The sequence below is a fragment of the Callorhinus ursinus genome, unplaced genomic scaffold (genome assembly GCF_003265705.2).
Source record: "Callorhinus ursinus isolate GAN/ISIS: 27379988/994484 unplaced genomic scaffold, GSC_fseal_2.0 scaffold51, whole genome shotgun sequence".
Taxonomy (NCBI): Eukaryota; Metazoa; Chordata; class Mammalia; order Carnivora; family Otariidae; genus Callorhinus; species Callorhinus ursinus.
The window spans coordinates 9,651,917-9,718,466 of record NW_027397113.1 but is presented as its reverse complement, the minus strand read 5'-3'; the positions used below and the strand labels follow the sequence as shown (position 1 = coordinate 9,718,466).

Here is a 66,550-nt window from a genome sequence, read left to right as displayed (position 1 = left end):
GGGGGATGGGTTAGCCTGGTGATGGGTATTAAAGAGGGCACATTCTGCATGGAGCACTGGGTGTTATGAACAAACAATGAATCATGGAACACTACATCAAAAACAAATGATGTAATATATGGTGATTAACATAACAATAAAAAAATTAAAAAAAAAAGACAGTATGGTACTGACACAAAAATAAGACACATAGATCAACAGAACAGAATAGAGAGCCCAGAAAGAAACCCACACTTATATGGTCAATTGTTCCATGACAAAGGATGTAAGAATATACAAATGGGGAAAATATAGTCTCTTCAATAAATGATGCTGGGAAAACTGGATAGCTACATGTAAAAAAATGAAACTAGACCACTGGTGACTTTCTCTAACACCATACACAAAAATAAACTCAAAATGGATTAAACACCTAAATGTTTGAGACCTGAAGGCATAAAAATTCTAGAAGAGAACACAGGCAGTAATTTCTTTGACATTGGCCATAGAAACATTTTTCTAGATATGTCTCCTAAGGCAAGGGAAACAAAAACAAAAATAGACTATTGGGACTACCTCAAAATAAAAAGCTTTTGCACAGCAAAAAAGGCAAAAAGGCAACTGGCTGGATGGGAGAAGATATTTGCAAATGATATACCCTATAAGGTGTTAATATCTGAAATAAAGAATTTATACAAGTCAACACCAAAAAAGCCCCAAACAATCTGATTAAAAAATGGGCCAAGGACCTCAAATAGACATTTCCCCAAGAAGACATACATATGGCCAACAGACACATGAGAAGATCCTCAACATCACTAATCACCAGGAAAATGAAAATCAAAACCACAATTAGATATCACCTTACACCTGTCAGAATGGGTAAAATAAAAAAGGTGAGAAACAACAAGTTTTGGCAAGGATGTGGAGAAAAAGGAACCCTTTGCACTCTTGGTGGGAATGTAAATTGGTGCAGTCCCTGTGGAAAACACAATGGATGTCCCTCAAAACAAATAACAATAGAAATACCATATGATCCAATAATTCAACTGTTGGTTATTTACCCAAAGAAAAGAAAAACATTAATTCGAAAAGACAGATGCACCCCTATGTTTATTGAAGCATTATTCACAATAGCCAAAATATGGAAACACATTTATTGATTTTAATGTTCCTAACAACCGTTTTCTGGATAATTTTCTAACATAAAAATAAAAAATGAATACACATATATACTTTTTTTTTGTTTCATACTTCAGTGTTTTTACTTTTCAAGCTCTATAAGGTTTTTTTTTTAACTTTACATTTTGAGGTATTTTTAGACTTACTCAAAATTCTTTGAAGCTGCAAAGGTTAAGTGTCTAATTTATCCTTCATCTAACATCCCCCAACGGCTACATCTTATACAGCTGTAACACAATATCAAAACGAGGAAACTGACACTGATACATTTACAGTCAATTAAACTACAAACCTTATTTGGTTTTTGACATTTTTTGTCCTACATTTGTGTGTGTATGTGCTTGTGTGTTTAGTTGTGTTTAGTTCTATACAATTTTATCCTGGGTATATATTTCTGTAACTATCACAACAATTAAGATACAGAACTGTTTTACATCCACAAAACAACTCCTTCTTGGTACCTCCTTGTTTTAACACCTCACCACCAAACCTATCTCTGTCTCCTGGCAATCACTATTCTCCCTTTCCACTGCTTTGTAATTTCAAGAATGTCCCATAAGTAAAATCATACTATACTTAAGCTCTTGAGATTTTTTTTTCACTAAGCATAATTCTATTGAGGCCCATTCATGTTGTTGTGTATATCAATTGTCCATTTTTTTAAAATTGCTGAGTAGTATTCCATTGTTGGTTGTACCAGATTTTGTTTAAGCATTCATCTACTGAAGGACATTAGATGGTTGCTTCATGTATTTTTCCATTATGAATAAAGCTGTTAGAAACATTCACATACAGGTTTTTGTGTAAATGTAAAATTTCATTACTCTGGGGTAAATGTCTAAGAGTGCAACTGCTAAGTTATAAGAGCCTGCCAGACTATTTTCCAAAGGGACTTTACCATTTTTACATTCCCATCAGCAATGTATGAAAGAGATCCAATTTCTCCACACCCACACTAGCATTTGGTATTATCACTTTTTTATTTCAACTGCTTTAATAAGTTTGTAGAGATATATAATTGCAGCTTTGATTTACATTTTCCTTAATGACTAATGAGTTTGAACATCCTTTTATGTTTCCAGTAGCCTTTTGAGAAAAAGCACATAGAAGATAAAATTTGGAAATTGTGTATGTCTGAAACTATGTTAATTCATATATCTTCAAAAGTTTGATGGTTTGTCTTGGCTATAAAATTCTAGATTAGAACTTTTTCTTCTGAATGTTTAAGGCTGTCTTCTCAATTCTAGTATTGATGTTGAAAAGTCCAAAGCCATTCTGATTTCTAGTCCTTTATGTGTGACTCAATTTTTTTGCTCTTGGAATCCTAAAGGATGTTTTGTTTGTACCAACTGCTCTAAAATTTATTCATGTGGGTCTATTTTCATCAATTCCTCTGAGTATTTAAATATAAATTTTTAAATTATTTTCTCCCCCTCTGTTCTTTCTCTTTTTTCTGTAACTGCTGTTGAATCTCCTGAATTAGCCATTTTATAATCATTATTATTACTTCATATTTTCTCTTCTATTTTCTATTACCTTGCTCTTTTTTTCTACCTTCTCGTTAATTTTCTCTATTTAACATCCCAACACTTCTACTGAGATTTTCTTTTTGGCTATCATTTTCATTTTCAAGAGATCTACTTGTCCTCTGTTTCCATTTTAGGGTGTTCTCACTTCATGGATGCAATATTTCTTCCTACACTTCTGAGTGTATTAGTGGATTTTTGGTCAAATTTTTTTCTCTTATATAGTCGCTGATTTTTTAAATTTCTGTTTCTATATTTCATGTTTCCTCACATTTCTAATAATTTTTGGTTGTCCACATGATAGAGGGAAATATAAGAAAATTTTATTGGAAGGTTGGAGCACACAGTGTTTGCCATCTGTGGGCTTCTCTGTTAGATAAACTTACTATGTCATTGATTTAAGAAACCCTACATTTCAGTATCCTTCATATCTTTCTAATTAAGGGCTTTAATTTATTTTTAGGTTCTGATATATTGTAACAATGTTTTTACCTATGTGATATTCTGGGAGATGATTTTATTTCCCCTTTAGTCCACCGTTAAAATAATACCCTTCCCTCATTATCTAATTACCCCTTCTGAAATATACCTGGGAGGGACACTGGGTTTTATCATCATTCATGGAATAAGATATTTATAATTTATTTTTTATTTTTTTAAAGATTTCATTTATTTATTTGACAGAGAGAGACAGTGAGAGAGGGAACACAAGCAGGGGGAGTCTGAGAGGGAGAAGCAGGCTTCCCACCGAGCAGGGAGCCCGATGCAGGGCTTGATCCCAGGACCCTGGGACCATGACCTGAGCCGAAGGCAGACGCTTAACGACTGAGCCACCCGGGTGCCCCAAGATATTTATAATTTAAAGAGCAAGAGAAATCTAGAGGATCTGCAAGCCCCTAAACAGATGATATCAGGGCACACTAGTTGACTGCTACTGTCTAGAATATGACTATGGATCGTTTAAAGGGGGGAGATTATGCAACAGCGAGAAAGATAAGAAATTTAAAAACAGAATTAAGCTTCAACTGCAGGAAGAGAAGAGAAAGAGAAAGTGCACAGAGAGCCTTTCTTGGAACTTTCTAGCAAGGAAACTGGGGAAGCTGTGACAAGGAGAGGCCTGATCCCATTAACTGTGAATCTGAGAACATGAATCACTTGGATCACTGTGACTTCCCTGGAATAAGCAGCAATAACAGCCTTGAAATAAAGCTTGTTGGGGACACTGAGGAAGACAGGGCTATTACACATTATTCCACAAACCACTTTAGAGCTAGATTAATTCCCATGAAAAGAGTAGATTTTGGCAGATTGGAAGATAAAAAGAAATCTAAAGATATGGGAAAAAGGAAAAGTAGTGCCCAAATTTATCTTACCCATGTATCAGTGGACCTAGATGCTTTCTCAGCAGGAGAGCTATGGAGTTCCACAGCCACCCTGTAATGTAGAAGTGAGGTAAAATGACTTCTGAACCAACTCAGTGTGACATTTCCAAAGTTCCTATAGTTAAGTCTACAAAAATACATTGAACATTTAGCTGATAAAGAACCAACCAAAATAAACTTTGGAAACAATGCAAAAATAAAGCAAAGCATTTAGCCACTATGATTAAAACAGTAATAACAATAAAAAATGTTAATTGTTATTATTTTTGTAATTACAACTTATTTAGCATCCACTACATACCAAATACTTAATAATTCACTCACAATAAGGTAAACTTATACTTTATACCTATAAGGTAACAATTATTATTCTCATTTTTAGATAAAAGCTATAATATTTTAATAAGTAGGTAAGTTAATATGAATATATAAATTAATGTATCACTTAGCCAAGACCACGTACCTAGTACATAAAAGGGTTTGGAATTAATTCTAAGTTTCGATGCTCCAAGGATTGAGTCTTTCAGAACTGCATCTCCAGAATTAGCTTGCACGAATTGAAGCATAATAAAAACTTCAAGTAATCTTTCTACCATTTGTCTGATGGCTATTAAAACATTGTCCTAGCCATCATGCTTAGGGAAAAAGAGAAAGAGAAAGAGGAACTGAAAAAGGTTCAGAGGAAAGCAAAAACATGAGTAAATAAGGATGAAATGGTATTATAAAGTATATTGGAATAGAGTTTGCTTAACTCAGAGAACACTAACCTAACAGCAAAGGATTTTCATAAGGGAAGATCACCATTAGGATTCTACATTCATGAAAAATTGAATGCTGGAAGGTAAGGTTGGCCCTTTAATATGTTCTAACTGGCAAGTGGCTAGAGGATGTCTCATCAGGATTTTTTTAATTTAGGAAGACCTGATCTTATTAGGAAACACCAGAGAATGACAAGGTAGAGTGTGTAAATGAATACAAGTTCTTCTCCTCCCTTCATCCATGTCCTTGCAATATGACAGTACAATCTTCCTGTGAAGGTATGGAGTGTTTCCTTACCCTCGAATATGGGTTGTCTCTGCAATTTGCATAGGTCAATGAGAGATTAGCATACATGATTCAGCAAAAGTTTAAAAAACATCTGTGAGTTAGAGAAGAACCAAGAGCCTACCAGCTGCCAGATATGTGACTGAGGCCATGCTAAATCATCTAGCTTTGGCCACTCCACCAAATGACCACAGATGCAGAGAAAACCTGGCACACAAGAGCTGAGCTTGACCAGACCGGTAGAACCACCCACATGACCCACAGAATTCTGAGCAAAATCAAATGCTGGTTGTATGAAGCCACTAAGTTTTGAGGTGATTTGTTCACAGCTAAAGTTAATAAAATCAGGTGGCAAAAACAAAAGTGACAGGCTAAACAGACACTATGTCTACTTCAAGAAGTGGATTATTAATTAATTCTGAGGGCCTGAGAGCTTTTGTCCCCTACCTCCTGAACACGGAGAACTAGAATAAGTATTCGCAATACTCATTTTTTTGGGAACTAAAATGTCTTCACAGATCATCTAGCCCAGTCTGATCAATGTACATATATGGAATCTGAAACCAAGAGAGGGGATGTGACTTGCCCAAGGTCACAGTGAGTTCCTGACTGAACTAGGACTACTGGGCAGGTCCTCTGAGCTCCAGTCCTGGGTATTTTACTCACTAACCTTGAGATCTCGACCAATCCTGAGATTCCATGACTCTGTGACTCTATGGTTCTATAATTCCAAGACAAAGAACAACAATTCCAGTGCTCCAGACAGCCTTGGTACAGAAGAACATGGTCTAGACTTAAGTACCATCAAGAACATTTTTTCATTTCAAAATATCAACTGCACCATCATGGATTCAAACACTGCACACAATCCTGTGTTTCTGGTATTTCCCCCAGATATCAATGTTCCTGACTTGCAGTCAGCAGACCCTACAGCCACAAACTATGATACAAGCAGCCCTCTTCCAAAATTACTTGCTACAAAAATGAAAATCTTAGGGGTAAGTCAGATTTGCCCCAATGTATACTCTACTGAGGGTGTGTTATGGACTGTTTGTGCTCCCCGTAATTCATAGTTGAAACCATAATTCCAGTGTAATGGTGTTTGGAGGCGGAGCTTTTTGGGGGTAATTACTTCATGATGGTAAAGCCCTCATGAATGGGATAAGAAGAGGTCAGAGAGGTAGCTAGCTCTCTTTCCACCATGTGAAGTTACAAAAGAGAGGTTGGTGGTCTGCAACCCAGAAGGGGTCTACACCAGAACCCAACCACGCTGGCACCCTGATCTCAAACTTTCAGCCCACAGATCATGAGAAATAAATTTCTGTTTTTTATAAGCCACCCAGTCTATGAACCATGGGCTTAAACAACCACCCCCAGCAGGGTGTCACAGATTCTATCACTTTGCAATAGAAGCTGAACTAAGATGGGGGTGGGGGTGGGGAGAAGAAGAGGGAAAGAAATGTCTGGAGGCAAATGTTTCAAGGTAGGAGCTAAATCCAACTTTTATTTCCATCCAGTTCAGGAAGTATATGTCACATTTCTACACCAATTATGTACAAGGTTCTACGAAGAGGAAGATATAAAATGAATAAGCCAAAATCCCAAGGCTCTTGAAGATTGCAGTTAAAGTAAAAATCTCCAAACTCACTACCTAGGAGTTTTTTTCATAGTCAAGTTCAGAGAAAAGAAAGAAAATCAAGTAGAAGTCAATAGATCAGATTTTATATCCTGGGTTACTGAGTTCTACAGTTTTACATTTTCCCAGTCAAGACTCAGAATTCAGTTTCACAGTATTATACGGTATTTTTACATGTGGGGTTTTTGAAGAAAATCCCCTGAATACTGTAAATGTTCATCTCTCCACCCACTTATCCATTTCATGACTATTAATTATTTTTTATTTACCAATCTCCTTTCAGAAAATGTGATTCAGTATGTTTAAGGCTGTGATAGTATCTATATCTTATAAAATATTTGTCATCTCAACCCCAAGCCTTCAAGAGTGGAAAATAGAAAGAAACTGACTTTTCCCAGAAAAAAAGAAAAAGTAGAGAAAGATGGCCCACTGACATGCAGAAAAGGGCCATCAGTCTTAAACTGCTTTAGCATCTATTCAAATATAATGGTACTGAAACTTCTGCTAAAGAGTTCAAATTACTTTAACAAATATGGATTGAACTATGGGCAAAAAACTATGTTAGACACTATGGGGGTTACAGAAATAAATACAACCTAGCTTCTCTCATTGAGGAGAGAATACATAATTTCGAAAGAAAAAAATAACAATATTAAATACCACGTTTCACAGTAGCATCTAAAAAGAGCCATAAATGGTTGGGGGTGAGAGGCAGGGGAACCCAGAGAGGGAACAGTTACTTCTATCTAAAAGCAATGGGACAACGTTATGGCAATTTTGGCATTGAGTCTGAACACTAAAGAAGTGATGGAATTTTAATAAGTAGATATGAAAGGGGAGGAGGAAAGCAGAATATTCTAGATTGAGAAAGCACCATGAACAAAAAACTCCTGGTAGCATAGTTTGGGAATGACAAAAGAGCCGGGAGGAAGCGCATTAGACTTGAAAGATTAAAGGGGATTAAAAGACAAACAAAAAAAAAAGAAAGAAGAAAAATCAGGATGGATAAATACACTGCAGTACATTCATACAAGGGAATGTTATTCAGTGCTCAAAATAAATGAGCCATCAAGCCATGAAGATACATGGAGGAAACTAAAATATGCATTTCTAAGTGAAAGAAGCCAGCCCGTAAAGACAACAAACTATATGATTCCAACTATGTGACATTCTGGAAAAGCCAAAAAATGGAGACAAAAAGATCAGTGGTTGCCAGGGGATGGAGCAGAGAGGGAGGGATGAATAGGTGGAGGACACAGGATTTTTAGAGCAGGAAAACTATTCTGCACAATACTATAATCATGGATACATGTCATTACACATTTGTCCAAACCCACAGAATGTACAACAGCAACAGTGAAGCCTGATGTAAACTATGGATTCTGGCTGACAATGATGTGTCAGTGTCGGTTCAATTGTAACAAATATACCACATTGATATGGGATATTGATAGTGGGGGAAGCATTGGGAGAGGGAAACAGGAAATAGATGGGAACTTTGTACTTTTCACTCAGTTTTGCTGTGAACCTAAAACTACTTTTAAAAAATAAAGCCTAGGGATGCCTGAGTGGCTCAGTTGGTTAAGCCTCCGCCTTCAGCTCAGGTCATGATCCCAGGGTCCTGGGATCCAGCCCCGCATCGGGCTCCCTGCTTAGTGGGGAGCCTGCTTCTCCCCCTCCCTCTGCAGCTCCCCCTGCTCGTGCTCTCTCGCTGTCAAATAACTAAATAAAATCTTTTAAAAAATAAAAAATAAAAATAAAGCCTATTAATTTAAATAAAATGGTAAGTATGTACCGTAAATTTTGTTATAGATATTTTACCGACATTTTTTTAAAATGTGAAAAATAATATTTTGGGGAGAAAAGGAAACAACCAGGAAGGTAATTTGGAGACCTAATTGCCAAGAATCTTAGAGCCATCCCTACTTAGACTTTATAATATTGACAAGTAGCTTCCAATCTGTAAAATCAACAAATCACCTAAGGAGCTTTATAAAATGTGTATACCAAGTCCCCAGGCCTTGTTCCAGAACTACTGAATATCAATTTTGAGGGAGTTGGGGGGGGGCGTTGAAATCTGTATTTTGTAAACACTTCTCTGAATTTGATGACCACCAGATTTAGGAGCTTCATTTCAAAGAAATTGAGAAGAGTAACCAGACTGGTTCTGTTTTGCGATCTTACTTCAGCACTGACGTAACACTGGAATAGAGAAAAAGGAAGCTGGTGCAGAAAAGCCAGTTAGAAAACAATTTTAATAGTTTAGATGAATGGATAGTGGCTATTGAGTTGAACTTCCTCAAATGGACTTGGACTTGAGGAAAAGAATATCCTTCACAATTCACCTACTTAAAGGTCATAGTTGCTATGGGAGTGAAAGAAGGGACTCAGAGAAGGTGGGTGGAGAGTAAGAGGGCAGAGAACAAACACACATGCTACACCTTCCATTCTTTATGTCATTCTCACCAACCTTCCCTAGCAATCGTCAAACCACTGCTTTGCTTTTTTTCATTATTTGTTTTATTTTTAATTTTTTGAGGAATCTCCATACTGTTTTCCATAATGATACATCCCTACCAACCGTGCACCACATTCTTACCAGCATTTGCTTCTTGTCTTTTTGATGTTAGCCATTTTAACAGATGTGAGGTCCTATCGCTTTGTGGTTTTGATTTGCATTTCCCCGCTGCTTGGAGAGTCTGACATGGTCTAACCTGGAGATTCCATCCAGTAAGTATAGGATATAGGTTACAGGGCCTGAGAGTCCACATCTCTAATTCTCAGGTGATCCTAATGTTGCCAATCCATGGGCTACATTTTCCAGAGCACTGATTTAGATCATTTTACCTGTTACCAAGTATCAGATAGAGGAATCAAGAAAACACCTGGGAGCATCATAAGGGGTTTCTACTAACCTTCCCCTCTTTATAAAAGAAGGTAATCACCAAATCCTTTTAATCAAAAGAAGATCATGTATATTTTTGGAAAGGAAACCTACCATTTTGCTTTTTCCTTACCATAAATTTTTCCTCTATTTATAGGCTATGCAGATCCTGTTTGGAGTGATGAACTTTTCTTTTGGAGTTGTTTTCCTTTTCACCCTTGAAAATCCATACCCACGGTTCCCCTTTATATTTGTTTCAGGATATCCATTCTGGAGCTCCGTTTTGGTGAGTATAGTCAGTTGAGTTCAATTTGAAGCCATGACAACAGGGATACTAGGGAATTCTTAATTACAAAATGAGCTGCATTCAGTTGTGGGATATGCTTTGTAAAGGTAAAATAAAAATCAACTTTATTGAAATTATTTCCCCATTAATTCATCAGATTGCTGATGTTCCATCATTGGGGCCTAAAGTTCCTTTGGGAATATGTCCTTGGGTCTTGATATCATTTGTCCATTCATTCATTCAAAATGAGTTGCTATCTATGATAAGCCAGATACATAGCGGAAGGCAATGAGGCTCGAAAGGTTAATAATACATGGACCCTCACTATGAAAGACAGTATGAAGTTTCCTCAAAAAATTAAAAATAAAATGATCATATGATCTAGCAATTCCACTTCTGGGACTATATCCAAAGGAAATGAAAACCCTATGTCAAAGATATATCTGCAACTCCATGTCCATAGCAGCATTAGTCACAAAAGTCAAGACATGTAAACAACCTAAGTGTCCATCAACAGATGAACGGATGATAAAGAAGTGTGTGTATAAATATACACATACATACAGCCATAAAAAAATCAAGGAAATCCTGCCACTTGCAACAACATGGTTAGACCTTAAGGGCATTATGTTAAGTGAAATAAGTCAGACAGGGAAAGACAAATACTGCATGATCTCACTGATATTTAGAACTTTAAAAAATTCATAGATAAAGAGCTCAGATTTAAGGTTACCAGGGGCAGAGAGTGAGGAGAGAGGGGATGGAGGGTGGTGGTCAAAAGGTACAAGCTTCCAGTAATAAGATAAATAAGCACTAGGGATACAACGTATAACAGGATGATTTCAGTTAACACTGTTGTATGATATACATGAAATTTTTTAAGAGAGTCTCATCACAAAGAAAAATATTCTTTTTCTCCTCTTTTTCTTTTTCCTTTTCTTTTGGGGGGGGGTTGTATCTATATGAAATAATTGATGTGAAGTAAAATTATTATAATCATTTCACAATATATATAAGTCAAATCATTATGCATATGCCCTAAACTTATACAGTACTGTATGTTAATTACATCTCAATAAAACTGGGGAAAAAATAAAAAATAATAATACATGAGCCCTTCCTTCAAAGGGCTCTCAGTTTAGCAAGAAAGAAAACATGTAAAGAGATCATTTCAAGGTAATGTGATAAATGATATCACAGTGCTTGTGTAAGGAGAGATGAAAGATCAGTTTACTCTTTAGAGAAGTAAAGAAACAGGGAAAGCTTCTTAGATGTACCTTTGAGCTACACAGAGGCATTTACTTAATTACATCCAATAAGCATTATTTTAGCACCTAGTTTAGTGCCAGAGAATGGATGGTGTGTGGGAATTCAGGAAAAAGGCAGTTCTTGGTCTCAAGGTCTCTCAAGTAGAGAGTCAGATCATCACCATATGGTGTGAGGAGTGGTGACAGACATAGGAACTGCCTCTATAGGAAAGGTACCTATAAAAAGGAGGGGAAGACACCCAGAGACACTCCAGCTTGGCTGTGTTTTAAAGGGTGGGTGGTTAATCAGGATGAGAGCACACAGAGAAGAAGGATGGAAGGAATGGTAGAGAGTGGGGAATGGTTGGGCATAAGGGCTAGAGATATCCTGCTGCATGCCAAGGGAGAACCATGAACAAAAGGCTCAAGGTATGGGACTTTCTATCCTGTAAGAGTGACGGTGAAGAAATGAGGCTGAAGAAATACAAGGCAGTGGGACTGGAAACTTAAAAATGCATATGCTGTAGTCCGATTTGGAGTTTCTACCAGATGACGCTATACCACATATGACTCACCTCCATGGAAATTCTTGGGATTTTTTTTCAGAATGCCCAGCATATTAGCTGGCAGAACATGCTGGACTGCAAACGGGTATGACGGATGTTTCTTATAAGAATGACAGAATCTGATTTTATTGGTTGTGAACTGATTTGACACCAGTGTGGCATGATATCAAAGCTCAGTCCACAATAGCTATAAAAGGAAGGTAGATGAGAAAACTAAAGCCCAGTGAAGCTAAAAAAAAAAAAAATCTCATGTTCAAATAGATAGTTAAGGCTAAAGCTAATTTCTAGTTCAGTATTTTGTCCACTCTTCATTTGTGGATAATCTTATCAGGCATCTCACCCTGCTCACTGCTCTGAGGATCGTGTGAATTAGGAAGGAAGACATGTGAACAAAGCACATAGAAGTCCATTCTCTGAGAACTTTTTAACATCAGTTAAGCAAGCCCATCACTAAAATATTTATTCTTTTTAATAGTTCATTAATTCTGGAGCCTTCCTAGTTGCATTGGAAAGAAAAACCACAGAAACTCTGGTGAGTTACATTTTCCCCTTCACTAAAAATGTGTAACTTTGAAATAATGATTTTAACCTTGGAAGTGAATTTGGAAAATCATTAACCCACTATAATTCCACAAACTGTCAAGTACTGATACCAACCAACGTCACTGGGCTTTTGTCCATAGAATCATAAAACACTAACGCCAGTAGAGTTTTCTAGGTCATCCAGTTTCTTATTTTATATATGAAAACACTGAGGCATAGAATAAAAGCCAAGTTCCTAAACAAAATGGCAAAATGGGTCTCAGCATTCCAGTAACTCATCCATTCATTCTCTCTGTCATGCCAGACACTTTGAAAGGCACTAGTTTGACTCACATGATAGGCACACTGTGAAGACAACCTAATTAAAAAATAAATAAATAAAATAAAATAAACCTTATAAGCAGAAGTTCAAAATAAATAATAGTGTTAATGAATGCAAAAGTTTAACTTACAGATAAATTATAGTATTTTTACTTTTCTCAAAGAATCAAAAATGTGAGATATAATTAACAAGCCAATAAATTATTTCCAACACAGGACTTCTCCTGTAGGTTTGAAGTTTTAGAAAGGAATAAAAATTGCAAAGAAATACAATGTTTAGTTAAAAAGAGCCATAAAACAAAAATGCAAGTAGGTCATGACTTTTACCAGAGCATCAAAGTGCAGGGCAATATGGCTACGCCTAAGTACCTCTTTTGTCCAGTGTGCACCCCTCCCCCCAACTAAATGGGAGTTAACTTATTAGGTACAGACTGTGGGGGATGGAAGGGTTATTAAAAGTTCACTGGATTCCCTCATACTCTGGCTGAGTGCCTGAAGCCCAAAGGGATGAAGTGTCTCATATATGATCACACAGCTGCTTTGTGGCATTGCAAAGCTGTGACTAAAACTCTCCCTCCAGTCTCCCCCACCACTGCTTTTTGTCTATAGACTCAGTGTTATGGTCTTCATCTCTTTCAGGTGAAGTTGAGCCAAATAATGAATTCTCTTAGTGCCCTGGCAGCAATAGCTGGAATCATTCTCCTCACATTTGGTCTCATTCTAGATCAACAATTCTTTTGTGGCTATGCTGAAACAATTAGTCAGTGTCAGGCTGTTGCTACCCTATTCACTGTAAGTATACTGCATTTTTATGGGGAGTAATGGGTGTAATCATAAAGATTTATTAGCATCTAATCAGCAAAATCCAAATAATGTTGTGGACACATGTATTTTCTTTTATTTACAAACATTTATAGAAATCATAATATCTGATAGGTTACACCAGGCATTGTGGAATAGAAAATAAACACATTATAACCCACAACTTGAGGAATTCACAGATGAGTAAAGAAGATAAAGCATATATACCAATGAGTCTAATATAAAAGGTACAGTGATATAGGAAGAAAAATGCAGGTATAGCAGTATGGTAGTGATTCACAGTCCCAGATATGTATTAGAATCTTAAGTGGAATATGGAATACTTTCATGGTTTTGGTTTTGGCTTTAATATTCAGACTGGACTTCTGATAAAACATGGTATATATTGAAAACAGGCATTTATTTCTGCTCTTTCCAAAACACCACTATTATTAAGGGAATGGAAAAGATGTAAATCTACATGGAGAGAAAAATTAGTCAACAAGACCCATCAAAATTTGTCAAGAAAGCTGGAAAGTCATCAGTCACCTAAGGAAAAGGGAGTCTTCATAGAAGTAAAATATCACAGTTGCAAGAGTAGATATCTATCCTCATCTTTTTCCTGTACTTAGAAGGAAAACATCTTGTCTTTCACCATTAAGTATGATGTTGGCTGAGGGTTTTTAGATGGATTTGATCAAGCTGAAGAAGTTTCTTCTCTTCCTAGTTTGCTGAACATATTTACCATGTGTGTTGAATTTAGTGAAATGCTTTTTCTGTATCAACTGAGATGATCATGTGGTTTTTGTCCTTTATTCTATTGTTATGGTGCTTTGCACTGATTGACTTTTTTATCTTTTTTTGTATTATGTTATGTTAATCACCATACAGTACATCATTAGTTTTTGATGTAGTGTTCCATGATTCATTGTTTGTGTATAACACCCAGTGCTCCATGCAATACATGCCCTCCTTAATACCCATCACTTTTTTATCTTAAATAAAATAAATTTATCCTGGGATAAATCCCACTCAGTCATGCTGTATAATTCTTTTTAAATGTTGTTGGATGCAATTTTCTGGTACTTTGTTAAAGATTTTTGCGTCTTTATTTATAAGGGATCTTGGCCTATACTCATCTTTTCTTGTGATGTCTTTGGTTTTTGTGTCTGGTTAATACTGGCATTGTAGAATGAGTTGGAAAATATTGCTTCCGTTTATACTTTCTGGTAAATTTTGAGAAAAATTATGTTGAGTTTTCCATAAACATCTGGAAGACTTCACTGGTAAAGTCTCCTAGGTCTGGGTTTTTTTTTATTGTGGGAAGTTTTCTTAAATTACTTGTTATCAGTTTATTTAGATTTCCTATTCCTTCTTGGATCAGTTTCAGGAGTTTGTCCCTTATTGTCAGCCTGAGTGAATGAAGGAACATGACAATACTGATTTTCAAAAAGGCTGTCTTGGTAGTGCTGTGTTAGTAGAGTTGTCTACCAATAATCTAGAACCTTGAATTAGCATAGAGGAGATAAAATAGCCAAGAGTATAAGCCCATCACCATCAATGGCATCAGTCATTTTGAGGGAGGGTAGTTTTGTTCCAGTCACCTTGAGTGGAAGCAGTCCAGTTCCTAATTCTGAGGAGCTTGGGCCACCTGTGTATTAGCTGTCCTATCTTTTAGACCATTTGATTTTGTAAAGTTTCTAGAGGACTATAGCTTAATGTCTATAATAAGTGTGGTAGTGGTGGTGGTGGTGGTGGTGATTTTAGTAAGATCTTATCCAACAAGGTTCAAGTGTACTCTTTCCCTGATGATATTTCCAAAATAACCAGTCACCTGCCTAAGGTCACAAAGAATGATTAATTAGATGGCTGGCAAGGAAAAGCAGTCCACATCTGTTAGTGGGAAAAACTGACAAATTTATTATATAATCAGAGTTATCAGAATGAAAGTCAAACCATTCACTGAGATGTAATACAGAATTAATTTCTGAGAATTTAGTCAATGATTACCAGGAAGTAAGAAGAAAATAGGGATAGTGAAGGCCTTGAAAAATCCACCCCTGCCTGCTGACTCAAGAAATCAGCAGCCTCCGACAGGTGGAATATATGAAGAAGAGTCTCTCCTACAGCCAATTTCCTACATATAGACAAGACTACAGAAGGTTCTTAAAAGATTTTAATGACTAGTCTAAGATAATTGGTCCTAGAAAGGATATTGGTCAAAGAGACATATTACTTATTAGTCCTGGTGGCTGGCTAACAAGACATAACTCTTTTCCTAGGATTTATTCTTATAGATACACAAAAATATAGATAAAAGGCAGATAGACAGACAGGATGGTTAGTGGCAAAGCTTTGGCAGACCATCTATTTCTTCACCCCCACCCCACAAAGGGAAAAGAAAACAAGAACAAGCATGAAGGGATAATGAAAGAGTCCTGGGAAACCTGACTCCTAGGACAAATAAAATAAACCTTACCCAATAAAAAATGCTAGATCGCCTCATCAACATAGATGTGCAAACCCTGGACAGGGTTGCTCACAGGCAGCCAGTGGATAGCCACTAAGTGAGTCAAAAGACCAGAACTGTAATAGTGAGGGGTCTGACAAGACCTCTCTGGGGCCTCTGTGACTGTCTAGCACCTTCAAAGACCACCAGGAAAATCAATGACAGTTAAAAGCTGAATTTATTAAATTTGCTAATCAAGGGAAAGCATGGGTCTCAGACACAATAGGGGGAAACAGAAAAGGGCATTTATAGGATTTCATCAGCTGGAGGAGTCATAAGGTAATTTTAGGGGAGAGTAACAGTAGTCTGGAAAGGAACTGGTTAGATTTGCAAACTAGACAAGTTTTAGAGACAGCCAATGGTCTAATTTTTGGAAAACATGAATTCACATGGAATTACCATTAAAACATCTCTCTGTGGCCCTATTTTGAACATAAAGCTCTGAGACGTCTTATGTTAAAATCTTGAACTTAGATATTTGGTCTTGCGTATCATGCTTTGATACATCAATTTGCTGAGTCAAAGTACAGTTATTTTTTAAATCATGGTTTCTTTTCATTATCAATTCTCAGTAATCTTAACTAAAACAAAAACTAAAAACTATGAAAATTACCAAAAAGAAAAAGTAGAAGCAACTGGACTGATACCTAACTTCTCAAAAGCAACAATAAAAGCCAAAAGACTGAACAATATCTTCAGCATTCTGAAAAAAATAACTGCCAACCAATAGCCCATCACTCACTACCCATTACTGTGATATAGATACATACATACATACATACATACATATATACATACACAACGGAATATTACTCAAACATAAAAAAGAATGAAGTCTTGTCATTTGCAATGACATGGCTGAAGCTAGAGTGTACTATGCTAAGTGAAATAAGTCAAAGAAAGACAAATACCATATGATTTCACTCATATGTGGAATTTAAGAAACAAAACTGATGAACAAAGCAGGGGAAATAAAGAGAGAGTCAATCTAGGAAAGAGACTCCTAACTATAGAGAAAAAACTGAGGGTTGCTGGAAGGAGGTGGGCAGAGGATGAGCTAGGTGTGTGGTGGGCATTAAGGAGGGCACTTGTGATGAGCACTGGGTGTTGTATGGAAGTGATGAATCACTGAATTCTACCACTGAAACCAATATTACACTATATGTTAACTAACTAGAATTTAAATAAAAACTTGAAACAGAAAAAGGAGAAGAAAAATATCTTACAAGAATGAAGTGAAATGAAGAATTTTTAGAGATACAAAAATTGAGCTTGCCTCCTGCAGACCAGAATTAAAGGAATAAAGAATGAACTCCAAATAGAAAGAAAACGATAGCACAATGAGATGCAAAAAGGAATGAAGAACAAAGAATGTGATAAACATGTGGACAAATACAAGTGAATACTGCTTGTGTAATGCAGTAATAATATATATTGAGATTAAAAATACAGTATTTAAAATACCAGTCAGCATTAACATATAAGTAGAGAAGGGAGCAAATGGTGTTTTTGTTAGTTGTGTTTGTTAAGGACCTGAGTTTTCTCTGAGAAGAGCATGAAGGTTTGAAGAACTTTTAGACTTTGATGTGTTTTAACACTTAATGGTACCATCAAAAGTAAAAAACTAGAACTAATAGATATATTTAGTCTATTATATCCAACAACAAAGAATACACAATTTTGTAACACATACCAACAAAAGATGACTATATATTGGTAAATATGACAATTCCAGATTAATACCAAAGATTGAAGTCCTAGTGTATGACCTATGCAATAAAACAATAAGCAATGATAAAAATAATTTTAACCTGTGGTTGGATATTAAGCAGTAGGTTTCAAAGGAATTATTGGATCAGGAAAGAAATCATAATATGAATCCAAAGATGTTCTGAAATGAAAGCTCAAAAACTTGAGGGCGAAGGTAAAGCAATACTTTTAAGGCAATTCATAGCTTGGAAATGTAGATACTATAAAATATGAAACTTTGAAAAATAATGGCCCAAATATTAATCTCAGGGATTAAAGGAGAGAAAATTAGTCCAAAGAAAGAAGAACAAAGGAATTAATATACAATGACAAGAGAAGAAATTAGTAAAAACAAAACAAAACAAAAATCACGCACACATTAGACAGGATCAAAATAGCCAATGATTGGCTTACTGAAAATATTAGTAAAGTATACAAATCCTTTTTTTCTGGTTATGACAGAGTAATTTATATCAGAGCATCTCTCTAGTGAAAACCACTTTTATTAAAAGCTTATTAAAATAACAAAAAACTTCCAAATGTTTGAATATACACAAAAGAAACCATGGCAGCCAGGATTTAAAGTGCAAGGATCCTCTGAGAGTTGTACACATTGAATGAACTAAACCCAAAATTCTCCATCACTTTTCTCCACAAGTTATTTGCTGACACCTAAGATGTGTAGGATGCAAAGCTCAGAAGCCAAGTTGATAAGAAGCTAAGAGGCTAAAAGGCCAAGAAGAGATTTCGGCAGTCATGCAGTACGGCAGACACAAACACATTGTTCAGAGTCTACCAAGGAGTAGTGGGGTCTGGTAAACACCCCAAAATTTCACTTCTGAAGAAAGACTACACCCTAGAATTAAGGACAAAGGAAACAGACCAGCCTCACAAAACTGAAATTCGTCCTTGAATTATTTTGATCATGGTAACCTTCTCCTAATCTGTCTGATGGAAGAAAATTAATTCATCCCTAGAGGAAGATAACATAATTTAGAATTTCTACCATTTCTTGCATACTACATTTGTTATTAAGTGTAAAACAAAACAAAACAAATTAGTCATACCAGAAGATAGGACTGAACATCTAAAAAATAAAAACAAAATAATCAAGGCATCTGGGTGGCTCAGTTGTTTAAATGTCTGCCTCTTGATTTTGGCTCAGGTCATGATCTAAAGATCCTGGGATCGAGGCCCAGGTCAGGCTCTGTACTCAGTGGGGAGTCTGCTTTAGGATTCTCTCTCTCCCTCTCTCTCAGCCCCTTCCCCCACTCTCTCTCTCTCACTCTCTAAGATAAATAAATCTTTAAAAAAAATAATCAATGATTGAAACCACCTCAGTGGTAACCCAGATGGTAAGGTCATCAGATATAAACTTGACAATAAACATGGCTGTTCTATCCAAGAGAGAAGAGAATGAGTTGGAGAATATTATGGGACACTGAAACCCATTAGAAAGAAGTCATTGGAATTTATAGAACTGCAACTAAGCACTCAGTAGATGGGGCGAACAGCATATTAGACACTTCAGAAGTGCACAGGAAGAGAATCAGTGTAAAATATGAAGACTAATGCCCAAAGAGAAGAAAATGATATAAAATATTAGAAAGAACAAACATAAGGGACATATGGAGCAGAACAGAAAAAAAAGGTGCCCCATATACAACTGAAGAACCACAAGAGAGAAAATGAAAATGCAGCACAGAACAATGCTCACAGAGAGAATGGCTGATGATTTTGTAAAGGAATCAAAGATAAGACATGAACCACAAACAGGAAAATACAAGGAAAACTACATAAAGCACATGATACTTAAATTTCTGAGGGAAAAAAATGTATAAAGAGCAAAACCTAAAAAGAAGCTGGGGGTGGGGGCAGAGGTGAATACATTACATTCAAAGGAACAAAGGTAAACTTCCAACTGACTTTTCATTTGGAGGCCTGACAGAGGCCAGAAAACATTGGAATGACATTTTAAACTGCCGAAATAAAATACTGCTAATCCAGAATTCAGTGTTCAGTGAAAATGTTCTTTAAAAGTAAAGTTGAAGTAAAGATATCAGACTAACAAACCTGAAAACAATTGGTATTGGCAAATTAGTCCTGAACACAGTAATTACTAGTAAGAATACTGAATCAGTAATCAAAAACCTCCCCAAAGAGGAAAGTCCAGACCAGATGGCTTCACTGGTGAATTCTGCTAGAAATTTAAAGAAGAATTAACACCAATCCTTAAGCTCTTCAAAAAAATAGAAAAGAAGGATCCAAATTCATTTTATAAGCCCAGGATTACCCACACCAAAACCAGACAACTATGCTACAAGAAAAGAAAATTTCAAGCCAATATCCCTGATGAACATATATGCAAAAGTCCTCAATACATTGTTAGCAAACTGAATTCAATAGTATATTAAAAGTCTCCTACACTATTATCAAGTGGTATTTATTCCAGGGATGCAAGGATGGTTCAACATACACAAATCATTAATGTGATATACCACATTAACACAATGAAGGATGAAAATCATATGACCATCTCAATTGATGCAGAAAAAGAATCTAACAAAAGTCAACATGAAAAAATTTAAATTCTCAACACACTGAGATAAAGGAGCATACCTCAACATAATAAAGGCCTTATATGACAAGCCCATAGCTAACATGATACTAAACAGTGAAAAGCCAAAACTTTTCCTCTAAAATCAGGAACAAGACAAAGATGCCTAGTCTCGTAATTTCTATTCAACATAGTACAAGAAGTCCTGGCCAGAGCAACTGGGGGAAGAAAGAAAGAAAAAAGAACGAAAGGGAAGAGGAAGGGAAGGGAAGAGAAGAGAACAAAGAAAAAGCATCCAAATCAGAAAGGCAGAAGTAAAAATATCTGTTTGCAGAGGACATATACCTAGAAAACCCTAAAGACTCCACCAAAAAACTATTAGAATAAAATAAATTCAATAAGATTGCAGGATACAAAAATCAATATACAAAAATCAGTTTCAGTTGCATTTCTACACACTAATAAAGAGCTATGAGAAAGAAATTAAGAAAACAATCACATTTGCAATTGCATCAAAAAAGATAACGTACTTAGGAATAAATTTAATCAAGGAGGTGAAAGATCTGTACACTGAAAACTTTAAGACAACGATAAAAGAAATTGAAGACACAAATAAATGGGAAGATATCCCCTGTTCATGGATTGGAAGGATTAATATTGTTAAAATGTCCATACTACCCAAAGCAATATACAGATTTAATGCAATCCCCATCAAAACGCCAATGGCATTTTTCTTAGAAATAGAAAATAGTCCTAAAATTTTATGGAACCACAAAAGACCCCAAATAGCAACAGCAATCTTGAGAAAGAAAGAAAAACAAAGCTGAAGCCATCACATTTCCTGATTTCAAACTATACTACAAAGATATAGTTATCAAAACAGCAGGGTATAAGTATACAATAGACTCAGATCAGTGGAATGAATAGAGAGCCCAGAAATAAGCCCATGCATATATGGTCAATTAATTTACAACAAAGGAGCCAAGAATATATGACAGGGAAAGGACAGTCTCTTCAATAAATGGTATTAGGAAAGTTAAACAGCCACACACAAAGAAATGAAAGTAGACTACTATCTTACACCATACACAAAAATCAATTCAAAATAGATTAAGGACTTGAATGTAAGACCTAAAACCATAAAACTCCTAGAAGAAAACACAGGTAGTACACTACTTGATATCCATCCTGGCAATGATTTTTCGGATTTGACACCCAAAGCAAAAGCAACAAAAGCAAAATAAACAAGTGGGGCTACATCAAACTAAAAAGCTTCTGCGCAACAAAAGAAACCACCAATAAAATGAAAATGCAGCCTATGGAATAGGAAAAAAATTTACAAATCACATATCTAATAAGCAAAATATATAAAGAATTTGTACAACTCAATAGCAAAAAAAAAATTAAAAAATGGACAGAGGATCTGAAGAGACATTTTTCGAAAGAAGACATAACAAATGGCTAACAGGTACATGAAAAGATGCTCAGTATCATGAGCCATCAGGAAAATGCAAATCACAACCACAGTGAAATATCACCTCACATGTTAGAAGGTTATTATCAAAAAGACAAGAAATAACAAGTGTTGGTGAGGTTGTGGAGGAAATGGAACCCTTGTGCACTAGTGGTGGGAATGCAAGTGCACTTGTGCAACCACTATGGAAAACAACATGGAGCCTCCTCAAAAATTAAAACTACTATATAATCCAGCAATTCCACTTCTGAGTATTTATGAGAAAGAAAACACTAACTCAAAAAGATATGAACATCTTCATATTCATTGCAGCATCATTTACAATAGCCAAAACATGGAAACAAGCTAAGCATCCACCAATGGATGTATATGTGGTACATTTACAATGGAATATTATTCATTGCCAAGAAAGAAGGAAATCCTACCATTTGCAAAAACGTGAAAGGACTTTGAAGATACTATGCTAAATGAGATCTCCATCTGACTAGATGGAGAAAAACAAATACTGTATAATATCACTTACATGTGGAATCTTTAAAAAGCCACATTCATAAAAACAGAGTGGAACAGTGGTTACCAGGGGCTGTGGGGTGGAGAATTTGGACTGATGTTTGCCAAAGAGTACAAACTTCCAATTAGAAGATGAAAAAGTTCTGGAGATCTAATGTACAGCATTGTGCGTATTGTTAGCAACACTGTATTATATACTTCAATGTTGCAAAGAGATTAGATCTTAAATTGTTCCCATTACAAAAAGTGAAATGATAATTATGTGACATGAGAGAGGTGTTATCTAATGCCACAGTGGTAATCATATTGCAACATATAAATGCTTCAAATCAACACACTGCACGCTTTGTGCACACAATGCACACACACAATGTTATATGTCAATTATATCTCAAGTTAAAAAAAAAAGCAAGGCACAGAATGGGAGATAATCTCCTCAATGCATATATCTGACTAAAGACCCATGTCCAGAATATATTAAGCACATGTGAATATTAATAATAAAAAGACCAAAAAAAATGAGTAGGACTTGAACAAGCACTTCACAGTAAAAGATTTGCCAACAGCCAGTAAGCATGTAAAAACGTGCTCAACATTATTAGTTACCAGAGGAATGCAAATTCAAAATCACAATGTTTGTATGCACAGCAGAATGACTTTAATGAAAAGGACTGGCAAAAGAAAATCTTGGCAGGAATGTAAAGCACATGGAATTCTTATACATTTTTGGTGGGAATGTAAAATGGCTCAGCCACATTGGAAAACTCTTTGGTAGTTTTTATCAAAATCAACAAGGCCTATTTTATGTCTTAGCAATATATACAAGAATGTTCACAGAAAATCTATTCATAACAGTTAAAAACTAGAAACAATTCAAATGTCTATCAAGAACAGAGTGGCTAGAGAAACTGGTTATTCAAAGAACAGAATACTACTTAGCAACAAGAAAGAAAACACACTACTGATACATGCAACAGCATAGATGAATCTGTCCATTATACTGAACAAACAAATTCAGATACAAAAATGAACAAGCAAAGTTATTAAATGGTGTTAGTAATCAGAACAGTGGTTGCCAATGGCTGGGGTAGGGGGAGTGACTGGGAAGGGACACAAGCGAACTTACTGCGGTGATACATGTTGATATGGAAATCAAAACAGGGTAAAATACATATATATTTACATATAAAATCTGATATGGTAAAAGAAGTGGAAAATATTTTTAAAGCAGATAACAGCAGTTTCAATGCTTTTACAAACAAAGAATGAATATAACTAACAAAAAGTCAAAAACATAATTTAAAAACTGGACCAGATTATGAGGAAGGAATTTACAAAAATGCAAATGTGGTGGCCAAATATACTCGGAGTGATGTTTGAATTCACCAGAAGTCAGGGAAATGCCAATTAAATTAATACTGGACTAGGATACATTTATTAGATTGGCAAAAATTAAAATTATAAAAATTATCACAGGTAGGGAAATGGTGAAAAGGATGTTCCTGTGTATTGGTGGCAGAAATCTGAAATGTTACTACCATTTCGGAAAGGAAGGAGGCATTTATTTATATGAAAGATATCCAGGTAGCTATCTCCATAGCAATTAAACACCTACATATAAGGGCATGTGTACAAGAATGCTTATTGCAGCATTATTCAGAGCGTTAAGAATGAACAAACGTGGGGCGCCTGGGTGGCTCAGTCCTTAAGCATCTGCCTTCAGCTCAGGTCATGGTCCCAGGGTCCTGGGATCGAGCCCCGCATCGGGCTTCCTGCTCCGCGGGAAGCCTGCTTCTCCCTCACCCACTCCCCCTGCTTGTGTTCCTGCTCTCACTATCTCTCTCTCTGTCAAATAAATAAATAAAATCTTAAAAAAAAAAAAAAGAATGACCAAACACAACAGAAGAAGAGGAAAAGTAAATCAATTATTTCCTGTCACTAAAGAATAAATGAATTATGGCAACTATAGCAGGAGATATTATTATGTGGCCATTAAAAACCATGTGACTCTAAAATAAACAATATTTTAACCTATACTCAAAACATGTAGAAAGATACAGTTGCAGAACAGAATGTTAACCATATATATGACCTTCACAAACTTTCACTGGCAGAACACTTGTATGTCCAGCCTCTGGGTTCCTAACAAGGTGTGTATCCCGTTCATGCTCTCTGTTGCCAAAGCAAAGAATTTTGAAATTGGTCTCTAGCAGTGATAAAAAGAACAGAAGATGGTCCTATTCGCCTATGCTTCTTTCTGTGTGTGTTTTTCTACACGTTCCTCTTTTGTCCGTGCCTTTAGGGTTTTTACCCTCTTTTTCTTTCCTTTTCTATTTCTGCTTCTATTTTTTTTCCTATTTCTTAACCTTTCTTTCTCCTTCAACAGACCACTTTTTCACATTATTTCTTTGTATTGTATATATTTATGAAATGGAACATTTCTGCATATGATATAGAATGCGGATTGTTTTGTATGACTTTCTCTAAGAAAATAATGTGCTGTCCTGTGCTGAAACAGCTGTATGCTCTCGTGATCCTCCACTATTTACTTCCTAAGCATCCGATACAGTTGAGACATGTGGGAGAGATTTTCTTAAATGGGCATTGCTACCTCACTGTCATTAGAAAAACCATTATTGTGCTAATACCGTGATTCTTTTTTCTTCTTCTTCTTCTGTTACAGGGAATTTTGATTATGTTGATGGCCTTCAGCATTATTGAATTATTCATCTCTCTGTCCTTCTCAGTTATGAGGAGACCCTTTTAATGTTGTGACTAATGGTGCTGAATATCACCATGGGAATAAAGAGGTGTTATAATATCACCAAGAAGTGAATTATGTTTGTGAGAAAAAGCCAGAAGGAACATAGAATCTTAAGACTGGCAACTGTTGGAAGCAAAGGGGAGTGACTTAAGAGAGTGGGGTCTGGGAACACTTTTGGCTGATAAAACACATCCTGCCTCTTTGCAATGCCATCTCTTCCTCTCCCCAAATCACATCGTCATCTTGGTGCCACCTCCTCTGTTAGTCATGCATGCACTGAACCGAAGGACAGCAATGTAGCATTGCCACTGTACAAACAGAGAAATGAACCAAAGCCCACAATGTGAAGTGACCAGGTCTATGACATCTCCTGCTGATTTCTCTAAGAGACTCAACCTCGTGGCTCCATGGTTGTGTGGAAAAATGAGTTGGTTGGAAGAATGGCTTGGCCCACAGATTTTGCATTGATACAGCAAGATCATCAATGTGAGCCACTCATGACAACTAGAATAGTAACAAGGAGGACATATGTTGGTTGAAAGCCACTATAACGTTCCAGGAACCATGCTAAGTGTTTTTTGTGTATTACTCATTTAACCTCACAAAAAGTCTAAGAGGTACTAAGCATATCCATCAGCTCCAAAATTTTCTTGTGCCCTTGTTTTGTTTCTTTGTTTTTTGATGAGAACACATAACATGAGATCTATCTTCTTAACATATTTTAGTGTACAATCTGTATTAGTAACTAAGTACTCTGTTGTACAGTAGATCTCTAGAACTTACTCATTTTGCATAACAAAAACTTTATACCCATTGAAAAACAAAGGCCAATTTAACTTTACTGCACATTCAAATCACCAGAGGAACTTCAATAACCCACGCTGCCCCCCCGCCCCCAAATGCACCAGATACCACCCAACAGCAATTAAATCAGAATGTGGTGAGAGCCTGGCATCAATAGTTTTTAAAGATCTCTAGGTGATTCCAATGCAGAGCTTCTCTCGAGCTTAATGGAAGGCAATTGGATTCTGGTAACTGCTTTTGCATTCAGTCTGATGTGATATCTCATGTTCTGTAGCCTGTGGAGATGATAGACGTAAACTTGTGGAAAGGGAAACTAAAGTCTTGGTATTATTATGAGAGCTGTCTTGAGATCACAGACCTCCTGAGAGAGCCTCAAGAACTCCGGAAGATTCCCAGGCCTCACAGGGAGACGGCTGCCTTACATTGTATTTCCTTCCGCTGACTGAACACCTGCTAAGTATTAGGGATCTTCCTTCTGTCATCCCAGCTGTCATGACAGCCCTCTGAGGTAGGTACATCTAGTCTGTGTCCACAGACATGAAAACTGAAGCTCAAAGTGGTTGATTTTTCTGAGACCACCAAAGGGAGTAAGATTTAGAACCAGGATTTGAGTCAAGATGCCCAACTCCAAATCTCGGCATCCTTTGCTTCTTTTGGCATAGAAAACATTTAGCATATGCAAAGAGATAAACTATCAGATTTTCATTTCTGCCATAAGCTGGAAGGAGAAAGGCCTATGGGTACATATGTGAGGGCAGGAGGCAGGGGAGTGAGATTCTAATGAAAAATATTTATTTAAAAAATTTATTTCCAGTGGAATCATGTTCTGATGAAAAATATCTGGTGCCTGAGTGAGGCTGAGATGTGTGGGTATGTGAGATAATTAAGGGTGAGAATCCCCATCACCTAACAGTAAGGGCTTTTAAGTCAGACCTAGGTCTAAATGTCAGTTTTACAATTTAAAGCTTAGTGACTTGAACAAGTTATTTAACCTTTGCGAGCTTTAAACTCCTAGACTAAAATGCAATAATATTACCTACCTAATGGGTTTACCATGAGCCTTAAATGAAATGTGAACTAATTTAATCAGTGCCTTGAACTTAAAAATCACATGGTAAATGGTAGGTTTTCTTTTAAATTTATAATTGAGGTTTTTTGTTTTTTTTTTTTTGCTTTCCAAGCATCACTTTTTATCACATATGTGGCTTTGGGCCAGTTTCCCTCATTTCCTGATTGTTAGTCCCCACAATTATAAAATGGAATCAATACTATAGGTGTTATATGGACAGTGCTTGGCATATAAGTAGGTGCTCAAATCATTTTATTTGCCTGTTAAAAATATAAAATAGTCCCTCAGGACAGAAGGAAGGCCTCGTAAACTACAAAGCTCTCCTGATGCTGGGTAGCACTGTGATAATCATCTGGATGGGAGAACTAAAGCAGAATCACAATCCCTCACAGCAATCAGAAAATCCAGCCCCACTTTAAAGGGACATATAGACAAGTGGCTGAGTGAGGTAAGGACACAAGTAACTGTGATGTAGAATGTAGTTTCCACAGGAGAGGCAAAATGTTCCAAGGACCAAAAAAAAAAAAAAAAAAAAAAAAATGGAGTTTGGAGGTAGAGTTCGGAATAAAAGGAAGGCAAATATGAACTAAATTAAAGTTTAGTTAAAATTTTGTGTAGACTTTAAGAAAGAGATCATCGTCTGGAAGCAAGAGGGCCACTAGGTATTGACAAGAGGGGGAGAGATTTTAAATGTGGAAATGTTTGACCTAATATCCTCAAACATTACAGAGAAAAAAAAATTATGAAACACAGGAAGTGCTACTGACAAATCCAGACTGTAGTTGGGATTTCAACACACTCAGCACTGCAGTCAATCAATCCAAACCAGCAAAGACAAAATGAAAGTTTGTTTGTTTATATAAATTCAAATTCAAGTTTATTCAGGAGGACTCACCCAAGAGCTGCCTAACTGATCTCACTGGCCACACACACACAAAAACAGAGTAACAAACATTTTAAGACAGACTTGGAAAAACAGGGCCTACATAGAGAAAAGGATATGAAAATTCAGGTTGTGTGAGAAAAGGATATGAAAACTCTGTCCAAGCCTCACTGATGCCAGGCATTTATTAAATTCCCACGCCAACTAACATGATGGCACATTCCAGTGACCACCCATCATCCTGGACTCCAACCTCTGGCCTCACAATCACCCACAGCTCAGATCTCCTGTAATTGTCATCCCTGTCACCAACATTCAAGCACTCCAGCAGATCATCAGACCTACAACCAGATGCTTAAATAGCCAGCAGATCTTCTGTTTCTGCTCCTGTTCCCTCTATAAGATTTATGAGAGGTGACTGTATGCCTTTTACTTGTGTATACTTGATGACAGCAAGTTCTCTATTCAAATGGTAGCCTGTTCCACTAATGAACTCTTTCAATGTTGGGAAGGTGGCATTTGTTTTGATGTTACCCCAAAATCAGGCACTCCAGAACTACTCCTACCCATCGGCTCTAACCCTCTGATCCAAACTGTCATCATAGAGAGAGGCAGAGGGAGAAACAGAGAACAGAGGAAGGAGGTGGGGAGACAGAGAGGGATAGAGGCAGAGATGGAGGGAAGACGGGAATTAACCTCAAATTTGTCAGGAGAGCTGCCATATTTTTAGATTAGGCAAACAACTACCTAATTACAGCCCTGGGTGTCTCATAAAATAAAGCAAGGGACAAGGAAATTAAAAGCAATGAGAAATCCAACATATGAACAAAAAAGTTGGGGGCAGGGGAAACAATATCTTTGGGCAAAACTTCCTCTGATTTTTTTCCCAAATATTTACACTTTCCTGGCTACCGGCTTCCTCCATTCTCTCACTTGATCTAGCAGTGGCATAGCTCCAGGCCAGACTGAAAAGAGAGGGGACACAAGGGAATGAGACAGATGGAAGAAAAAGAGGGGGTTTGTAGGTAAAAGGGCTACTTCCGTTTGTATCCCAAAACATGCAACTCTTGCCTCAAGCTTCTGAGGATGTGTTCTACAGCACCAACGTATACTTTTGGGCCATTTCTAGTAAATCCCACACAAGACATACATGGTCCCACTAGAACCCTAAGTGTGGGTAAATGTGGACAATATTTGGAGAGGGATACCTACAACCCTCCCAAACGACCGGGCTTAATGATTCCTGAATCTCTCCACTTGGATACCTTCTTTCTACCTACTCACTCCTAAAAGTGAAGCAAAAAGGTAAAAGTCCTAACAGCCCATCTTTAGAGAATTTCTAGAGCCCTTCTTGCCCTTGGGGATCCACCATCCACACCTGCTTACAGGGTGGGGGCTGCAAATTTCTTCTAATTAGGGTAGCGTAAAGTACGCCAGGCAGTCCCCTGGGGTCCTTTTCAAGAAGTGAAACCTCCTGGTAAGGCAGAAACTTTTTTGTATATCCTTTGGCTCTGGTAAGTGTGCATTAAACCAAAGTGATTGGGGCAAAGGCCAAGGTAGCAGAAGCCACTGATTTCCTGTCACCTGGTATCTATGAGAGGCCCCAGACCTGCCTTATGTCACTCACCCCTGTGTATGTGAGACACCAGCAGTGGAAGTGAACTCAGCAGGAAGCATCCGAATCAGCCACGCGCCCGAAGGCCTCGGACACTCAGGTAAGGAGCCAGTTCGCTTTGTTTAAGTGACTAAAACAGAGTGACGGGTAAAGCGTTGGATGGTTTTGGAGACTAGATTCTTGGCTTTCCCTCAAGGGTTTCCCTGGTCAGGTCTTCTGGTATTGTCACAATGTGAGGAGGGGTACCCGGGCTTGCTGCCCACCCACTCCCTTAACCACTCCCTCTCTCAAGAGAGAGCCTGGCCAATGAACTAGGAGCCATTCTACAAAAGCAGCAGTTTGCAGCATGTAGACAAGAGAATTGTTACCAAGCTCCTGGGCTCAAACCGGAGCTCCACCACCTACAGATCTACAGGCAAGTTACCAAACCTCTACATTCCTCGGTTTGCTCACCTCTAAGATGGGTACCAATGTATTACCCCCTGCCTTATATAAGATTAAACGAGCTAAAATCCTAAAGGTCTTAGAACCACCTGGTTCTACAGAAGAAAATAATCAGCCATGGCTATCATGAAAATATTTCGACTTCTCTTGTTCTGAATGTTTTTTTCTCCAAAGATATCCTGCTAGAGGTGAATACCCCGTGGTGTTGTTAAACATCACAGGCTAACATTTTCTGGAGGGGACTCGGGGGACATCAAACTGAGCACAAAATTCCTGCCTCAAATCTATCACAGAAGTCTACAGTGAGAGTGCGTACTGTAGACGAGGAAGATTTAAGGAAGGGCCACAAAGATGAGGTTTAGCCACATCATAATTGCTTCCTAAAACCAATATATAATGTGATTACCCTTCCCATTTCCCACAAAATGGCTGGATCTCACTGATCATCAAGCGAGGTGAAACGATCACCTTTTGGTCCAACATCCTGAGCATTTATGTGTAAATCTTCCCTGAGGAAAAAGCTCAGTTTAACATTTATTGAGCTCATAGTACCAGAGAAAACAGGTTCTCTATGTAACCCTAGCAGGACATCCCTTAAGAAATGTACACCCTAATCATTAGAAAAGTTACAGTATTAGCTCATGAGAAAGAAAACAGTTGGTGACAAGGAAGGAATGCAGAGAGCTGGGGGCTTTGAAGAAGCCATGCGAGAGTCTCAGGTGATGTGAGTGTCTAATGGGGATTCTGGCCCTGAAGGAGGCAGGAGGGGAGCATTTCAGTGTGGACAGGGTTCCAAGAAGAAAGCAGGAGATGCGTCCAGATCAGTGGCTCCAGTGGGGAGCAGTAGGGTGCAGCTTCAGAAGGGCTGTAGACCTGCACCTTGAAGGCCGTGGGGGGTCCAGGTACAGGTTTCTCCCAGAGGCAATAACAGCCCAGACAGAGTTCAAGCTCAGGATGCGCAGGCCTTCAAGTGGTGATTTGGCGCCTGATCTAGTGGCTCTACAGAGGATGGATTAGACAAGAGAAAGACTGAAGGCAGAAGAGTAGGACTTTTGTGCTAACCCAGGAGGGGAAATGAGAATCAAATTCATGGGGTGACACTGGGAGTAGAAAATGGTCCACACACCAAGACCCCTTACAGAGGAAGAGGCGGCACGACTGACCGAACATGGAGATGAAGGAGCTGGAGAGAAACATGGCTCCCGCTCTTTAAGCCTGGGGGACAGAGGAACAGAAATAAAGCAATCTGAGTGGTCCTGCCCGAGGAAAGACCACAGACTCTGCAGCACAGTCCTCGGACACAGCAGCCTCAGCTGAGTGGCTCTGGCAGCATCCGGCAGGCAGCGAAGCTCAGGGAGCGAGTGGGTGGTGAGGAGGTGGAGGCGACAAGCTTGGAAGAAGCTGGCACTAAGAGAGGGGGGACACTAGACAGCGGCTGGGGACACTGCCAGATTGAAGGAAGGGGGCTGGGAATGGGGACACTGCAGCACATTTTAATCACCAAAAGGCCCAGTAGTAACCGTTCTTATTCGAGTGTTTAGTACATTATAAATTGCAAATCACCTCGCGTTCCCAAACAGCACTCTGAATAGTGAGGCAAGAGAAGTGGCAAGCAGCAGAGCCGGGACTAGCATTTTCCGTGGCACAGCACCACAAATAAAGACTGAAGGTGCAAGAACCACTTTCTCTGAAGGACTGACGTCCTGGCAGATGGGAATGGCTGAGGAGCACAGGCAGAGGGAAAGGAAGTCAGAACATCCTTCCTCAGAGATAATACGCACCGGAGGCCAGAAAGGATAAAAATGCAGAACTATTTTGAGTGGCAAAGGAGGAAGTTGAGGTAACAAAACCTAGGCAGCTTTGACCTTCTCATTATATGATGTAATTACTGGACCTAAAAGTCATTATTTGAACCAAAACCCATAAAGGCTGTGAGATTTTCCGCAGCGGATGCACACAGAAACAGTGGTGCCTTTTAAAAACCAAAAAAAGATTTGCAGAAGTCACTGTAATGAAATATGGGGCAGTGTCTGATCGACTGAGCCCTGATGGTAATATAGTTTAGTGAAAACAAAATCCTACTGTGATCACATTCTGACCAATGTGCCCAGTAACCCTTGCTAATGGACCAACTAGGCTTTGAGCACAACTGTGTGTTGGGCACTTTAAGTCATTGTGAAAAATTAAAAAACAATGATAGGGCAAAGCTGCAGGAATCTATGATATCCTTAGGAGTATGTGCTCTAATTTTATATATTCCCATACAACAAAAATTTGAGTACTAGTCTATAATGCTCTGGCATAAAAATATGTATATATTTTAGAGAGATTATTTCCATAAAAAATGAAGTAGCATATCGAAACGGGTATGTTTATGTTTATAAACTACTATTTTACATAATACGTGTTGAAGGCTTCATAGAAATAGAGTTGCCATAGTGAGACATCAATTTTAATAGTGAAATAAAATATTTCTCCCCAACGGTCATTACTGCCACTAGCCATTGCAGACATGGCCCCAGTAGAACTTGGCTTATACGGAGGTTTATCTCACCAATAATACAGACACAGCCTCAGGCAGTTGAAAAATAAGGAGAAATTAAAACAACAGTAGTCCAGTTGTCTTCGTCTGTCCAGAGAACTGATGACCCTTTGCTCTTTAAGTTGTCCTCACTAAAAAGAGCCCTCTGGAGAGGAATGTGGGGACTCCAGCTCATTCCCTTCTTACCAATGGGAAAACCAACCTCTCTGGGCTTGCACTTCCACATCTGCAAAAAAGACAAAATGACTACTTAGTAAGGCAGGCGGTTTGGCACTATATGCATGACATCCCAGGCATGCAGAGGGTGCTCAGTAAACAACTGAACTACGTGGTCTGGCCGCGAGGCAGCAGAAAGAGCGCCAGCCTCAGAGCCACAGTGACTGCCTTCTGGTTTGTCACCGATTGCAAGATCTGTAACGAGCCACAGCCCATCCCTGGGCTGCAGCTTCCTCATTTGTCAAATGAACAGAATGGTTTCTCAGGTTTTAACCAGTTCCAAAAATTCTGCCTGGTGATAAGAATCAGTCTGTAAACTCCTTCATGGGCTATATTAATACATTCCTTTTCATCAGTGATCTTGTTGGTTGGTTTGTGGTGCAAAACACCAAAACCTCCAAGACCACATGACACCTGGTGATTGAGAGGTGAAGCAAAATCAAGTGCAAAATACCCAGTTGAAGTCTCCTCTCTTCCCTTCAGCCCGTGGTCCTGAAAAATATTCTGATTTCAATTGCTTTCTAGTCACCCAAATAGCACATCCATCTGAAGAGGGGAGAGGTTCATAAGTGAAAGGCTGAACCCCTGTTCTGCACAGGGGCCAAAGTAGCCACAGATACCTTGTTAGGTAAGTCCAAGCCCTCATTTTCAATCTCTAGTAGCCATGTAACTGGAACAAGTGACCTAACAATTTCATGCCCCTATCACCTTTTCCACACAATAGAACCAACAATTCATCCCTTGTCCACTCCGTGAGGCTTAAATGAACTTCAGATGTGAAATCTCTTTGTCACTATAAAGTGGGTGCAAACACGAGACCTGGGAGACTCCCAAGCACCTGTCCCACAGCACACCTACAGGCACCCAGCTCAGTGTGACTTCAACAGGATAAGCAAGCTGGGCAGACAGTCTTGGTCTCCAAGGCCCCTTACATGACTTACAGTTGACAAAGATGAGACCAAACATGTGTCCCTAAAGAGAGATTTCCAGGGCCCAGGAAAGATCCAATGGAATTCGTGTAAGTAATTGACATAAACAAATAAATGCCAAAAGGAAGCACAGATGAAGACAGTTGAACAGTCTTACAACATGAGAACTGGGAAGGGTCTTGGTAATAATCACTAACTTCAGAAATGAATAAATCATGAAATCTAAGAACAGACAGCACTTCCTACTTTCTCCCCATGTATGAGGCACTTTCATATGCGAACTTACTTATTTCTCACAATGTATCTGTGACAGGGGTACTGGTCTCATTTTTCCAATGGGAAAAACAGGAACTAATGCTCCTAAAGGTAATAATACTAAGAACTAGAACAGCAACAAAAACAAGTAATAATTATCCAGACACGAGTGCTTTACATACATTTATTTCCTCAGCAATGTTAAGAAACTACTCAATCCACATAATTTAGATACTGAACAAGAGGGTCAAAGTCTCTGCTTTGATAGAATTTATATTCTAGTGGGGAGAGACTGCTAATAAACAAGCAAGCAAATAATCAAGGTAATTCCCCATAGTGGTAAGTGCCATGATGCAAAGAACTGGGGTGCTGTGAATGAGGATCACTGTGGACTAAGGATTCGGGCAAGGCTTTTTCTGAGGAGCTGACATTTGAGCTACACCCGAATGAAAAGACACCAGCCACGCACAGACCATGAGTCCATTGAAGTCTTACAGAAACCCTATACTGTAAGACAAGAACGATAATTCCCATTTTGCAGTTGAAAAACTTGAGGCCCAGAGAATTTAAAGAACTTGCCTGTAGTTTCACAGCAACAGAATAATCACAATTTGAACCCAGGCAACCTGTCTCAGGAGGCCATGGTCTTACAAACAACCGTAGAGAGCCTCCTCAGAGTGATTTATTCGAGGTTACAGAGTTGGTGGTAGAGGAGACTGGAATCAGCTCCTACTGACTCTAACAGGCCTCACCATGCTCCTTCATGATGCCTCTGGCCCATCACAACGGACAAAAGCAGATAAGCAAAAGGCTAAGGATAAGGCAATGACAAAATACATTCTCCAATATGAGAGTATAAGAAAAGCATCCAGGAAGGAGAGACACACAGGACACGCAGACAAACACGGATTTCTCTAGAGAGACACACGGGACACGCAGACAGACAAACACGGATTTCTCTACCATGATGAAGCGTGCCCCAAACATTGTCGTCAAGAATCCCGGCAGGGAAGTCAGTTCACTTTTGTGCTACGTGTCGCCGGTGTCTGAGCAGTTGGCTGGCAGGCATCATGGATCAGGTAATGCAGTTTGTTGAGCCAGGTCGGCAGTTTGTGAAGGACTCACTCCGGGTGGTTAAAAGATGCACTAAACCTGACAGAAAAGAATTCCAGAAGATTGCCATGGCAACAGCAATAGGATTTGCTATAACGGGATTCATTGGCTTTTTTGTGAAATTAATCCTTATCCCTATTAATATCATCATTGTTGGCGGTTGAATACCTTTTTAGAAGAATTTTTCATCTTGGGAATTAGTGAATAAGTGAGGATTTGAGAAGCTCATGGAGTAAAAATTTGCCTATATGTTTTGTGTTTTTCTTTCATTTTTTTGTCTTCCACGGTGTTTTGTATTTGTAAATTAAAACAATTTCAAAATTAAAAAAAAGAATCCTGGCAGGGATAGATGCCCCCTTCAGATCCTGTCTTCAAACACAGCAGTAGGCTTTGCCTCAGACCCAAAGCCACTGGGAAGAGGCCATGTCTATGTACCCTAAACAACACTCATGGAAGGAATACGGAGAAAAGTATTCAGATGCACGAGACAAGATAAAAGACTGCTGAAAATCCCATTCTCTCTCTCTCTCTCTCTCTCTCTCTCTCTGCCCATTTTATTATTTGTTTTATTTTTAGGAGTTCTGAGCGTGAAATGACGACACCCAGAAATTCAAGGAGTGGAACTTTCCAAGCAGATCCTATGAAAGGTCCTACTGCCATGCATCCTGTTCAAAAAATAATTCCCAAAAGGATGCCTTCAGTGGTGGGCCCTACACAAAACTTCTTCATGAGAGAATCTAAGACATTAGGGGTAAGTCAGCTGCACTCCATTCTGTATCCTAGAGACTCTCTGGCCTACAGAAGCAGATGCTGTAGGCTAGGTACAGACTGCAATCCAACTAGAAGGTATTTGACCCAACCCGAGATGTTCTTTACATCTGACACAATGTGCCAAATCAGGGATGTGCAGAGAAATTACCACAGTGATCTTTCTCCTTTTGATTTTGTGGTTTGCGTATTTAGGGGTCTCCCATCCAAGTTTGTCACCAGCATCCCAGACATATCTGCCTTGGAAATGCCCCAGGTGGTGGGGAAAACGGATCCGAACAAGACAAAGGTCTTGGCACCTCTGCCACTTCCTTTAGGCATTTTACGCAACCCCAAGTCAGGAGCTTCTAGCCTTACCTTTGTTTTCTGACTTGATGATGACTTCAGTTCCTCATCAGTGCCCCCATTCTCTCTCCAGGCCGTCCAGATTATGAATGGGCTCTTCCACACTGCCCTAGGCGGCCTCCTGATGATTCACACGGATATCTATGCACCTATATGTATAACTGTGTGGTACCCTCTCTGGGGAGGCATTATGGTGAGTAAAAGCTAACAACCATTTGGGAAGTGATGCAGACAAAAAGGCTGAGGAAAGTATATGGCTGGGAAATAGGTTATGAGGTTAAAATAATTTACTGGAAAGAGAAGTTGACTAAATTGAGCATGAATCCCATTGAAAGTCAGTGGTCATGCTTCACGTGAATTCAGAGGGAAGATTGTCCAATGTGGGACCTCTCCAAAGTCAATGTGGAGAGGAGGGAGAAGGGCACTAAACATTTGGACCGTACAGCATGGTGTTTCAGAAAGCAGGAAGTCAGAGGAGCATCCCATTTCCTCCCACCTGGTCCTTTCTCCTAGAGTTCTGTGTAGCTGTGTCGCAGGTGGTAAAAATCAGTCCCATCCCAAATGACTCTCCTCTGGCTTATCAGCAGAGCAGCAATCCTTATGGCTCTTTCATGTACATGTTTTCCAAGCTTGTAACCTTGTCTGGGTGTGGTATGGGGTAGCCATGTTTATACCATCATGATACTTCCATAGTTGCCACTATAAAGATGTGTCCAGGATTGAAATTTTCAGAACAAAGGGAGATGGATTAAAACAAGAGTTTCCTCCATTTTATGGCCTGAACAGTAGACAAGGAAGATAAGAAATAATCGCCATCACTTCCTGCAGTGGCCAATGTTTTAGTGGAGCGCCTACGGTCTTCAGGCCACGTATTTCCTTCCACACTGATTCACTCTTCATTGGCATCAGTCCTTTAGACCACCATGAACTCCAAAGAGAAATTCCACGAATTTAAAAAAGAAAAACTAAAAATAAAACTTTCAAATTCACAGTTGTTAGTATTCATTGACCTGAAAACATGAGTTCTGCCTCTGGTCTTACTATATTCCTAGTCACAGCTCCCCAGTTAGTTGAATAAAAGGCATAGACTGAATATAGCTGAGCATGAATAAAGGAGAAATGTGACTGCTGAAGAATGAATACTGTAAAAATGGCTGGACAGTTTTGTGAAAGTGGCTGGAAATGTGGATAGCTTTTTTACAACCAGTTCTCAATGTGAAAAGTGACCTCTCTCCCTCTCTGCCTCTCTTATCCCATGTCCCCCACACCTTCCCCACCCACCACCTCTTTTTTCACAGTATATCATTTCTGGATCACTCCTGGCAACAGCAGACAAAAACCCCAGGAAGAGTTTGGCAAGTAATCGTATGTCCTTCTTTCCCCACAATAGAGAAATATCTACTTTCTCAGTTGAAAACAAAAAGACCTATGGGATCACAGTAGCACTGAGTTATCTCTCAATCCCCAAAAGCAAAAGATTCTCTAGAGAGCTGCTGTGATGTTATTCATAATAAACTTGGAAATGAGACCTACCTGAATTATGTCCATGGAAACAGAATTATAGGCTGACCCATGAACAGCAACATGCTATGGTCTAATGAACGTTAAATGTGTGAGAGTAACAGATCTCTTTGAGAACTGTGTCATTTCTCTTAAACCACCATTTAGGAAAACTCTAATCAATACTGTGATTCACTTAATCCTCGTTAACTTTGAGCAAGTCAGTTTACCTCTATGTACCTCTATAAAATGGTGCTACCATATTGTCATGAGGATGAATGGCCTAATATACATGAAAGTGCTTCAGAGGCTTCAAGAAGCTACAAAGGGACTTACTCTATAACACATTTACACCCTACAACACATTTACACCCAGGGTCATGAGCTTACCAGCAAGTTCCTCCCCCAAGTTTTTTATACTTACTAACAAGTTATTACTAATTTGTGTCACTTCCAAAGTCAGTGAGGGATTGAATGAATGGAAATGGCTCTTCTCTAGAGTGGTCTGACAAACTCAGTTTTTTTGGGGGGAACAAGTTGTTTTATTCTCCAGATATAGCCAGTCCTACTGACTTGCCATCTGTAGGTCTTATTGCCAGGGATGAGCTATGTATGTCTTAAAATAATCATCAATAATCCTATACTATTAGGTACTTGTCATATATATTTTCCTGTTTTGACCTTTTATCATTCCTGCAAGTAGAACACTCCCTCTGACACCCTTTACCTACGCTACCTAGAGACATCAGCCCTAATGACATTTTGAAAGATGGCAGGCTGAGGCTGACTGCAACCTGTGTCAACAGGGAGTAGGTGGTGGTGTTCTTGCCACTGTTTGTTTCCACTTGTTGGTATAGACCCAGAGGGTTCTATCTGCTCCTTCCCTCCCTAAACCCACAGAACCATCTCACCTCATTGTGATAGAAGAAACTCCTTCCCCCCTGTTCCCTCTACCTTCCTATGCAGACATAATCTGAATACTATTTATGGTCACTTATTCAACCAATATTTACTGAATGCCTACCAGGGTGAGGGCAGTGGCAGTGAAAGCAAGTACAGGGGTACAAAATAGAAGAATTTAGGATGACTCTTAGAATTTTCTCTTGATAAACTGGATATGAAGGGTTAAAATGAGATGGGGAAGACCAAGGAAGGAATGCAAGTTAGAGATGAAGGTTGTCATTACAGTGACGAGGACACTAAAACCACTGAGAGAAGTATGGTTTAATATGATGTAGGTGTAGTGCCCTTGTGAGTCAGAGGAATGGGATCTGGAATTCCTTCCTAGCTTAGATTCACCAAATGAAATCAAACCCCATTAACAAATCTTCGTGTCTCCATTTCAGGTCAAAGGGAAAATGATAATGAACTCATTGAGCCTCTTTGCTGCTATTTCTGGAATAATTTTTTTGATCATGGACATATTTAATATTACCATTTCCCATTTTTTTAAAATGGATAATTTGAATCTTATTAAAGTTTCCACACCATATATTAACATACACAACTGTGAACCAGCTAACCCTGCTGAGAAAAACTCTCTGTCTATACAATATTGTGACAGCATACGATCTGTTTTCTTGGTAAGTGTGAAATCAGGTTTCTTTTCAGGGAAGAAGTTTAGTGTTTTTATTATGAGTGTCAACTCTGGATTAAGATATCTGCCATTTACTGCCTATACAGCTTTTGGGCAAGAATTTTAACCACATTCTGCCTCAGTTTCTTCAGCTGTAAAATTGAAATTAACAGTACTTATCTCATAGGGCTGTTTTGAGTGATTAAGTTAACATATGCAAAATGCTTAGAACTGGTACACAGAAAATGCTATGTGTTTGCTTTAAAAGTAATTATTATTATTATTAATCCTGGTTAATAATTATTAGTATGATTAAGATGGACACTGAAGAAGTACCTACGTTATTATGAACATCTTTTGCCTCAATGAGTTTTTTGGGTAGAGTTTGAAGGCGGAAAATGTATCTTCCAAGTATAGATAGGTTTCCTTCACTGTGATACCATACCACCTAAAGCTGGATACAACTTAATTTGGGATTCAGTGGTTAATTTTTCCTACATAGGATTGATTCTGCAACTAATTACTGTTGCCTTATTTTCTATCAGCAACATGCATTAACTATCTGTGGTGTGCCAGTTGTGCTAAGCATTAGGGTTTTAAAGATAATAGTAGTTCTTATAGTTGATCATTACCTAAAGAACTGAACTTCTAATCTAATTTTAGCCAACAGTCACTGACTGAGCAGCAACCATATTCTTTTTTTTTTAATTTTTTTTAAGATTTTATTTATTTATCTAATTGACAGAGAGAGAGAGAGAGAGAGACAGTGAGAGCAGGAACACAAGCAGGGGGAGTGGGAGAGGGAGAAGCAGGCTTCCCGGGGAGCAGGGAGCCCAATGCGGGGCTCGATCCCAGGACCCCGGGATCATGACCTGAGCCGAAGGCAGACGCTTAACCAACTGAGCCACCCAGGTGCCCCCTGAGCAGCAACCATATTCTTTGAGCTACTATTATATTTTTGCCCTTGTTTTTTCTGTCATTCTTCAGGGCATTTTTGCTGTGATGATGATCTTTACCTTCTTCCAGAAACTTGTGATGGCTGGCATTGTTGAGCATGAATGGAAACAACTGTGCTCCAAACCTAAATCTGTAAGTAGTAGCCACCCTGTCCACTAACCCCCTCTGGGAAATCATATCTACAAAAAAAATCATTTACGGCAAATGTAATCTAATATATCTTTGAGACTAAGAGCTTCATGAAAAATGGTCTTGGCAGATTTCTGGAAAGCAGAAAATACCTAATGAAGCAAAAGTGTCTTGAAATTTGAAATAAGCCTGAAGTTTAGACAGAGGATACAGCCCTCTGATATGTGCACTTACTGACCCTGAGTTCCTCTTCACTCCACATGCCCATCTCGATTTCATGATTCCACACTGAGCGTGTAAAAGTGGGGTGGCTGCAGGTTGAAGGCTGATAAAAGCACTGGTTCATCCACTTAATTTCTCACTATTCCCTCCCCCGCCCACCTGCACCTTTTCATCAAATCTCTCTTCCAAAACAATAGGTTCAGAGAGGCTCCACATTTGGGAGATAGGAATATCCCAGTGACAGATTGATTATCAACTGCTCCGAACTACAGAATGTTAGCTTAAAATTTAGAAATCATCACAGTTCCTTCATTTTACAGATGAGAAAAACAGGATTCGAGGGAAAACAACCTTCCCAAGGTTATATCCAATAAAGGCAAATCAAAACTAGAATCTAAATTCCTCAATCACTGCAGTGTTCTTTCCCAAATACTGTGTGATCATTCCAGGCAATGTGGCAAGTATCTGCTGACCTTGAAGATGAGCTTTGATAAGTGACTTGATCCCTTGGGAAATCAGTCCTGGTATTTGGAGGTATATAGGAAATAACATAAACAGCATAAAAACCAGGAGGTATTTGATAAATATTCATAGTTTGTTGACAAATGTGCCAATATAAAAGGTCAAGAAACGTTTGTTTAATTTTGTGTCCTAGGATGTAGTTGTCCTGTTAGCTGCTGAAGGAAAAAAAGAACAGCCAATTGAAACAACAGATGAAATGGTTGAGCTGACTGAAACATCTTCCCAACCAAAGAATGAAGAAGAGATTGAAATTATTCCAGTCCAAGAAGAAGAAGAAGAAATGGAAATAAATTTTCCAGAGCCTCCCCAGGATCAGGAACCTTCACCAATAGAAAATGACAGCATTCCTTAAATGATTTTTTTTTCTTTCTGTTTCTTTTTCTTAGGCATTAGAAACTAGTGTTCATAGCTTCCAAGAGACATATCCACCCCCATTTCCTGAGGCCTTCTGCAAGTATCCTCCATCTGTCTCTCTGGCCTTTGCACAGAGTGACCACAGCTCACTCACGCTCACTCTCTCTCTCTCATGCAGATAACACAGCCACTGCAGGCAAAACATGTCAGCATGTTTCCTGTCTGGGGCAGCTTACTTACATTACAAGGCAGACTAGGTGCTGCGCTGCATGATTTCTCACTAGCCTTTTCCTTAGATAAGACTTTGTAGTAGTGGTCAAAGTGGCAATTCCATCTCTGCCCCTAATGAGAAAGATAAACGTGGGCTCCAGGCCATCCTGAAACTATCTTTAATTCCTTCCACATCTACATATTTTGTGGAGTCTCTTTTGCACCACTGTCTTAAGGAAAGTAAAAAATCGTAATACTGAGGTGCAATAAGGAACTATTCCATCTTTCTATGGGGCTGACACTGTGGTACATTCTTAGAGCATCCACACCCCATCACGGAAGCTCTAAGTGGCCAATACCAACCCTTTCTTTGTACAAACAGCACAGCTTATAAATGGACATGTCTGTATCTGTCTTAACTTTTCTTAACTCCTGCTCTAGGCTCTTGGTTGCACTGTCTACCTACTTTTAGCCTTTAGGCAAGAGAAGAATCAAAGAAAATGCCATAATGAGTACCCAAATCTTAAATGATAATCAACAGTTGTATTTGTAATTTCCAGTTCACAAAGTAGTTTATCAAATAATTACATTTGATCTTCTATAATCAAGAAAAAAACCCATCCATATTTTACAAATGATTCAAAGAGGCTAAGTAATTTATAAATAAGTAAAGGTAATTTGTCAGTGGTCACAGCTAGTAATTTTGAGAGCCTTTTTTCAGACCCAGATCTTCTTACTCAAATCCTATAATGTCTGAAATAACCAAACTGCCTGCATAAACTACTTGAGCAAAGTCAACAGGTTTTAATAAGCACCTGCTCTCTGACCAGCATGAGACAGGTGTTGAGAGAAACACAAAAGAGTCAGGAATCAAGTTTTACTCCTTGGGGATAAAAAAACTTAAACATTCACAACATTTGGAAAACTACTTACATCATTAATATATACTTAGCTGTAGATTACATAATGCAGACACTAAGTGCTATGGACATTTTCAAAAAAGAAGATCATGCTTGAAAATAATATAATTAGTTATGATGCCAAATCTCAGGCAATAGCTACCTTACTTCTCAATTCCTGTTTATGTTAAGACATACTAGTACCCTACATAGAAAGAATGCTGATATAATCTATCAATTACATTTGAGCATTTTCCATATTTAAGTGCTGCCAGATTCTGGCAAGTATACAAAGAGATTTCTACTCCTTGTGATATTTCTACTTTTTTAGGGACCACCAATAGAAGATATTTTCTGTGATTAGAAAAAAAAAAGAGATGAGACATTTCTCTATGTAAAGTCCTCAAAATTAGCTTTAAATGAATAAAACTGTATTTGTGTTCCTGTCTGAAACCGATGATTCCAATATGGTGTTTGCCCAGTCTTCTGTGTTCTTGTGATGTCAACCCATGAGGGAAGCTCCCATAGCCTTAACTTCATATTCACATAAGCTCAGTCTGAGTTTGAACTCTGTGATGTCAGGACTTCAGCTATTTATGCCAGCGTATTCTTACACACAGATTCCCAAGGAAGATTTTCATGGAAAACTTAATAATTGAATAACAGATTTTTCCCACTTAGCACTCCAGAATGTGGCTAAAATATAAAACAGGCAATCTTGCCTTGAACTAGAGGAAAGGGACAAGAGCAGTGGCAGACCAGAGGAAAACAACTGATGAGAGGACCTTCAAAGAAGACAAGATCTCACCTCTACCTTATTTTCTCCACTTCTGAAATATATATTGAGGATCCCTCTCCGAATCCATTGTCTTTAATATATATTTTTAAGTATATTTTTTATTCAAGTATAATTAGCATACTGTATTATATTAGTTATTTTATTCATTTTTATGATCTCAAATAATTAGTTTTTACTGACCTCATGTAACTCCTTTATGAGACAGCACTAATGTGTATTGTTGAAGAAGAATGAAAGTAATTGCTATGATTTCTCCCCAATTATCCCTTTGGCAATTTGTTCCTAAAGGGGTGACTAACCACCCCAGTCAATCTGGGACTGAAGGACTTCCTGAAATGCAGAACTTTCAGTGCTAAAACCCAAATAAGTGAGAGGCAAACCAGGATGGTTGGTCACCCCAGTTCACAGTGATACATAATTGTACCTAGTTGCAATCACTACATAATCTGCTTTTCATACTTAACATTATATCATACATATTTTTCCTTATTGATATATAATTTTCATAAGTTATTTTTCATGGTAACTTAGTACTTCATTGCGTCAATATAGAATAATTCAATATTCCTCTATAGTTGGGTACTAAGGGCCTTTTTTTCCTTTGGAAATGTTTGGAGCTACATAAAACATGAGCAAGATACACATTTCCTCTTCTCATTATTCAAAATGTGGCTTTACACTTCAAGCATTGTCACAGTCTGTCAATAGGAAGTAATGAAATCAAGCCAGGAAATTAATTTTACACTTTGACAAGAGAATAGTCAAAGATTCAATACGTCGAAATGGTAGCTTCAGACTGATTTAGCATGAGTTCACTCATAGATCTGATATGTTTTAAATTCTTGGTGCAAAACCTAAAACATTGATGGGGAGGGCTGAAATTGGAAATTTTCCTAAGTCTAAAATTTTTTTTAAATTTTTATTTATTTAAGTAATCTCTACACCCAACGTGGGGCTCAAACTCACAACCCTGAGATCAAGAGTTGTGTGCTCTTCTGACCAGCACAGCCAGGCAGCCCAAGTCTACAGTTCTTTAATTCAAAACCTGGTTGTGTGTTCTGAACTAAAGAGGACCACGCAATATAAAATGAATATGGTAGGATCATATGGTGGCAAAATCAAAGCTAACTTAAGGTTTTCCTCTGGAGTCATGTTTGCCCTTTACTCACCTCTTCCCTTGGTGACTTACTGTAACTCTTACCTAGTATGTATTCTGCTGCAAGAAAGAACAAAAATCTTAAAGACAGACACAAACCAATCATTGGGAAATCATTCATTCATTCATCCAAAAATATCTGTTGATCTCAGCCTACTGGTGAGCAAAAATGAGCAGAGATCTCTCCTCTTAGAGCTTATTATCTGGTTAGAGAAAGAGACATTAGCAAAATATCCGCAGGGCACCTACTATGGGTAAGGCATACTGTTAAGTACAGAGGGGTATACCTAAAGATGAGAGAAGCCCCCAGCCCTCAAAAATTTTAGAGGTGATTTAGAGGTGATTTAAAAATGTACATATTAAAAGATAAGCAAACTCTCAACAAAGTTAGTACAGAAGATATATACCTCAACATAATAAAGGCCATATATGACAAACCCACAACCACAATCATACTCAAAAATGAAAGCTTTTCCTCTAGGATCAAGAATAAGGATGCCCAGCCTAACCACTTTTATTCAACATAGTATTGGAAGTCCTGGCCATAGAAATTAGGCAAGAAAAAGAAATAAAGTCACCCAAGCTGGAAAGAAAGAAGTAAAACTGTCACTATTTAAAGATGACATGATACTAGATATAGAAAACCCTAAAAACTCCACCAAAAACTATAGAGCTAATAAATGAAATAAGTAAAGTCACAGGATACAAACTTAACATACAGAAATCAGTTGCATTTCTATACACTAATAATGAGCTATCAGAAAGAGAAATTAAGAAAACAATCCCATTTACAATTGCATAAAAAAGAATAAAATACCTGGGAATAAATTTAACCAAGGAAATAAAAGACTTGTACTCTGAAAACTGTAAGACACTGATGAAAGAAATTGAAGTAACACAAATAAATGAAAAGATATGCTGTGCTCGTGAACTGGAAGAATATTGTTAAACGTCCATACCACCCAAAGTAATCTACAGATTCAATGCAATCCCCATCAAAATACCAAAAGCATTTTTCACAGAACTAGAACAGAGAATCCTAAAATTTGTATGGAACCACAGAAAAACCCGAAATAGCCAAAGCAATGTTCAGAAAGAAAAACAAAACTGGAGGTTATCACACTCCTTGATTTCAAACATTACTACAAAGCTATAGTAATCAAAACAGTATAATACTGGCACAAAAACAGACACATAACATCAATGGAATGAAATAGAAAGCCCAGAAATAAACCCACACTTTTAAATAGTCAATTAATCTATGATAAAAGGTGCAAGAATATACAATGGGGAAATGAGTTTCTTCAATAAATGGAATTGGGTAAACTGGACAGCTAACATGCAAAAGAATGAAACTGGACCACTATCTTACATCGTATACAAAAATAAATTCAAAATGGATTACAGACTTAAATGTAAGACCTGAAATCATAAAACTACTAGAAGAAAACATAGGCAGTAAGCTCTTTAACATCAATTTTAGCAATATTTTTTTGTACCAGTCTCCTCAGGCAAACAAAATAAAGGCTAAAATACACAGATGGGATTATATCAAACTAAAAAGCTTTTGCACAGCAAAGGAAACCAACAACAAAACAGAAAGGCAAACTACTGAATGGGAGAAGATATTTGCAAATCACATATCCAAAAAGAGGTTGATATCCAAAATATATAAAGAACTTACACAATTTCATGTTTTAAAAAACCCAATTAAAAGATGGGCAGAGGACCTGAATAGACATTTTTCGGAAGAAGACACACAGGTGAGCAACTGGCACACGAAAAAATGCTCAACATCACTAATTATCAGGGAAATGCAAATGGAAACTACAGGAGATATTGCTTCACACGGGTCAGATTGGCTATTATCAAAAAGACAAAAAAATAACAAGTGTTGGTGAGGATGGAGAAAAGGGAATCCTCATACACTGTTGGTGGGAATGTAAATTGGTACAGTAACTGTGAAAAACAGTATAGAGGTTCCTCAAAAACTAAAAATAGAACTACAGGGGCACCTAGGTGGCTCAGTCAGTTAAGCATCCACCTCTTGATCTCAGCTCAAGTTTTGATTCAGGGCTGTGAGTTCAAGCCCTACACTGGGCTCCAGGCTGGGCATGGGGCCTAGTTAAAATAAAATAAAATAAAAAATAGAACTACAATACAATCCAGCAATTCCACTTCTGAGTATCCAAAGAAAATAAAAACACCAATTCAAAGAGATATATGCAACTCTTATGTTCACTGAAGCATTATTTATAATAGCCAACATATGGAAGCAACCTAAGTATCCACTGATAGATGGAGAAAGATGTGAAGTGTGTGTGTGTGTGTGTGTGTGTGTGCGCGTGTGTGTGTGTGGTGGAACATTACTTAGCCATAAAAAATAATAAAATCTTGCCGTTTAAGATGACATGGATGGACATGGAGGGTATTATGCTACATGAAATAAGTCAGACAAAGAAAGACAAATACCAAATGGTTTCACTTACATGTGAAATCTAAAAGACAAAATGAATGAATAAACAAAACAGAAAGACTCACAGATATAGGAAATAAGCTGTTGGTTACCAGAGAGGGGAGGCGTTGGGGGAGGGAGGAGCAAAATCAGTGAAGAGGGTTAAGAGGTACAAGCTTTCAGGTATAAAATAAGTAAGTCATGGGGATGTAATGCATAGCACAGGAAATGGAATACAGTCAATAGTATTGTAATAACTTTATATGGTGACTAATGGTCACTAATTTGAGGTCATTTCAATATGCATAAAAATACTGAACCACTGGGGCGCCTGGGTGGCTCAGTCGTTAAGTGTCTGTCTTTGGCTCAGGTCATGATCCCAGGGTCCTGGGATCGAGTCCCATATCAGGCTCCCTGCCCAGCAGGAAGCCTGTTTCTCCCTCTCCCACTCCCCCTGCTTGTGTTCTTGCTCTTGCTATCTCTGTCTCTGTCAAATAAATAAACTCTTTAAAAAAAAAAAAACTGAACCATTAAACATACACCTGAAACTAATAGGATATTGTATGTCAATTTTACTTAAGTAAGAACATACAATAAAAATTTATTTTATGGGAAAAATAAAAGGAAACCAGTAGAGGTTCAGGAAAATTCAATGGCAAAAGAATAATCTTTTCAATAAATTGTGGTGGAAAAACTGATAGACACATGAAAATGAAATTGGACACTTACCTCACACTACACACAAAATTAGCTCAAAATGGAGCAGAGGCCTAAACGTAAGAGTTTAAACTAGAAAACTCTTAGAAGAAAACATAAGTGGAAACTTCACGACATTGGATTAGGCAATGGTTTCTTAGGAATGACATCAGAAGCACAGGCAAACAAAGAAAAAATAAATTGGACATCACAGAAATTAAAAACTTCTGTGCTTCAAACAGCACAATAAAGAAAGTGAAAATACAATCCACCAAAGGGGAGAAAATATTTGTAAATCATATATCTGAGAAGAGTCTAGTATCTAAAATGTATAAAGAAAGCTTATAGCTCAACAATTAAAAAGACAAATACCCAATTTAAAAAGTTGACAAAGGATTTGAATACGTATTTCTCCAAGGAAAATGTACAAATTACCAGTAAGCACATGTAAAGATGCCAGCATCATTAGTCACTAGGGCAATGCAAATCGAAACCACAATGAGAAACTACATCACCCCCACAGGGATGGCTATAATCAAAAAGAAAGTAACAAGAGTTGGTGAATACTTGAAGAAATTGGAACCCTCATATAATACTGCTAGTGGTAATATAAAATGGTGTAACTCCTTGAAAAATATATGTGGCAGTTCTTCACAAAGCTAAATGCAGAGTTACTAAAATACCCAGTAGTCCACTGATAGCTATATTCTCAAGAAAACCGAAAACATATGATCACACAGAAATCTGCACTCAAATGTTCTTGTATACAAAAAGCAGAAACAGCCCAAATGTCTACTAACTGATGAATAAAGAAAATGTGGTGTATCCATATAATAAAACATTATTTAGCCATCAAAAGGAACGATATTCTGGTACATGTCACAATATGGATGAACCTTGGAAACACCTCATTAAGTACAGGAAACCAGAAACAAGAAGCCACAAATTTATGATTCTATTTATACAAAATGCCTGTCATAGGCAAATCGATAGAAACAGAGCCAAGGTCAGTGGTTGCCGAGGCTGGGAGCTGGGGAAAAGGGACAGTGACTGTTAATTAATTCAGGTTTCCTTTGGAGGTGATGAAAATATTCTCGAATTTATAGTGGTGATGGCTATAAAACTTTGAATATATTTAAAAACGCTTAAAATGGGTGGGTTTTATGGTGTGTGAATGTATTCCAATAAAAATAATTTTAAAAGAGATAGAAGATGGCCGGGAAGGACTAAATAACAGTAAAGTGCCTCGTGCATAGCACAAAATAGTTGCTCAAAAGTGTTAAGGAGGGGCGCCTGGGTGGCTCAGTAGGTTAAGCATCTGCCTTCAGCTCAGGTCATGATCCCAGGGTCCTGGGATCGAGCCCCACATTGGGCTCCCTGCTCCACGGGAAGCCTGCTTCTCCCTCTCCCACTCCCCTACTTGTGTTCCCTCTCTCGCTGTGCCTCTGTCAAATAAATAAGTAAAATCTTTAAAAAAAAAAAAAGTGTTAAAGAAATGAGTGAGCTCTATGAGGGCTTAGAGCATCACAAGGAAACCTCATGGAATAGGAGGGATTTGAGATGAATTTAGAATAGGCAGAATCTATAGTAAGAGAATAAGGAAAAAATATTCCAGGTAGGTAGGGCAATACCTATACAGGATGAAAATGGAAACATTCTAGTTGTATTCAGGGGCAATAACAGAATCACCTAGATGGGTTTTGGTTAAATTAGTAGATAATTAGACCCAAGGCAATAAAGGCTGGGACCACAGTATGCAGAATCTCCAATGCCCACCGCATCTGGACTTGGATTCTTAAGCATTAGGGAATCACTGGAGGTGTTTGAGTCGGGAAGCAAGAAATTACAGAAGTGAGACAACAGGAATAAATAAGAAAGTAGACCTGAATTAGAAACTAGAAAAAAAAAGGGGGGGGTAGTGTACATAAAGATATTCTGGAGTAGACAGAACTTAATGGATATGAAGGACTTTATTAGCTATAAAAGGGAAGAAATCAAAGATCTCTCTCAGCTTTGAGTCTGGATGACAGGATGAGATGGGGATGCTGCTAATGCAGAGAGATGGGAAACTGAGACACTGCAGGCACAAGAATTGGATCATGAGCTCAGACTAGACTGGTTCTAGAATTTCACACTATAGACTAAAGATTCATTCTGATATGCAAACACCTGCAAGTCCAAGTTGGAAAATCAGATGGGAGAACAGCACTGAAAATGGAATTGCAGGAAGGATTCACCTAAAACTGATAGATTTAATGAATGGGAGTTCCTGGGGGAGGCTGACACTTTGTAAGGAATGCCCACACTTCGCCGCTGCTGGAGAAAGTGAAATCAGGAAAGATGAAATTGAGGATGTCGAGGAAAGCAGGAGAGGGACTTAAGAGAGTGTCCTGTTTTGGAAGCTGAGGAAGGACGTGTGTCTCAAAGGGCAAGGAGGCAGCAGAACAGTGTTGCTGAGAAGTCCTAAACACGAGGACTGAGCAGAGGTTCAGGAATCAGGAGGTCACTGGCCGCATTAGGACAAACAATCGCAAAGGGGTATTCAGGAAAGAAGACTCACTGCGATTCACTGAGAAGTGAATGTGGCAGGAAAACATTTAAACCGTAAGAGCATCTGCTTTGGGTTGTTTAGTCGTTAAGGCAAGGAGAGAGATAATTCAGGGGTTTGGGAGAGAAGCAAGGAGGGAATTACCCAGAATGCTGGGCAGCCTAAAACCTGCAAGTACAGACAAGTATGAGGCTACACTCATTTAACAAATTCAAGTATGTGTTGAGCACCTACTATGTGCTTGGTACTGTTCTAAGTGATGAGGATGTAAGCAGTGAACAACACGGAAAAAAATTCCTGCGCTCGTGCGGTTCACGTTATGCAGATGTATTAACCTGCGTTTACCAGGGAGTGGTGAAGAGGATGTAGCCCCCGTGTGGACACTTGCACTCGCTTAGCAGCTGGGGTTCAGTTGTATCACTTCTAACTTACGTTCTGACAACTTACAATTATGGGTGGCTTTCACAGTGTCCCTGATCTTCAAACCAGTGTGTTCTTAGCTTTGATAGGAATAATCAACATGCAGCACAGTCAAAACAAATCCATGGGCTGCAGCATCAGTGACAAGAGCAATAGTCTTTGGGGTTAACCAGGTGAGATGAAGGAAGAGAGAAGTCGCTGGCCCTAAAACGCCTAGACGCTCTCATCATGTAAGTAACTCTGGCACCATTTTTCAACAGCTCCTGCAGTAAAAGAGCTGCTGAGAGATCCATGCCCCCTCTCTGTGCTTTCATCTTCATAGGAAATGAAACTTGTTAAAGTTCTGCTTTTACGTTTGCAGGAAACAGCTGCAGTAAATCTAGGTTTATGGCAGGAACAATCCAAGTCACAAGACGGTAGAAAACTTTATTAAAACTTATTACATGAAGCAGACACATGCATTTTTTTCTTTTAATTAAAGTTGAAATTTTAAAAACTCTCATGTGATTCTAAGGTGCTTTGGTTTGAGGACCACTGGTCTAAATTCCTTCTGTGGAATCCAAATAATTAAGATAAAATTTAGGTAACTTCTTATCACTTTAAGCAGTTCCTAAAATACACTTTGGCATCATAAAGACATTATTCCAAAAATTTTGAAGAAATGATGGGAAAAAAGACAACATAAAATTTAATGGTCTTTTCTGACCAATTTTCACCTTGTTCTCTAGATACTTCCACTTCATTGTAATTCTCTGCCTGGCTCTCATTTGCCACAATCTGATGTTCCTTTGTTTATTTGTTCATTTCTCCTTCCAAGAACACAAGTGCCTGAGAGCTGGGACTTGACTGCAGTGTTCATCACTGAAACTCCAGCACGTAAGAGTGTGTGCTACAGAGAAGGTCCTCAAACAATATCTATTAAATAATGATGGCTGAAAAGCAGTTCTGTATATGGTTACTTGGATTCACATTAATCAAGAGACATACTCTTTTCTCTATATAACATTCATAATGGATTTCTTTTTTTAAAAAAAAGATTTTAGTTATTTGGGAGAGAGAGAGCATGAGCAGGGAGAAGGGCAGAGGCAGAGGGAGAAGCAGGCTCCCCACTGAGAAAGGAGCCTGATGCGAGACTAAATCCCAGGACCCAAGGATCACGACCCGAGCCAAAGGCAGACGCTTAACTGACTGAGCCACCCAGGCGCCCCTATAATGGGTTTCATGTATGTATGTTTATCTTTCCATATCCTTATTTTAACAGCTACGTAATAGCTGTAATCAGTACCTAGCTGTCTATATATCTAGGTATCTGTTTTCTCATTTAACTACTAAAATATGTTCAGTTTTATTCTTCTTTTATCCATTTATTAAAGAAATTTGCATTAGAAGTCAGTGAAATATTGAATCAAAGGAATTTCAATATTTTTTCATGTGTGACAATTTGTTCTATATAGTTTATAGATAAGATGTACTGTCCCCCTAAGATAGATGTGTAAAAATTTTAATAAATTACCACTCTCTCTTTCACACCCTCTTCCTCATTAATTCATCAAGCAGAGAACTGCATGTCATCGTGATAATTTCTTATTGCTAGTGAAATGAAGCAGCATTCTAATATATTAATTGAATTTCCCTTTTTTGTTTTATTTGCCTGCTAAAATGTTTTCCTTTTGTTTATGCTTTTAGTAAATTAATAATATCAAATATTTAAAACATAGTGGAAATGCAAGACATAACGAACCACAAGACCCAAATAGTGTGGAATAAAACTATGTTCCTTTTTTTCTCTCTCTCTACCTCTCTTTTTCTTTCCTTCTTATTTCTTTTGTTTTTCTTGGCTTTTTTTTTTTTTTTTGGAGGGGGCACCTTTAAAGAAGGTGGATGCTTTAATTTGTGAATAAATGAAATAAAAGAGATAATGAAGAGATAATTTAATAGATACAATGAGTTAAAGAAGATAGGAGTAGAACGTTATCAGAGAAAAAACGGGAAGGCAATATTTAACAGCATTCTATAGCATTATCTAAGAAAAAGGAAGATACTCAATAGGGGGGATAACCTTGCTGAGCCAAGCTACTGTCCATCATAGAAGAAATGAGATTGCTCTTTTTGGATATTCAGCAGAGAACGAGGTGCTGCAAGAGATTTTACAGACAATCAAAGATGACGATAGAAGCAAAAAGTGTCTTAAACAAGAGGAGGTGTAAAACCAAGGACTAGATGAGACATCCATAAGCAAGTGAGCTCATCTTGCTTATGTCTAGATGCGAAGCAGTTCAGGTAATGATTCTGTCAGGTAATGAATCACTGAATTCCATAATGAATCAGTCAGGTGATGAATCACTGAGGTCTACATTTCAACCGGCAGGGCAGGAATGAGAACAAAGAGCAAAGGGACAGCAATGGCAAGAGAGAGCGATGCTCTGCTGGAACAAAGACTGCTCTCTATAAGGCATCTCAGTTTAGAACTTTGCCTGCAAATGAGAGGACTGAAACGGGGAAATGGATTTAAATCAATACAAGAAATATATTGGTTTAAATAAGGGGAAGAGAAACTGCTTTTTGTTAAATATACACCATGTCCCAGGCATTAGGGTAGAAGTATTATAACCAGTAAATTATGTATTTCTACCCCCAACCAGTTGCAATGGGTGTGATTCCATTTTACACATGAAGAAATGGAGTTTAAAGAAATGTCACTTCTCAAAGTCACAGGGCTAGTAAGCGGGGCACTGGGATTCACAGATCAGTTTAACAACAAACTCCTCAACCATTCTCCTACTGTCTCTCTTAAGGCTAAAAAGGAAAATCTCTGTCTTCCTCTAAAGATGCACCATCTTCTATCAATTCTATAATTCACTTTTTTTCACATTATAATATCTTTGAAATCTCACAGTGTTACAGGTTAAGGACACCACTTTACTTTCTTAGTGTTTTATAAAATAACAGTGCATCCTACCAACAATGATGTGACAGAGTCAATGAAATTAGATATATAACTGGCTCTTGATAGAAGTTCTGGCAGATATATTTTTACAAATAAAAAAGCAGTTTAGATTTGGATATTCACTCTTAGATGGATGGCAGGTGTCTGGAACAGAAAATTTCTAAGAGGTATCTTCTTTGTTTGGCTATGTTCTTTACACTTAAATGATGGCTCTTATCTCTCAAATATTCTACCTTCCAATAATTGGCAGAAACCATTTTCTACAGAAGCTCTTTTGCTTTGCTTGTTTGAAAAACATGAACATTCTGTGATAGACTACACTCACAAAAAGAGTCTTTTATTAATAATGCAAAAGCTAAGGTGTGCTTGGGGGGGTATCCTGTAAAATCAGAGAAGGATCACGGAGGAGAAAGCTCAGGGCCCTCCCCCCATAATCAAGAGATTGGGCCCACACTGCACCGCCTTCATCTCCTACGCCAGAAAGCAATAACTCATGGGGGGGGGGGTTGCAGAGAGTGAACAGGATGTTCATCTGGGGATGGAGCCAGGAGCTGGCCAGTCTTGTGTTCCCCCACATCCATAACCCTGTTTCCTAACCTGGGGAGAGGGTGGGCTGCATTTCTCCCACTCAAAAACTCAGGGGAGAATATGAAAGGTGACCACCAAACATGGCCACTCATCCGTTTTAATTGATTCTTTTGGGGGAGAGTCAGTGAGAGAGAATTTAGAGGCCACTAACAGATGCCAGTATTGGCCAAAGTGACATTCTCAGGCCGATGCTTTTAAACCAAAGACTGCTTCTCAGCCCCAGAGATCCCACAGAGCGCTTACCTCAGAGGAAATCCTGCTCGAAGGCAGGGTCAAGGATGAGTTGGTGAAATCCTTCCTCACCAAGCACTGTAAATTCTTCTCTTATGAACTGACTGGATTGCAGAGTAACCTCATATTTCACTGATTTTCATTCACTGACTCTCTCATTAGGATATCAGCTTTTCCATTCCCCTCAGCATCCCCAGTTCCTGCTCAATCCTTTTTGAATAATTACGTTAGACTTATTCTTTAAGAACCTAGTGAAATCACCTCTGACATAACTTCCATCAGCAGCATTAACTTCTCAAGGCACTCAGATTAGAACAAAAATAAATATGTCTTTATCTTCTATGCAACTTTCCTTTCCTCCAAATACCCCCCAAACATCAGTTCCAAGTACTTCAGCTTTTATCTCTTGGCTCAAACTTTCTGAGAGGGGAGAGGCAGTTCAAGTCACGACTGTAGTTAATTCTATTGTCTCTAACTTCTGGGCCAACGGGTGAGTCCCACCTACGGATTCCTATGGATTCCACGCGCAGGCCAGGCTGTCCTCCTCCCCCGTCCCCGGGTTTCTGGAGTCCTGCACTTGCCCTTGCTCCCACAGCCACTTTAACCCCCATCCTGATGGTTCTTTCCCCACTTCTCTAAGCAAATGAGGAAGGTCTCTGAGTCTTTCCTATGTATCAAACACTATACAGAGCGTTTTGCATACATATTCATTTCCCCATCGCAACAAGCCTTTGGCACAGATACTGACTGCCATTTCCCCTTTTCAGTGATGAGCTCACTGAGGCAGAGAGGCTAACCTGCCCAAGGTCACAACTAGCAAGAGGGAAAACAGGAATCTGAACCCAGGGCATCTGCATTAGATCCCACCTTAGGTTAGGCCTTCCTTTTTTCTTTTTTCAGGTTTTATTTATTTATTTATTTATTTGAGAGGGTGAGCATGAGCAGAGGGAGGAGCAGAGGGAGAAGGAGCACCCTTTTCTCTTTTCAAACACCATCTTTCACCTTTACATTTATAACCTCACATCCACGTAGGTTTTTTATCTTGAAATCATTTTAGATTCACAAACAGGTTGCTAAAATAGTACAAAAGCTCCTGGGTACCCATCTCCCAGCCTCCCCCCACGCTCACCCCTTCCATAATCATAGTATAATTACTAAAACCAGGGAACTGACATTTGTATACTATTAACTAATAAACCTTAGAACTTATTTCACCAGTTTTTACATACAATATTTTTATGTGTATATAGTTTATTTATCATGTGTATAGATTCATGTAATGACCACCACAGTCGAAATTCAGAACGGTTCTACCACCCCAAAAACACTCCTTTGAGAATACAGAACTCTTCATAATCACACACTAACTCCCCCATGTTATCCCTTCATAGGCATACCCTCATCGCTAACCCTGGCAACCATCTGTTCACCATCACATATATTTTGTTATTTTAAGGATATACTATAGATAGAATCATATAGTATGTAACCTTCTGAGATTGGCTTTTTTCATTCAACATAATACCCCTGAGATCCATCAGTTGTTGTATGTATCAAAAGTTTATTACCCTTTATTACTAAATAGTATTCATTGAATGAAAACTATTTACTTTGCTTACCTGCCTCTATAGCTTTTTCTAGCTTCCTATGCTTCCTCTACTATAATAATCCAGTGATTCTCAAAATATGGTGGTTACCCTCAACTGGGAATGATGATTAAAAATTCTGAACCCCATGTCAGATCCATTCAATCTGAGTATCTGTGGGTAAGGACTAGGGCTACAATATCCATAATTCAAACACAACAGTGCAGTGTAATAATGGTTACTTTTTAGCCACGTTAAGCTAGAAACCAATGTGGCCACTATTTAAATTAGAAATGGTGATGGTTAAATAGCATTCTAATTATGAAACCCATTCTCCAGAGGCAATTAGTTGTAGTGATTGACGTTAGACACTTTGTTAATTAGAGCAATAAATGTCATATTTTTTTTTAAATGGGTGGCTTCTGACATAGTACTGGTGCTGAGGGAGCAGAAGGCAAGCTGGGGACAAAGCACAAGCTGACATCCTGCAACCCCCTACCCCAACTCCTGGGTGGGATATGTGTGACATTCCTCCAGGAAAGTTCCAACTATCTTAATATTAATGCTTTGCTAGAGGGAAAAACCACCTTAGCTTGATAATAGTCAGGCCTCCAGTAACCTGAAGGGTCTTCCTTAGCATAGGAAAGTCCTTTTGGACACCTCCCTTTTTCCTTACCTCTCCCAATTCCCAAGTATATAATCAGCCATTCCTCATAATGCCAGGGCAGCAGCTTTTTGTCCCCATGCTTTAATAAAGTCACCTTTTTGCACAAAGAGGTCTCAGGAATCCTTTCTCACCAACATCCCAAAACTATGTCAGTGGCATGGTAGAAATGGGTTTCCACTGGTGAAATGGAAGGTACTAATATTTCAGAAACATCCTCCACCCTTACATGAACAGGATATAAGTATCTGACTATGTCTGTAGCCTTTACCCTTACCTATGCATTGAACCAGAGGGCTCTGATGAGAGAATCCTACCTTAGGATACTTGCATCTGCTAGCTCAGTTGAAGCTTTCATGCAGAACAGCAGAAAGAGGAGCCCCTAAAAGATACAGCCCCTAAAGTGTGAAAGTACTTTCTATCCTGTTCACTCATCAGAACATAAGGCAGTATCTGGTACTGAACTGGCCCTCAGTAAACATCTAGTGAATTTTAAAAACATATTCTGTTCTTCTGCACTTTCCTAGTGTTGACTAGTGTCACTAAACCAATTAATCCATACCTAGTAGAATTCAAGGCCCTTAGCAGACAAATACTTTCCTTAGGATCAAGATATTTGACCCAGGGGGGCGGAGCAAGATGGCGGAGGAGTAGGAGACCTGGATTTCGTCTGGTCTCAGGAATTCAGCTGAATAGGGATCAAACCATTCTCAACACCTACGAACTCAACAGGAGACCGAAGAAGAGAGTAGCAACAACTCTCTGAACAGAGAAGTGACCACTTACTGGAAGGTAGGACGTGCGGAGAAGTGAATCCGAGGAGATATTCGGGAGGATAGATGGCGGGGGAGGGGGCCTCCGTCGGCCGCTTCTGGCAAGTGATAGAGCCGCGGAGCACAAAATCGGACCTTTTAGAAGCTGGGTCCGCTGAGGGACGTCGCTCCAGTGGCTAAGCAGGGGGTGGAACCCTTGCGGGACAGTGTGGTCTCAGGACCCTCAGGGTCACAGAAAGACCGTGGGTGACTGAGTGCGGCAGAGCTCCCAGGTATTGGAGCAGGGAAGCCGGCTGCAGAGACGGAGCCGAGTCGCGGGCTCTCAGCTCGGGGTTGCCATAAACTGTGATCCGCGGCACAGTCGGGCCACTGCTCCTCCAGCAGGGACCCAACAAGCGGCAGAGCCGGGGAGACTCCCCTCCCTGCCCCAGGAGGAGCGGCGCAGGAGCGCAACGCAGGGATCTGCTGGGTTTGGAGACTCCACATGGGGTTGAGTGTGAGAGATAGAAAAGCTCGGTCACAGGCCGGGTGAGCACGCAGTGCGGCCGGAGACCAGGGAGACGGGAGTGACTGCTTTTCTCTGGGGGCGCACTGAGGAGCGGGGCCCCGAGTTCTCAGCTCCTCCGGGTGGAGATTGGGAGGCCACCATTTTCACCCTGGTCCTCCAAAGCTGTACCAGAGCTTGCAGGGAACAAAAGCTCCCGAGAGCAAACCCGAGCAGCGTGCTTAGCCCGAACTGACAAGGGTGGGGCAATTCGGCCTCCAGCAAAGACATTTGGGAACAACGGCAACAGGCCCCTTCCCGAGAAGATCAGCACAAACAGCCAGCAAGCCAAGACCAAGTTTACCGATCAAGGAGAATGGGAGAACTCCAGCGCTAGGGAAATACTGCACATAGAATTCATGGCTTTTTTTACCATGATTCATTAGTTATTCAAAGTTAATTTTCTTAACTGTTTCTTTTAATTTATCTTTTTTCCTTTTCCAACCAACATCTTTATCAATCCCTTTTTTAAAAAAATTTTTATTTTTAATTTTTAGAGTCATATTTTATTCCTTCATAGTAGTTACCCTTATTTTTGGCATATATGTATAAGTTGTTCTCTCTTTAAAATTTTGAGATACACTTTCTTCTAACAGATCAAAATATACCCAAATAACTGGTGTATGGCTTTGTTCTAGTCTCCTGCCTGATCACATTCTCTCCCTTTTTTTTTCTTTTTTTTTTTAATCTTCTTCTTTCTTTCTTCAGACAACTTCTTATCTTATCAATTCCTTTTATAAAATCTTTTATAAGTTTCATCTTTACAGTCATCTTCCATCCCTTCATTATATCAACCCTTATTTTGTACATATGTAAGTCTTTCTTCCTTTAAAATTTTAGGAGGCACTTTTTTCGAACAGACCAAAATACGCCCAAAATCTAGTGTGTGGCATTGATCTATGCACTAGCCTGATCATATTTGATCATTTTCAGCTGTTTTTTTTTGTATTGTTCTGTTTTTGTTTTTATCTTTTTCTTTTTTTTTCTTTTCTTTCTTCTTGCTTTTCTCTTTCTTTTTTCTTTCTTTCCCAATCTTTTCAGTTGGTTTCAGGTCTTTTCTGATTTGTATAGAGTATATTTGCTGAGGACGTTGTTAACTTGTTAGCATATTGTTCTCTCATTCATCTATTCTCCTCTGGACAAAATAACAAGACGGAAAAAATCACTATGCAAAAAGAACAAGAGGGAGTACCGTCAGCCAGGGACCTACTCAAAACAGACATTAGTATGATGTCGGACCTAGAGTTCAGAATCATGACTTTAAAGATACTACCTGGGCTTGAAAAGAGCATGGAAGTTATTAGAGAAACCCTTTCTGGAGAAATAAAGAACTAAAATATAACCAAGTCAAAATCAAAAAGGCTATTGATGAGGTGCAATCAAAAATGGGGGCACTAACTGCTAGGATAAATGAGGCAGAAGAGAGAATCAGTGATATAGAAGACCAAATGATGGAAAATAAAGAGGCTGAGAAAAAGAGAAACAACTACAGGATCACGAGGGCAGAATGCGAGAGATAAGCAATACGATAAGATGAAACAACATTAGAATAATTGGAATCCCAGAAGAAGAAGAAAGAGAGAGAGGGGCAGAAGGTATATTGGAGCAAATAATAGCAGAGAACTTCCCTAATGTGAGGAAGGAAACAGGCATCAAAATCCAGGAGGCACAGAGAACCCCTCTCAAAATCAATAAAAATAGGTCAACACCCCGATATCTAATAGTAAAACTTACGAGTCTCAGAGACAAAGGGAAAATCCTGAAAGCAGCTCAGGAGAAGAGATATGTAATCTACAATGGTAGAAATATTAGACTGGCAACAGACCTATCCACAGAGACCTGGAAGGCCAGAAAGGACTGGCATGATATCTTCAGAGCACTAAACGAAAAAATATGCAGTCAAGAATACTATATCCAGCTAGGCTCTCATTGAAAATAGAAAGGAAGATAAAAAGCTTCCAGGACAAACAAAAACTAAAGGACTTTGCAAACACGAAACCAGCCCTACAAGAAATTTTGAAAGGGGTCCTATAAGCAAAGAGAGAGCCTAAAAGCAGCATAGATCAGAAAGGAACACAGACAATATACAGTCACAGTCACCTTACAGGCAATACAATGGCACTAAATTCATACCTTTCAATAGTTACCCTGCATGTAAATGGGCTCAATGCCCCAATCAAAAGACACAGGCTATCAGATTGGATTAAAAAACAAGACCCATCAATATGCTGTCTGCAAGAGACTCATTTTAGACCCAAAGACACCCCCAGACTGAAAGTGAGGGGGTGGAAAACCATTTACCATGCTAATGGACACCAAAAGAAAGCTGGGGTGGCAATCCTTATACCAGACAAATTAGATTTTAAAACACAGACTGTAATAAGAGATGAAGAAGGACACTATATGCTACTTAAAGGGTCTATCCACCAAGATCTAACAATTGTAAATATCTATGCCCCTAACATGGGAGCAGCCAATTATATAAGGCAATTAATAACAAAAGCGAAGAAACACATTGACAACAATACAATAATAGTGGGGGACTTTAACACCCCCCTCACTGAAATGGACAGATCATCTAAGCAAAAGATCAACAAGGAAATAAAGACTTCAAATGACACACTGGACCAAATGGACTTCACTGACATATTCAGAACATTCCATCCCAAAGCAAGGAATACACATTCTTCTCTAGTGCCCAGGGAACATTCTCCAGAACTGATCACATCCTAGGTCACAAATCAGGTCTCAACCAATACCAAAAGATTGGGATCATTCCGTGCATATTTTCAGACCACAATGCTTTGAAACTAGAACTCAATCACAAGGGGAAAGTTGGAAAGAACTCAAATACATGGAGGCTAAAGAGCATCCTACTAAAGAATGAATGGGTCAACCAGGAAATTAAAGAAGAATTTAAAAAATTCATGGAAACCAATGAAAATGACAACACAACTGTTCAAAATCTTTGGGATACAGCAAAGGCAGTCCTGAGAGGAAAGTATAGAGCAATACAAGCCTTTCTCAAGAAACAAGAAAGGTCTCAAATACACAACCTAACCTTACACCTAAAGGAGCTGGAGAAATCACAGCAAATAAAGCCTAAACCCAGCAGGAGAAGAGAAATCATAAAGATCAGAGCAGAAATCAATGAAATAGAAAGCAAAAGAACAGTAGAACAGATCAACGAAACTAGGAACTGGTTCTTTGAAAGAATTAACAAGATTGATAAACCCCTGGCCAGACTGATCAAAAAGAAAAGAGAAATGACCCAAATCAACAAAATCATGAATGAAAGAGGAGAGATCACAACCAACACCAAAGAAATACAAACAATTATAAGAACATATTATGAGCAACTCTATGCCAGCAAATTAGACCACCTAGAAGAAATGGGTGCATTCCTAGAGATGGATCAACTACCAAAATTGAACCAGGAAGAAAGAGAAAACCTGAACAGACCTATAACCACTAAGGAAATTAAAGCAGTCAGCAAAAATCTCCCAACAAACAAAAGCCCAGGGCCAGATGGCTTCCCAGGGGAATTCTATCAGACATTTAAAGAAGAATTAATACCTATTCTCCTGAAACTGTTCCAAAAAATAGAAATGGAAGGAAAACTGCCAAACTCATTTTATGAGGCCAGCATTACCTTGATCCCAAAACCAGACAAAGACCCCATCAAAAAGGAGAATTACAGACCAATATCCTTGATGAACATGGATGCAAAAATTCTCACCAAAATACTAGCCAATAGGATCCAACAGTACATTAAAAGGATTATTCACCATGACCAAGTGGGATTTATCCCTGGGCTGCAAGGCTGGTTCAACGTCCGCAAATCAATCAACGTGACACAATACATTAACAAAAGAACAAGAATCATATGATCCTCTCAATAGATGCAGAAAAATCATTTGACAAAGTACAGCATCCTTTCTTGATCAAAACTCTTCAGAGTATAGGGATAGAGGGTACATACCTCAATATCATAAAAGCCATCTATGAAAAACCTACAGTGAATATCATTCTCAATGGGGAAAAGCTGAGAGCTTTTCCCCTAAGGTCAGGAACACGGCAGGGATGTCCACTCTCACCACTGCTATTCAACATGGTATTAGAAGTCCTAGCCACAGCAATCAGACAACAAAAAGAAATCAAAGCCATCCAAATCGGCAAAGAGGAAGTCAAACTCTCACTCTTTGCAGATGATATGATACTGTATGGGGAAAACCCAAAAGACTCCACCCCAAAACTGCTAGAACTCATACAGGAATTCAGTCAAGTAGCAGGATATAAAATCAATGCACAGAAATCAGTGGCATTCCTATACACCAACAACGAGACAGAAGAGAGACATATCAAGGAGTCGATCTCATTTACAATTGCACCCAAAACCATAAGATACCTAGGAATAAATTTAACCAAAGAGGCAAAGGATCTGTACTCAGAAAACTATAAAATACTCATGAAAGAAATTGAGGAAGACACAAAGAAATGGAAAAACGTTCCATGCTCATGGATTGGAAGAACAAACATTGTGAAGATGTCAATGCTACCTAGAGCAATCTACACATTCAATGCAATCCCCATCAAGATACCATCCACTTTTTTCAAAGAAATGGAACAAATAATCCTACAAATTGTATGGAACCAAAAGAAACCCCGAATAGCCAGAGGAATATTGAAAAAGAAAAGCAAAGCTGGTGGCATCACAATTCCGGACTTCCAGCTCTATTACAAAGCTGTCATCATCAAGACAGTATGGTACTGGCACAAAAACAGACACATCGATCAATGGAACAGAATCGAGAGCCCAGAAATGGACCCTCAACTCTATGGTCAACTCATCTCTGACAAAGCAGGAAAGAACGTCCAATGGCAAAAAGACAGTCTCTTCAACAAATGGTGTTGGGAAAATTGGACAGCCACATGCAGAAGAATGAAACTGGACCATTTCCTTACACCACACACAAAAATAGACTCCAAATGGTTGAAAGACCTAAACGTGAGACAGGAGTCCATCCAAATCCTAAAGGAGAACACAGGCAGCAACCTCTTCGACCTCAGCCACAGCAACTTCTTCCTAGAAACATCGCCAAAGGCAAGGGAAGCCAGGGCAAAAATGAACGATTGGGATTTCATCAAGATAAAAAGCTTTTGCACAGCAAAAGAAACAGTCCACAAAACCAAAAGACAACCGACAGAATGGGAGAAAATATTTGCAAATGACATATCAGATAAAGGGCTAGTATCCAAAATCTATAAAGAACTTATCCAACTCAACACCCAAAGAACAAATGATCCAATCAAGAAATGGGCAGAAGACATGAACAGACATTTTTCCAAAGAAGACATCCAAATGGCCAACAGGCACATGAAAAAGTGCTCAACATCGCTCCGCATCAAGGAAATCCAAATCAAAACCTCAATGAGATACCACCTCACACCCGTCAGAATGGCTAAAATTAACAAGTTGGGAAATGACAGATGTTGGCGGGGATGTGGAGAAAGGGGAACCCTCCTACACTGTTGGTGGGAATGCAAGCTGGTGCAACCACTCTGGAAAACAGTATGGAAGTTCCTCAAACAGTTGAAAATAGAGCTACCGTACGATCCAGCAATTGCACTACTGGGTATTTACCCTAAAGATACAAATGTAGGGATCCGAAGGGGTACGTGTACCCCAATGTTTATAGCAGCAATGTCCACAATAGCCAAACTGTGGAAAGAGCCAAGATGTCTATCGACAGACGAATGGATAAAGAAGAGGTGGTATATATACACAATGGAATATTATGCAGCCATCAAAAGGAATGAGATCTTGCCATTTGCAATGATGTGGATGGAACTGGAGGGTGTTATGCTGAGTGAAATAAGTCAATCAGAGAAAGACATGTATCATATGACCTCACTGATATGAGGAATTCTTAATCTCAGGAAACAAACTGAGGGTTGCTGGAGTGGTGGGGGGTGGGAGGGATGGGGTGGCTGGGTGATAGACATTGGGGAGGGTATGTGCTATGGTGAGCGCTCTGAATTGTGCAAGACTGTTGAATCACAGATCTGTACTTCTGAAACAAATAATGCAACATATGTTCAGAAAAAAGAAAAAGAAGAAGATAGCAGAAGGGGAAGAATGAAGGGGGGTAAGTCAGAGGGGGAGATGAACCATGAGAGACGATGGACTCTGAAAAACAAACTGAGGGTTCTAGAGGGGAGGGGGTGGGGAGATGGGTTAGCCTGGTGATGGGTATTAAAGAGGGCACGTTCTGCATGGAGCACTGGATGTTATGCACAAACAATGAATCATGGAACACATCAAAAACTAATGATGTAATGTATGGTGATTAACATAACAATAAAAAATTATTTTAAAAAATAATAAAAAATAAATAAATAAAAAATGCAGGGGTACCTGGGTGGCTCAGTCGGTTCAGCGTCTGCCTTCAGCACAGGTCTTGATCCCAGGGTCCTGGGATCGAGCCCCACATCAGGTTTCCTGCTCAGTGGGGAGCCTGCTTCTCCCTCTCCCTCTGCTGCTCCCCCTTTTTGTGCTCTCTCGCTGTCAAATAAATAAAACCTTAAAACAAAATCAAAAGTTCATGCTAAGAGAGGTGACACGTAGGAGGTTCAAATGTATGCCATTCCATGAATATTAATCAACAAGGGGAAGCAATGACCCAATGCAAGCAATGTGGTGATAATGTGGCTACCACAGGACTACAAAGCACAGCAAAAACACTGTAGTACTGCTTTTGTAATATATTTTAATTAAGGTGCTTTGTTATGGGGGAAAAAACAAAAATAAGTGGGGAATATCACTGATTCTCACTAAGTTGGTATTTTTATTCATGTATGTACTTGGGTGACACAGTAGAAATGATTTGGTATTATGCTCCCCTGTATGCTACCTTTTCTCAAAGACAGCAGCCATCTTCACCCTATCATGTTAAAAGTGAAATTCATATGGAAGGGAGGAAGAAAAAAACGAGAATAAATTATTACAATTTTTATTTATGATAGCCCTGTCCTTCTGATCTTATCAGACCTATCTTTTGATGTGTTTCTTGGGTTTACAAATAATTACAGTGGCTCTCATTTTTAGATGAAAAGACAAATGATAGTAAGGATTTTACCAATGGTCAAGAAAAAAATTCCACAATAGGTGCAATCAATGAAAACAGTCTATTCGTTGGTTTCCCTTTTCTAAGATTTTATTTATTTATTTGACAGATAGCAAGAGCAGGAGCACAAGCAGGGGGAGCGGGAGAGGGAGAAGCAGGCTTCCTGCCGAGCAGGGAGCCCGATGCGGGGCTCGACCCCAGGACCCTGGGACCATGACCCGAGCCGAAGGCAGACGCTCAATGACTGAGCCACCCAGGCGCCCCAGTTTCCCTTTTCTTCCATCATTTCCAGGATTATCCTCATTTCAACTACATAATTATTTAGTTATTCCTGCAAGCCTTTTTCCCTCCCCTTGTACCAAACTGTGTAACCAGCAGAGCTGTTTGCACATTAAGTCATTTTGGTATAAAGTCAAAGGATCGAGACTGGCTCAGCTCTTTAAGTCTTTTTATAAAACCAGAACTTGACCTGTAAAAATGCATCTGAGACTAGCATAATCATTATAAACTATTAATAATCTGGATTCTATATGGAACTCACAGGATAAGGCTTAGTCCAGAAAGGAAATAGCAGATATTAAATTTAAAAATGTTGATAAATAGGGCGCCTGGGTGGCTCAGTCGTTGAGCGTCTGCCTTCGGCTCGGGTCATGGTCCCGGGGTCCTGGGATCGAGCCCCGCATAGGGCTCCCTGCTCGGCGGGAAGCCTGCTTCTCCCTCTCCCACTCCCCCTGCTTGTGTTCCTGCTCTTGCTATCTGTCAAATAAATAAATAAAATCTTTTAAAAAAATGTTGATAAATGAGAAGTCTTAGTTTTCATATTAAATTTCTCAATGAAACAAACAAAACTGACAATAACGGGAAAGGAAGGAGGTAATGAGATCATATACATGCAGAAATTATTTAATTGCTTTAATACTTTAAAAAAAATTCAAGAAAAATCTTGTTCTGGTTAATTTCTGTACCCTGAGCTCTCATCTCCCATCTCCCTGGTGTTGAAATTAACCTTTTGAGTCCGATCTCCATTATAAACTTTTCATATGCCTACATCCACTTCTGAAAGCTAGCCTTTGGGCTCTGTTAACAGAAGGATAGCTACCTTTTATCAAGCTCTTGCCATAGGCTGGGCAGATTTAACAGCTTAATAGGAATTAGGATTATCCTATCTTCATACCAGCCACTGAGTTTTTTTTCTAATTTATTTAAATTCAATTTAGTTAACATGTACTTATTATTAGTTTCAGGGGTAGAATTTAGTGATTCTTCAGTTGCATATAACACCCAGTGCTCATTACTTCAATTGCCCTCCTTAATGCCCATCACCCAATTACCCCAACCCCCACACACCTTCCCTCCAGCAAACCTTAGTTTGTTTCCTATTGTTAAGAGTCTCTCATGGTTTGTCTCCCTCTCAGTTTTTATCTTATTTTTATTACCCTTCCCCTAGGATCCTGTTTTGTTCCTTAAATTCCACATATGAGTGAAATCATATTGTATTTGTCTCTCTCTGACTTATTTTGTTTAGCATAATACCTTCTATTTCCATCCACATCATTGCAAAAGGCCAAGATTTCATTCTTTTTGATGGCTAAGTAATATTCCATTATATACATATACCACTTCTTTATCCATTCACCTCTCAATGGACATCTTGGCTCTTTCCATATTTTAGCTATTGTGGACATTGCTGCTATATACATCGGT

The 66,550-nt window shown here is 38.7% G+C and overlaps 2 protein-coding genes and 1 pseudogene across 4 annotated transcripts; all 3 read left to right on the top strand.

The window, feature by feature from the left end:
* Positions 1 to 5,867: 5,867 nt before the first annotated feature.
* Positions 5,868 to 26,194, top strand: MS4A5 (membrane spanning 4-domains A5). The gene is made up of 5 exons (XM_025878709.2): positions 5,868 to 6,111; positions 9,791 to 9,919; positions 12,208 to 12,264; positions 13,236 to 13,388; positions 24,880 to 26,194. The coding sequence occupies exons 1-5, from the start codon at positions 5,959 to 5,961 to the stop codon at positions 24,961 to 24,963; spliced, it is 576 nt and encodes a 191-aa protein (XP_025734494.1). The 5' UTR covers positions 5,868 to 5,958; the 3' UTR covers positions 24,964 to 26,194.
* A 3,106-nt stretch (positions 26,195 to 29,300) lies between these two features.
* Positions 29,301 to 42,765, top strand: MS4A1 (membrane spanning 4-domains A1). Of its 3 annotated transcripts, none has more exons than XM_073883682.1 (7): positions 29,301 to 29,431; positions 35,407 to 35,581; positions 36,017 to 36,136; positions 37,242 to 37,298; positions 38,790 to 39,026; positions 40,046 to 40,108; positions 40,983 to 42,765. In XM_073883682.1, exons 2-7 carry the CDS (start codon positions 35,423 to 35,425, stop codon positions 41,199 to 41,201), a joined length of 855 nt encoding a protein of 284 aa, XP_073739783.1. In that variant the 5' UTR covers positions 29,301 to 29,431; positions 35,407 to 35,422; the 3' UTR covers positions 41,202 to 42,765. The 3 variants fall into 3 exon arrangements, with proteins under 3 accessions (XP_073739783.1, XP_025734491.1, XP_073739782.1); XM_025878706.2 differs by having other exon boundaries at positions 29,302 to 29,431; positions 40,007 to 40,108; XM_073883681.1 differs by lacking the exon at positions 29,301 to 29,431 and adding an exon at positions 33,052 to 33,161 and having other exon boundaries at positions 40,007 to 40,108.
* Positions 34,641 to 35,144, top strand: LOC112829241 (protein transport protein Sec61 subunit gamma pseudogene; annotated as a pseudogene).
* Positions 42,766 to 66,550: the final 23,785 nt, after the last annotated feature.

What these genes read in the sequence shown, in the direction of transcription:
- MS4A5 (XM_025878709.2), top strand. Translation starts at nt 5,959, where the DNA reads ATGGATTCAAACACTGCACACAATCCTGTGTTTCTGGTATTTCCCCCA. An exon ending in GAAAAACCACAGAAACTCTG is followed by an intron (nt 12,265 to 13,235) that starts GTGAGTTACATT and finishes CATCTCTTTCAG; the next exon opens with GTGAAGTTGAGCCAAATAAT. An exon ending in CTGTTGCTACCCTATTCACT is followed by an intron (nt 13,389 to 24,879) that starts GTAAGTATACTG and finishes CTTCTGTTACAG; the next exon opens with GGAATTTTGATTATGTTGAT.
- MS4A1 (XM_025878706.2), top strand. Translation starts at nt 35,423, where the DNA reads ATGACGACACCCAGAAATTCAAGGAGTGGAACTTTCCAAGCAGATCCT. An exon ending in GAGAATCTAAGACATTAGGG is followed by an intron (nt 35,582 to 36,016) that starts GTAAGTCAGCTG and finishes TTCTCTCTCCAG; the next exon opens with GCCGTCCAGATTATGAATGG. An exon ending in AAAACCCCAGGAAGAGTTTG is followed by an intron (nt 37,299 to 38,789) that starts GCAAGTAATCGT and finishes TCTCCATTTCAG; the next exon opens with GTCAAAGGGAAAATGATAAT.